We start from the raw sequence: 72089 nt of genomic DNA, 5'->3' as shown, positions 1-72089 counted from the left end.
GTCTTATATATCCACAACCTAACCACCGACCACCGACGTCACAAGGTCAGCCTTTGTTATCCATACAATCCTACCCACACTGACTGGTCTTCGCCTCAACCGTAAACGGTGAACTCAATCCCAAACTGAAAGCTTAGGACCTTAAACAAAACAAACACACGGACCCACTCCCTCCCAGCCGGAATCTGGAAAGGCTGTGCTTCATCTAAACGAGAACTGATATGACTTCCAACTGAACCCCTGCCCGTAAATTGACTCATTGCACGTTCACTTACAGCTATTAAAAAAAAACATTACATTTTAAGAAACTTCTTGGAACTACTTCCAAGTTGCATCAAAGCATGGCTAATACAATTACCGATGGATTTGATAAGAACTGTCTCTTTTATGAGCCTCCTAGTGTTGTTCCGCTCTTTGTGCACAATGTCAGTTTGCGACCAATGTGCCGTACAATTGTTGCACTCACTCATGTGTTTAGCAATCTTTGAATTGGGTGCGGTTATTTTTACATTTCTTTTGTGCTCTACCAACCTATCATTTACACACCTTGCCGTTTGTCCCACATACTTGAAACCGCATTCCAGTGGTATTTCATAGACCACCCCTTCCTTGCAATCAACCGACTTATCACGGTGCGCTTTCTGACAAAGCTTAAGCTCTAAGCTTCCTAAGCTTTCAGTTTAGGATTGCCCTAAGCTTTCAGTTTGAGATTGAGTTCACCGTTTACGGTTGAGGTGAAGACCAGTGTGGGTAGGATTGTATAGATAATAAAGGCTGACCTTGTGACGTCGGTGGTCGGTGGTTAGGTTGTGGATATATAAGACATTAAGGAAATAAACGGAGTAGCTGAGTTTGAGACGTTCTTTTTCCCTGTCTTTCTTCTTCGACCAAGTTTCCCTGCTTTTACCACAGTATCGGGTTTTCTACATCATGATCAACATCCACCAGCTTGCCTGTGCACTCACTGTTTTTTCACTATTATTTCGGTGTCGGTTGTTTCTCTTGGCCGCTCTAGTGCGACTAGGGCATTAAAGGGGCCATGAAACGATTTTTCAACTTCTTCCTCTTTAGCTTTATTCCTCAACTCATAAGCGAAATAGGAAATCACGTGATCGTGACGTGCTTGGGCATCGACGCGATGACTCCAAGCTTCCATCGTCCTTTTTAAGCACACCATGGAACTTGTCCTTCACAAGCGATGATAAGTTCCGTCGCTGCACTCATTGGCCTCGAGCGCGAATCCAAACATTCGTCGACGGACTGATGGTCGACGAGCGCATACGTCCGAGTGACGCAGTGCTCATGTCCAACGTGTGAGCTGAGCTCCGCTGACGTGCTTTGGGTTCCGCGGATGTATCACAGTGAAAAGGCGGAAATACTTTCGAAGGAAAGGAGCTACGAAAGAGTTCGCTATATTTTCGAATTTTCGTACCAAAAAGCAGGCTTTTGACTTTCTACCCTCTTTCTTTTTGGCCCACTAAACGATACGCGATTAAGATTCCAATCTTAAATTATTCATTCCACCCTCAAATTCATTTCATGACCCCTTTAAAACTACGATATATGTTTGCATATTTAAAAATTAAGAATATATAAAAAAACTTTAAAAATTTGATATAAAAAAACGTTTGCAAACCCTGGTTAGGTGGCGCAAGCAACCGCTCAAATAAAATATTTCATGCGCATCATTTATCTATCTAGATAGTCGTACATCTACGTGCAGATCAGCCTCCGGCGTCCAACACACCGTGAAAAGAAAATTTTTAAGTCTTGTAGCTTTTGACTTACAATTATAATTCTTTCTCGGCTCCAAGGCAGGATGAACAACTTGGATCTTTAGCTTCACTTTTTAAGATGTTCGGCATGACCTTTCATCTCAATCCGTTAACTTTTTTTTTCTCGTTTTTGTTTTCTCAGATTGCAAGACCGACTTACCAGGGTTCATTCTCAGTGCCTTGGAGGATACCCCCGGTCTGGGTGGCCTACCGAAGCTTACCGAAAGTGAGTCATATTTTGAGGGGTTGTTTTAAGCTGCTTCACACATGGGCGTTTCACTGTTAGTGACTCTGTCGAAACCACTTGGGAAGAGAGAAGAAACTAACGCCATCTATCGGGTAACTCAGAAACACTTTCCATCTGCGTAAACGTAGCCGACGCGCAAACAAGACGATCGCCGTGACGAAGCACATTTTGGCGTTGCTCGATTAGCTGCATCAAATCGTAGGGACGGCTGCAGTCGAACTTTAAATGTGTAACGGAGTGCAATCTTCCCGCAATTTCGTCTTCTTCGCGCCGCCATCTTTGTCTCCCGGGCTGTGGAAGATGTTCTGCGCAAGCGCAGTAGCTCTGTTCTGCGGAACATTAGACGCCGCGCAACGCTGCCCCGCCGATTCGGTTTTCTTAAACGCACATATTACATCTTGCTCCTTAAATTTCAGCAGGGGGCTGAAATTTAACCTAGGTTTCGCGTATCTCCCGGCAGAGGCGCTCTCGGTTTAGGGCTCCCGCGCAGGTGCAGTCGCACGCCGCGCGGCCTTGAAAATGTGTGCAGGAAGGAGAACAGTTCTTTGAGCTCCAGTCATGCTGCGCCATCTCATGTCGTTTGCCAGAAATTCGTGCGAATCTTAGACACACTTGTTCCATGGCAAGGCGGTGCCGTTCAGATCACACTATCTCTCTTCTGCCAGCTTGGTACGGACCTCCGTTTCCTATATTTGTTGGTTAGAAAATGGTTGGGTAGTTGTATGGTTGGATGCTTAAACCACAGCCTTGTGACTCGGTATTTTTCGCCTGGGTGATTGTCGATGGAAAGGTGTATAGCAGAACGTCGGGAAAATGTTTGCCAGTATCGATGAAATCTCACTGAAACCAGTAGATTGAGGACGAATCTGCCCGCCAGTGATTTATCAGTACCAGTCGTTTTGTAGTTCTAGACACTGTAATAAGCATAAAATGAATGTGAATAAGAGTTGAATGACATGACATTAGTTGTTTCCTTCTCAGGTTGACACAGCAGACTTTGACAGCGACAAGAGTCCCATTGATAACGTTTCTACTGCCGTCAACTTACGGGTATTACCACCATCGTAACATGTTTAATAACCTGTGTTCAAGAATTTACGTTTTTGACGTTAGTTGTAAATAGTTTTATAAAAAAACGGTTTTTCTTGAAAAAAATACAGAAAGTTTGTATGTCAGAGCCATATATGCCACTTCTGTCCGCTGAGGGATCATGGCTCGTCCCGTGTTCACCATTCCAGCACAGACCAAATGATCCGAACCCATTTTAAATAAATCGCCATACGCAGCTATGTGCTACGCCTTACTCGACCATCTTTACTCGGGTGAAGCACTGGGTCGGACATCCGCTGGATTTAACAGATTTATGCGCTTGCTCTCGTGCGCGTTCTACTTGCATAAGGGGACAATTATATTTCTGTATTTACAGATTTTGCTCTGCTCTTTTCAGGACACAGTTCAAACCGCCCTCACACAAATTCTTGATCCAGTTGTTGAAGGTAACTTTCGTCGTTTGTTTTCTTGGTACGACTTAAGGCGCTAAGGTTTTCCCGAATTCAAACTTTCGTTTTTGAAACGAAATAAACGCTGTCCCCTAATAAATACATTCGGGCCTTTTTGTAACCGCGAAAGTAATCTACGCGTGGTTCAACGTTCACTTTCCTTTCAAATGTACACGCTAGCGGTCCGAACGAGATGTTGGTTTAAAAACGAACCCTCACATTTTTTGGGAGATTTTCAATTGCAAAATGGTGGCCGACAGATCCCACGAATACATGAAACTGAATGGCGCGAACTTCACTTATAACTAGTTTTCAACAAGATGACGAGTTGTTCTTAAACTTTGACATCTGGTCCGGCCCTCTAGCGCTGAAGTTTAATGGAGATTGAGTGTTTGGAAATTCGTAATTTATTGTTGGAGTAAAGAAAACAAGAAGAAAAAAGAGTGTTTTTTCATACATTGTCAACTTAAACTTTGTTTGCGGCAGTCTCGAACGAAGCGATCTACAGCGCCCGTCCCTGGTTTTGAGAGGGTACGTCACTGTTGCCCGACTGCGCTGGGCTGTAGGTTTTCTCGTCAGTGGGCTGTGGCAGCCTGCGTAGGCGCACTTCCGGACGCTGGTGGAGGCTAAATTGCTGCCTTCTATCTTTTATTTTGTGTTCTATGGCGAATAGAATTGCTCGGGGTTTTTAAGAATGTATTGTAATAATTTTTGGGAACAAAAACAAAGAAACAAAAGCTGTTTTGATGAGTCCGTGGGCGACAGAACAAATGCAACGGTTTGTTTTATATTAGGTTGATCTTTTTACGGCACCGTACACTCAACCATGTCAATCTAGAAAGGTCTTAACCGCCGAAAATATTTGACAACACTGGATATCCGAACTGCATGGATATTTCTTACCCACAACATGAAATTCAACGAGTCGAATCAATCGAACAACATATATTATACGTACCACCCCACGGTGCAGCGATATCCGAACAGGATTTAAGAAAGGTCTCATATAACACAGAATATCCAATATACAGTGTCGTCGACGATAGTCACTTCACGACAATGGGGCCGAATCTGGCGTGTTTCGAGGCACATGTAAAAGAGAGCTGCTTTTTTTTTTTTTTTTTTTTTGCACAGCTTCAAAGCAAATGAACGAACGTGTCTATTCCGTCCCTACACCCCGGACCCGACCCCATCAGCTATTTTTCGCGAAGACCCAGAGCATAGCCGGGAAGGCCTTTTGAAGATTATCTAAACGGTAATTATCCTTCAAGAACGTCGAACTGCCTGCGTTACGGTCTGCTTGACGTTCGGTCTCTTGGTTCGTTTCCTGCGAAGGCCGAGCAGGCTACGAGCCCTGGTATTCCCTGGTTCTCACAGTGGAAGATAACACACAAAGTGTAAGCATCCTAAACAAGCAAATAAAGTGAAAACTTAAAAAAAAGCCGGCGTGTTTCGAATGCAAAACGCAGATGGATAGTCAGGCTGACCGGGTTTCCACAGCTCAGGCGGGTGGCAGAAATATCTGGCTGATAGGAGTCGCTCGATTCGCGAAATGGCGGCGACCAGAAAGCAAAGGTCTATAGACTCCCACGTATTTTTTTAAAGGTATGCTTAAGATATACCGCACTGAAAGGTATAAGCTCAAGCCTACTGCTCAAGGACGCACCCAAGCTGTATCTCGTCTGAAACATACGAGATACCGCTCAGCAACAGCAACTGCCAACGCTACCAGCTTGAGCTTTTATCTTTCTCTGCGGGAAATCTTACGATAAAACAGGGTTATGACTGTTGTATCCTTTCTAAAAACTTAACAAGTTAAAATAGAATATGCAGGCGCTAAATACATCATCAAGACTGTGGGTGAAGGCCTGTCGACCATCAACGACGTCTTCGTCTTTGAACTTTTTGCCAGCCAGGACGAGGCAGACGTCTTTTTCGAACCGGCAAGCGAGACACTCGACATGTCAGCCCATTACGGTGACTTATACATTGCGCTGTCTGTCTTCGTCCTGCTGGTACTGAGCGCAGGGCTCGTCTGCTACCTTACGGGGCTATGGTGCATCATCATCGCGAACAACGCCAACTGCTCTTACCTCATCACTGTCGGTCTCTTTCTGTTCTCGATTACCTTCCTGCTGCCCATGATCACGTCGACACTCGCGCTGTGCCTCGGCTTCGTGGGAAAGCGAACCATCTGCGACGTCGTCAGCGACTTGAGACAACCTGAGGTCCAGGCACTCGTGCGAGGCGTCATGATTCTGGCGGGAAAAACAGAAGAATTCCGGTCACGTGGTCTTCTTGACCAGCCCTGGCCGCCAACATGGCTTGATAGTTCCAAGGGTCGAAGGTCCGCCACCATTTCTTCTGGACTGCTCGGGTCTTACAAAGAGGCGTCGAAGACGTGGATGAGGAAGCTGAAGTCTTGGTTAGTCTGGCTCGTGGGACAGCGAGTCTTGAGCGATGTCTGGTTGCTGAGGGCGGGAATGTCTGTGTCAGCAGAGGTCAGGTCAGATAGGGCACCGAAAGCTGAACCCCAACTGTTGCAACAAGCCGCAAGTTCCAACGTTACGGTTTCCAAGGCGCTCGCTAAAGTGATGACGCCCGCCAAGGTCACCGAGATCCTACGCCGGTTCAACGAATGCGGTGACAAGGATCTCAGTGGCTTCAATTTGATCGGTAACGACACCGACGTCGAGCTGTTCAATTTAGTCGTCGCGAGCACCCAGAACTTCTCGTGGCTCTTTGACAACACCAAGAGTCTCCCGATAAAGGTGACCAAAGAACTGGATCGAGCACTGCAGGATCTGGCGAACGGCTCGCTCGACAAGTTTGTGCCTGACTTGCCCACGCTTGAACAAAAAGTGCTAGCGGTCAATATGACCAAGCTCAACATATCTGACGTAAAGGAGAAGGTGAGCAATGAACGTCATTTTCTTATCCAAATTGACGGTTTAAGCATGTTGAGTTTATTAGCGGGGTTCTGTGTTTTTGGTAAATTCCGATAAAGCCTGATAATTAACCCCTTTTGCTAGCTGTTATTTAGGTACCACTTTGGATGCATGGGCGGTATATGGACACTGTACGCACCAGACGAAGTATGGCGCCTGGAGCGCGTTTTCGACTGGTGTGTTTACCGCATCCTAAACATTGGTCAATCGATTTTTGCCTGATGACGTCGTAGACGCTTCGTGTTGTCACCGGCCACGATCCTGGCGGTGTTACAGCATCGGTGGTGGATATGGCAGAAGCCTGTTCTTCTGCAGATTGCAGTTAAGCGTTACAGTCCACGGAAGCTTTTGCAGCCAAGATTTGGAACGTGCACGACGACAGCGGCACTCGCGTTCACTACTTTTTGCCGCGAATTATCGCCCCAACCGCCAGGATCGCGACATTCGACGACATTACACCCCGGCTCCTGTGACATCTGTTTATTCCCACTTCCGGACCACCTTGGTGTATGGGCGGGATAGGACGCTAAACATTCCAGTCGATCAAAGACGCGTTCCAGACACCGTGATTATGATGATGGCGACGATGTAAGTAATGACGGTTACGATCATTACGTATTTCAGTTGGTAGCTGCGAATCCGGATGGCAGTATACAAATCGTCAAAATCTTGATCGGAACCGCCATTGCTGCAGGGTATTCCCAAAAGGCACGTCATTGAGAATTTCGTCAGGACTGCGTTCCCAGACACTTCTAACGCGATAGCATTAGGTAGCTCGTGTCGCAGAAAAACCGGCGTCAGCGTCAGTGTCGGCGGTGGTGGGACCGGAAAATCCTGATTGGTCGATAGGTTCATGACGTTACAGCCACGTGTGACGTCACACTTGACGTCTCGCCACATGACCTCGCGCAAAAATTTCAAACCCCACAACTCTCACGTGTGACGTCCCATGACGTCACACGACGTCACATGTGTGATGTCACGTGCTACTTCCCACGTGACGTCATGAAACGCCTTACGCTACAGACTAGGCCACGCACACACACTTGCACTGCTTGGGAACGAGCGCGGGTTCAAATGAGAAGGCTTCGCGAACGGGCCCGATAACGCTATCGCGTTCACCTCTTAAAGGCGAAGCTTAAGCGTCTTCAGTTTTTTTTTCTTTCTATTTCAAGATGTATGAAAACAAAAGTCACTTCCCGGTTTCCTGTGCAATGTGCTCTAAGTGAATTGAGAACATAAAAAAGAAAAAGTCCATAAAAGGGCCATGCGATGAGATCTGCACTTTCAGTACGTAGCGTTTAGATTTCGTCCGTTACGTTCATAACCAACGAAGCAAGGCTTAAAGGGGCAGTGCAACGGTTTTAATGTTCAAAGAATTGCCAGTTTGCATTTTTTATAGTGTTTATACAAGCCCAAGTGACCAAAAACGCGTCACCTTTCCCCGAGAAACTGCTATTCTGCTGCGTAATCGCAAGGCAAAAAACAAATTATTTGCCAATCTGCAGCCGCCTGTGGCGGCTACGGGAACTAAAACGACGGCGTTTCTGGGGTTACGCGGAAGTCAACAAACCCTGTGCCCCTCTGCTGCTACACCCGCCGTCAGCCCCGTGGCGAACGGTCCTTTGTGTCCATCGCCCGCCGCGACTTTCGACGAGGCTAATCCTTTAAAAGTAGACAATGGCGGAGGAAGCGGCTGCGGTCTCTGAGGAGAGGCCCCAAGGGGAAACCAGGTGAACGCCCAGAGTACATCACTCGAAAGTCGACATGGACGTCGTGGAGAGTTGAGAGGCACTTCGACCTTCGATTTGTTTCATTTTTTTAAATAAGAACTAGCGCTCGCAAGAAAATGCGGTTTTCTGTTTTTCGTTCCATAGGTGACGCAGATTAATTTCCGCAGTTAATGGGCCAAAATCTAAAATTCGTTGCACTGCCCCTTTAAGTTTGCTCTACACGCTATATGTAAATCGTATAAATATTTAGAGCCAAACGAGCAGCGTTCGTCCCTTCAGCATGCAGCCGGAACTACCGGCCACGTGACCTGCCCCGCGTCGGCGTTAGCAAAACGCAGGGCACGCCCTGAGCTCCAGACGTCAGGGGGTATACCCGTCGTTGCAGTGATTTGACACGAGCCATCCCCCGAATGCTGGTCGAGGCCTTGACTGTCACGAGCCAAATATAGTATATTTTAATCTGAGCCGCATTTGAATATCGTCACCGTGGCTAATCTTTATGACTGTATATGTCAACTCTGCGGTCCCCTTGATGCCGCGATTAAACGTCATCAAGATGTGCAAACGAGAGAATGAAAGAGAAAGTCCGCTTTTATCCTTTAAGGGACCACGAAATGATTTTTCAAAGTTCTTCCTCCTTAGCTTTAATCCTAATCCAAACGCGAAATGAAAAATCACGTGTTCGTGACGTGTATTGGAACCGGAGGTGATGAACCCAAGCTTCCAGCATGCTTTTTAAGCGCACCATGGAACCTGTCATTCTCAAGTGTTGATAAGTGCCGTCACGGCATTCATTGGCCACGAGCGCGAATGCAAAATAGTCGTAGACGGATTGATTGGTGACGAGCGCATACGTCCGAGTTAAGCATTACTCCTGTCCCGTGTGTGAGCTGGGAATGGCTGGGTTTGGCTGACGTGCTTGGGCACTGCGGATGCATCACAATGAAAAGGCGGGGAGCTTTTGAAGGAAAGGAGTTACGAAATAGTCTTCACAGTAATGCGAAAGCATTCTTTAGATCCCCCCCTCCGGATTTTTTGAACACTCTGGCCTCCTGAGGCGCCGTAGACCATTCATCTCACAATCTCACACTCCTTCATAGTCGCACCCCCTTCGAAACACCTAAAACCTTGACGTCGTCCTAGAGGTCGTCTTAGGCGTCGTTCTGAACGTCGTCCTCAAGGTCGTTCTAGAGGTCGCCCTAGAGCCTAGAGGTCACCCTAGACGCCGTCTTTGACGTCGTCTAAGAAGACGCTGGACGTCATCAAGGACAATGCCTTAGAGGACGACGTTCTCTATGGCGTCGTTTAGGACGTCGTCCTTGAGGTTGTCCTGGAGGTTGTCCTAAAGATCGCCCTATGATCGCCCTAAAAGTATTTCTGGACGGCATTCTTGAGGTCGTCCAAGAAGTTCTCCTTGAGATCGTCCCAGACGTCGTCATTAATGTCGTCCTTGAGCTTGCCCTAGACGAATGCTAGCACAATTCATTGGCAACAAAAGATAGTGGTTTCTGCAGCAACTGCTTCTCAAATTGTCGTACAGAAAAGCAGTCTTTAGGCTTTCTACACTCGTGCACTAGTTTTATACCCCATTCACATGGTCAACATAAAGGTACCTTAAACGTAGGTCCCTTTGCTATCGGCGAGTCAGCCCGTGCTCTTGAGTCGCAAGAACACGCCACGCGCGGAAGATTGTTAATTGATTGGCCGCAGGGAATAGAGGTCCTTTAGCTAAAAGTACATTTACCGTCGTGTGAATGGGGTATTATTTTGGCACACTAAACGATATACGATTTAAAAAAAAATCCCAATTTATCCCATCCAGAAATTCATTTCCTGATCCCTTTAACATTTTAGTGTAAAAAAAAAACACAAGCTTTTTGTTAAATCGCGTTGCGTGCTTAGGGCTAGCAAGCTTTTATAAACCAACAAAGTAGAGGGCCTTAGAGCGATAAACTGGCAGCTGAAAATGACCCCCGATTGGCCGCCACCATGTTGCACATTTTTTACCATTAAACACGTGACCTTACAGTTTTACGTCTAGATTTTAACAAAGTACAGCGCAAAAATAATTGCTTAATGATCGTTAATAACAGTTCCGACAAGGTAAGTTATGTTTGTTTTGTTTTAAAGGGGTAGGGAAACGGAACTCCAGCTCTCATTTTTTACCTTTTATATGTTGCATGTTGCAGGATAACCTCAAAACCACCAGTCTTGCGTTGAAAGGCACAAACAAACATAATTTTAAAGCTAATTAAACGATCTTTCAGTGTGCACCTGATGGATGCATGCCGAGCCTATTTGGGAGGTAATCTAGCAACTTTGGATAACTTGCTACGTAGTCATGACGCAGCAAATTCCATCGGAGCAGCGCCGCTGTTTGGAATTTCAACATTTTCCATCTCAGCTTTCCTCCTCATTTCTCAGCTTTCCTCCGCATTGAACTAAGCAGTCCAAGAGGACGGAAAGGAGGGACTCTCCTCTTTCTGGGACCCTCGTTTGTGCACCCGGATACAGCCAGTCTCCCCCTAGAAGATTAGCTTGTCGCCCAAAACTCGGACAAAAATTGCTTTCCCCAACCCGTCCAGCGCTAAGCTGACAGCGGTGTAGAAGCTACCTGCTCTTTGTACCAGCCACACGCTCGTCACCCCACGTCTACTTCGAACGGCTCGGTTGCATAGAGTAAAGGCCCGTTCACACAGTGGCGTTCGGAGCGACCACTACGCTTACGAACGAATGCAACCGGTTGGAACGACGAGTTCCCATAGCAACGAAGCGCCAAACGGTCGTTTCGTTCGTGTTCGTTCGCAACGCAAGGAGTTGAGCCGGGCTGAACTTTTTCGTTATGTTCGGGAACGACGGGGGCGACAGACCAATCACAGGTCGAGGAAAGCTCGGTCGCGCGCGTTGCATGCCGGTCGTGCCAGGCTCATTCTGTCTGCAAACATGGCGGTGGTGGTGATCGGCGTTGTGGACGGCATGGTGGAAGCTCATCGTTCCGCGTAAAAGCGCTATCCTTGACTGAATTTTGGCGTGTGTCGTTATGATAACCCAACACGTACTAAAAGGGAAGATCCACCTAATCGTGCGGCGATCTCGTGGCGGCACTCTCAAGACAGCAGAAACGCCCGTGCCGTCGTGTTTGTTTACTTCGACTACACTGGTGCTTTCTTAGCATGTGTCCACGAACATCACCCGGATTTCTTTTTTGGCGCATTTCATACGTGGGCTCAAGTTCAAGGTATTACTGGTGCGTACAGTATAAAAGTAGCGAATTTTCACGCGTTTTCATCACCCGAGAAAGGTGATTAGTGTTAGCAATCCTGAACGTTCGCAACGTCTCGCTCGCAACGTCTATCTGATCAAAAAATTATATTTCCCCGTTGCTATATCGCTGCTAAGATTACATCGTCTTTTATAATCGTAGAAAAGGCGTGTGGCGGGATTTGTACTGTTGGTAAAGTCGTAATCGTGCAAGACAGCGTACTGCGTTTTTTTTTTCTTTTTTAATGCACCACCCTGCAAGCGTATCAGGGTTGCCAGGTGTTTGCACTCTGACCCGCCAAATTGCTAGGAGATATAGCCCAAAAATAGCCAAATTTCAATACAAAAAAAAAAAAATAATCCCAGAAGTAGCCAAAAAAAATTGACCATCTGAAACGTTTATTTTAAACACAAAAGCCATATTAATACATTTTTATGCGTCAAATAGAACTATTCGCACCATTAGCAACCCTAGTTCGCAGAACCAACGTTAGAGCACGGGTACATCACTGCGGTATTAAAACGTGTCAAATAAAACCTCTGAAGAGACATAGTCCTTGCAGCACTGCTCTTTGCCCCCTAGTCCGAACTTAACACACATATGTTCTCCAGCGTTTCCATCGACATCCTGTTTCGCAAGAACAGACAACCTTAAGAATGTGCAGACCAGGAGCTGTTGGGGCCGCAAGGAATTGCGCCGTCCCGGGTAGAGGTGGAGGAATACCAGCATACGCTTGCATTCGAACAAGATTTGGGGTTAAACAATTGCACAAGGTGCACAAAGAGCAGACGAATTTGCTTGCTGTCGCGTACTTATCAGGGTTAACAGACGGAAGCGTCAAATGTTTACGTAACTTACTCTAAAACTACCATGTTTGAACTTATAAACCCAAATAATTTGAGGCATTTTGGTTATGCCCAGCAAGGGTCAGAAATAGCCCAATACTAGCCAAATAGCCAACTACCACTTTTCCCGCCAACCGCCAATAAAACTAGCCCAATTTGGCTATATATAGCCCAACCTGGCAACCCTGAAGCGTATCCTGAGAAATTAAAAAAAAAAAAAAACAATAAAGTTTGTGGTCATATAAGACGGTCTGTCTATTTTCTCTTACGCAAGTGAGTGGCAGTGCGGGCCCTTCTTTTTAGAGGCACCGCTGAAACAGCTAACGGCGGCGGAGAGGCGGTCGCCGTGCTGCCGACGCACTGCGCTTGTTGCAGTGGTTGCAGGAGTGTACGCGCGGCGCAGAGCGGTCGTTCCGGTCACAACGGACGCAGTCGTGGATAACGGGTTCGTGTCGGATGTCTGAACCAGCCTTTACACAGCTATTGTAGGCGCACAGCAGATTTTCGTGACTGTACACCGTAGCCCAAACCTCCGGCTGCTCCGGTGGACCTCGCGTCGGGCAGAAAACCGTCCGCCATGTTTGTAAGCGTACCTGGGTTGCTTACTATTGGCTAGGACTGAGAGCTGAAGCGGCTCAAGCTCGTTTTTCATTGGCTGTCGATTCGTGTGGTTGCATGCGGTTGCATGTGTGTGTACACGTCGCGCACAGTTGTCGTTGAAGTCGCAGCGGTTTGCATTCGTTCGTAAGCATAGTAATCGTTCCGAACGCAACTGCGTGAACGGGCCTTTATTATAATGTAGGCTAGAGGTTCAACTGGCGCTAGTATCTATGTGACCTCCGTGACGCAAATTGAAGCAGACAGCAACCAGTCAACTTTTGCGGTGCTCTTGTGCGTTCCATGGGAAAACGCGCGTGCATTTTGTCTCTTCGCCGGAAAATAACGCGGAGCACTTTGGTTATTTGGGTCGTACCGAATTTTATGTACCTTAATTAACATTGTAAAAGTGCAATTGCTTTAATTAGAGCATTTTTCTTCGTCAGTGAACGATGTTTAACTTCACTACATTTCACTTCTAAACACGTGTTCCGCAGCAGGTGTGTAAAAACAAGCCACGATCCAAAGCAAAATTACAATCGAAAGGAATATAGATTGTGTTCAAGGCTCGCCACCATTCCGGTGACGCTTACATATTGATAATATGCCAGTGCTCTCACTATATGAGAATGAACCCGTCGTGCGTGAGCGTGTAAAAACATTCAAAACGTTAAGAATAAAGTGCGTGGGCTATGAAAGGTGTCTCTTGTTTTCTCCGCAGGGCCGCTTTTATCGGGCACGTGTTCTCAAAGATTTTGAGCGGGCAGGTGATATTTTGAACTTAGAACAAGCATCTTCGCCTAGAGCAGAAAGAGTTAAACAATATTTAAAAACGGAACATATTACGTGGTGTTCAATTTATTTTGATCGTATATGCACGAGTGGTGGCTGATCCAGTGTTACTGTGCAGTTTATTTATTTATTTAGGAATACTGCAGGCCAATTGCGGCCCAAGCAGCTAGGATTGGGGGTTACAAAAGTGGAGTAAAAAAAACGTAACACCAGGTAATCCGTAAAATTGGAGAGGGGAACAGGGGAAAATTATGCAAAAATTGTAATAAAGCACATGTAATAGCTCACAACAAAGATGGGAGGAGTGGCGGTAGTGGGGAACAGGAAAATAAAACACAATGCAAAGAGTTACACATCAAACAAACGCTCAATCGACTCCAAAACATTGTCAGATATAAATATGTGATGAGGTAGGTTGTTCCATTCTATTTATTTATTTATTTATTGTACATACCCTCAAGCGCCGAAGCATTGTAGAGGGGAGGGGCAAAGCAAACAAAAATAAAACAAACTGACAAAACAATAAAAAACAAACAACAAGAAATTGAAATATCAAAAACACACAGCCATTGGCAAAAGCGGCAAGCAATATATTTTACGGAAAAAAATAAACAAAATAAAATGACTCATGTTGGCTCACCAAACAGAAATGTAGACAAAGATTGGCGAAAAAGAGAATAATCAGGTATAGTTGCGATATCTGCTGGAAGGTGGTTCCAGTCGTTTGATGTATGCGGGATAAATGAATAAAAAAAAGTGTTTGTTTGGCAACGTGTTAATCCAACTTTATTCCGATGGTCCAGACGGGAAGAGTAATAGCTAGGCAATGTAAAGAAATGGTCTCGCAGCGACTGATGATGATACACTTTATGAAACAGGCAAAGTCGAAAAAACTTTCTGCGCAATGACAAAGAGGGTAACAATAAACTGGATTTCATTGATGATATGCTAGCTGTTCGATTATAATTAGACAGAATGAAACGAACGGCGTTATTTTGAACTAGTTCGAGAGCTTTATGCAGAAACGTGTGGTTAGGATCCCAAATAGAGGCTGCGTATTCCAATTTTGACCGTACAAGAGTGTTATAAAGAAGAAGTTTTAAGTTAACTGGGGCCGTTCTGATGTTTCGTCGTAAGTATCCTAACATGCGGTGAGCGTTGGCGATTATTATATCAATATGAGGCTTCCAGGTTAATGTCGACGATATAGTAACACCCAGATAACGGTATGAGTTTACAGATTCAAGTTGAATGTCGGTTAGTGTATATTTTGAAGGGCGTGCGCCTTGCCGGGAGACGCGCATTAGTTTGCATTTGTTAGGGTTTAATTCCATACGCCATTTTTTGCACCAAAGAGTAATATTATTTAAATCAGATTGCAAAATGCGTATGTCATCATCATCATGAACTTCCCGATAAATTACACAGTCATCTGCATATAAATGCATGGAGGAAGAAACACAACTTGGTAAATCATTAATGAATATTAGAAAAAGAAGCGGGCCTAAAACTGAACCTTGGGGTACGCCCGATACAACATCAGTCAGGGATGAATTAACGCCATTTAGAGTTACATATTGTGAGCGGTTGGTTAGAAAGCATAATACACGTACGGCTTCGTACGGTGTTATGGTTCTGGGAAAGAAGGAGTACTGCGCAGTTCTTGCCGTCTCCCTTAATTTCCAGATGTCCTTCGTTCGTTTGGCACGTATATCCCTCATGCTGAAAAGCGCCGACGTCGTGTTCGCGCTAACAGTGTCCGCCAGTGCACATAAATACACGTACGAAGCCGTTTTAGCACCGTTTTTAATGCGATGAATTTGAAAGAAAAACGCCGTAACTGATTAATTATTTCGTCGGCCTTACTGTGAAATGTTCCAAGCTACCTAGTACGTACGAATTATTTGGCATATTTGCTCTTATGATCGAGCGCAGGGAGAAAATGCACTTACTTTTTCCTATAGAAATGCATTACCGGAAGTCAATTTTCGACTGGTTGCTGTCTGCTTCAATTTGCGTCAGTACACTAGCGCCACTTGAACCTCTAGCGTACATTATAATAACTCTATGGTCGGTTGCAACGCGTGGACGCTATTGACACCACCACAACGCTGACAACACCACCAACGGCAAAGCTCATAACCACGCCAGCCTTGATACTTCACGCACGCGGGAAATCTTTTCTTTCTGTTTTTGTTTGCGCCGGATATCCCATGACGCATCACGCCCTCCGTTCGCTTCTCTTCGAGCGCTTGCTCGAGTGCACCGTTCGGAACAAAAAATATAGCCAATCATTCAAAATACAAACGTGTGATTATCATTTACGGTTATTATCCGTCATGCTTAACTCATTTCCGAACGAAATTTGAATATTTAAATTTTTGTTTCCGTACCCCTTTAAGTGCGAAGTGTGCTCCAAAATCTCGGGAAGCTTCGCAGTGCCTCCACTAAATGCCGTCAGCCGCGGTACTGTAAATATGTTGGGTTTGTATCGGAGCTAGACACTGATCTTTGGGGCAATCAGCATTAAACAAATATTTCTCATGTTTTTTACAGCGATCACAATTAGGGCTGGGCGTCGATTAAAACTTTAACCCGATTTATTGCCACCCTTTAATCAATTAATTAATCGATATATCGGTCTCGTTCATTTCCATGCATTATATAAAAAAAAAGGAAAACAATCTTTCTTTTATGTGCCGCTGTTGAATATGTGATAAGCGGCGCAATATAAAGTTTGACTTCGAATCAACCTCAATGAGCAGTTCAGAACAGTTCCAAGACACTTGTACTCACAGATTATTATCTCAGCTGCATTAGGCAAATAGGTTCGTTGATATTCTACTGCAACAGCGACCTCCCTAGATTGTTCACAATTGTCTCTGCTGCGCTAAAGAGACACTCGAACGGCGTTGATGTGGATGAGCCACGTCTAACCTTCTCCAATTGCTTGAATTTACAAATTTCGTTCCTATTGTTGACTTTAGGATAAAATTCACCTAAAGTTTGCCCTTCATACTGGTGTACTCGTCAAGATCTGCGTTGTGAAGGCGTTGAATTTTGACTTCCCTTTGGTCACGCAAAATTTTACCAATCAACCTGTTAAAAAAAGTTAATCGAGAATAAAGCATTAATCAATAAATGGGTGGGTTAATCGATCAATTGCCCAGCCCTAATTGCAATACAAATCTCGGCTCAGTTTTGCGTAAAAGCCTCAGGATTTGGTACGGTCACGTGTCCAGTGGTCAAAATTGTACAACATGGCCGCAGCCATGTGGGGGTCACCTTTGCCTGGTGAACGAGATACCAGTTTATTGCCCTAAGACTCTCTACCTCGTTGGTGTAAACCGATACATTTTCCAAGCCAAGATTGTGACATGATCGTTTACAGAACCACCATAAAAGTTTTTGAGTGCTTGAATTGGACAGTGTTTAATTAAATAAACTTTCCCCGAAGAAACAGAAACAGCCTTTTCAGCGCAATATTAACAGCGCAAGAAACATTTTGAATTAGAAACGATACTGATATTTGAGAACGCCGTTCCAAAATAAAAGCATTTTTCGAAATCTATAATAGATATATACACTGAACTTCTACAATATACCGGGTGTTCTAACGCAGACTTCAAAAATACTACCAGATTGAGGAAAAAACTGTCTCTCTTCGGAAAGGAACGGCGGCCATTTGGAAAGTGTCTATTGTCTTATTTTCGCCTATGAATCATGTGCATCGGTTGCATATAATGGAGAGTTACAGCAAACCGGAGAACCGGTCCCGGTTTGGTACCCGGTAGACGACCGGCGCCACTGCGCCTGCGCAGAGGTGGAGATTAAAATCGGCTGGCTGCAAGTGCACCGTTCAGGGCCGTACCCAGAAAAAAATTTCGGGGGGGGGGGGGGGTCAGAACCCCCTAACCCCCCCCCCCCCCCTGGGTACGGCCCTGAGGGGAACCATGGGGTGATGCGGAGCATCGCGGAGTTTTCAACAACGTTCAAGCGATGTGCGGTAACCAACGCAAGTTAACAACGTTACTAACACGTAAATTAACAACGTTACTAACACCGTTAATAACGATCCGCAATGCTCCCCATCACCCCATGGTTCCCCTCGGGAAGATGGTGTAATTTTTTTCCCCTCCTCTCCCGACCTCTCTCTTTCTCCCGGCCACACGCCGCCATTATTGAGCAAGCGTCCAACACAATGAAATGCGCTATTGGATCTGAGAGCTTAAAGGGATACTAAGACGAAATTTGAAATATTCCCGTCGAGCTGAGAAACAGGCTGAATATGGATCCCCAATATCCGTAAATGGCATTCGCACATTTGTATTTTGAGCCTGGTGGCTGCATTTTTGTTGTAAACGGCCCACTCTGACAAGTGCTCGAAGAGCAGCCAGCGGAGAGCATGTCCCATCCGGCGCATTTGTGACGTCTCGGGATAAACAAAACTGCGGTGAGGTTGACGTCGTCAGGAGGCCCTAGCCGTTCCAGCCACCGAAGCGGTCGAAGCACGCCAGCGATGTGGCCACCGTAACTAACCGGAAATCTGGTTTTGTGTGAACTCTAAGTAACTGGTTAATCTTCTATAAACCTGTAGAGGGAGAATATAGCGACGTCCGGGAAACACACAAAATAGGGTCCTTTTGAGTGGGGAGTTTCTCCTTCCCCTTTCTATTGTGCTGGGCGTAGAGCTGTCGAGATGACGTCAGGTTCAGAGCATGTATAGTTCTACGCGAGACAGTTATCGTCATAGACGGACATTCAAAACAAGGGTTTAGCGACATTCACCACGTGCTCTTTGCTAATCGTTTAATTCGTTTTAAAATTCCTTTTCGTGTATCTTTTTTAAGAACGTATTGGTGTGTCCGATGTGATACTGCTCGTTTGAACACGTATAGACCGAACAATAAGCGCCGACATTTCGTTGTGGCCTCCCTTTGTAAAACTCTGGGCGTTGCGTGTCCCAGGCACCTTTGATTCCTCCTCAGCCAATGACACAGCGGAATAACCATATACGTAGCGCAAGTTCGTCTGCTTTTGGCGCAGGGGTTCCGGTGACGTCAGAACGCCGAGGTCTGATTTGCTAGATTGGAAGTGTAGTGGGTAGACCTCAGGCCAGCTAGCAATAAAGTCTCCCGACCATTCTTCCAATCAGACTTAATCACAAGTCGGCATTCTGACGTCACCGTAATCCCTGCGCAGTAAGCAGACGAACTTTCGCTCCGCAGTAGACGACGACCTGCGTCTCTCTAATTGCCAGGGGACTATGCCTTTCTTTTCTCGCCATGACTCGGCGCATGAAACCAGAATGAAAAGCAAATGAAACACACCAACAGATCAATTTATGTTTCCTACGTTACATTAGGGCGGTGTAGCAGACTAGCACCGGTTGTCGAAACGGTGCTTGTGCGAATGCTTCGCACATGAAGAAAACGAACTTCTGCGCACGCGCTCTGCGCATCAGGAACTTTAGCTTCTGGACGCAGTAGAGCTTCAGAGCTTCTTCACCTTCAACCAAGCGCCGTCGAGGGGGTAGCAGAGGGCAAAGGAAGAGCCCAGCTTAAGATGGTCCTCCTGAAATAGTTTGTGAAGCGAAATTATTTCATCTTTATACAAATTGACAGCGACCTTTGTCCTTTGAAGTCCTATGATTTATAAAATCGAGTATTTATATCGATCGTTCGAATTTGTCTAGAAGACATCCAGTCGTTTCGTGGTTTGAAGTTATGTTTATTGATTTCCCCACTACCTCTAGCGGAGACACGTTATGCATAGGTCACGTAACATCAATTTTCTCGCTAATTTTAGCGGGAAATGTACGGACGAATGGAGGGACGGTAGGACGATGAGCCTGTTGGTGTCTAAAAGAACGCAGCTTGTTAAAACTTCGTAATATTACATTCTTATACCACTTCAGGCGGGGTGGAGGACGAGACGAATCCAAAGTGGAAGAGAATGGAACAGAGTTGCCGAAGGCAAAGGTTGCTCAGAGTTACGTTATCTGTAACTATACGTGTCACTGTTCAAAACAATAATTTAGCTACCATGATCCCAGTGAAAACGACTGAAGCCAGGTGAAGTGTCACCGCGAGGCGTTCATGCACCCCAGGAAGCCCTTTTTCTATCAATATTTTCATTTCTTTTTTGTACTATCTCGCGTTTGCAAAGCGTTTGTGAAGTAAAGAACCAAGGTCCTAAGAATCTTCTGCTCTTTTTTGTAGTAATCTCAGCAGCCACGAAACACATTTTCGGCATTCTGACCAACCTCTTTAGAAACAATATCGACCTCTTGTTCCCGTTAATTAGTTAAAACGTACAGCGTAAACAAACGGGGCAGAATAGAGAAAACACACACAAGCGCTTGTGTGTCCTCTCTCTTTTGTCGTCTGTTTACGCTGTGCGTTTTAATGATCACGTCTTACCAACACACCCAATCTTACATTTTGAACACTTTCCCGTGTGCTAGATTGACTAAAAATATCAAAACTTCACTCCCTTTTTTTTTTGTGCCAGCGTTTTTCTTTTTTTTTTGTTTTAGTGTTCAGCGCTGAGCAGGCGCGTTTTCCCGATCGTCACCATTAAAAAAATCGGCTCTCTGACCTCTATATGCGGTAAACAAACACTCAGGCGATATCGTTTTTATTTATTGATTTATTAATTAATATATTTGTTATCGCTTTTTTAACGTTTCTATAAAACGAAGAGCCGTTTTGTTTTTTGTTTCAATTTGAGATCAAGTTTTAGGTAACCGGAAACAATGATTTTAAGCACCAGAATGACTCAGGTTTCTTCAATGTGCCTCTTTCGTTGTCATCACATGTTTTAAAAACTTAAGCTAGTTCGAGTCATAGCAACATTGCCTTCTGCAATTCTGTTCCTTTCACTTTACTTCCCATTTGTATTCTTCTCGTTCCCCACCCAGTTTAAGGTGATTTAAGAAAATTATGATAAGGAGTTTTAATACCTTGTATTTTCCAAAACCTTATCTTACACCGGGAGTTTGAACGTGAACTTCGAAGCATGATTTCACGCGCCCAGAAAGGGGCACCGAACATGAGCAATAATGTAACGTTAAATCTCCGAACAGTCCCTTCCACGCACTTTCTACTGTTTTCAGAAAGCTCTTTGAATGACGCAAGAAAGATTGATTACACAAACCTCAACGTGTCTTTTGTCCAAACGGAGCTTGTACTTTGCCAGCATCTTGGCCAGCGTCAGTTTCATCTCGAGTTGGGCGAAGCGCATTCCCAAGCAGTTACGAGGTCCGCTGCCAAAGGGCTGAAAGGCCATTGGGTCGAAACTTCCCTTGTTTTCGGCGCTGAATCTGATTCAGGGATACAAAGAAAATGCAGGGCCGAAGTAAAGATATGTGCAGTAAACCAGGTGTTTCGTCACTGACATCCAGGTGTTGTCAGTGACGTAACCAGGTGTTTCGTCACTGACATCACATTAAATGAATGGCGATTAAATTCTTACCTTTTCAAAGCAGGAAATCATTTTCTTATCAGGTTGACCTCTTCGTGATTGTAAATAAAGAAAATATTTTTTCCTCTCTCTTTCTTTCTCCATCTCTCCCTCTCTCAATTTTGTGCAGGCATCTACACTCTTTTTCGGTGTAAAAGTCGCATTTTTTAAGATGTACCATTCTGACCTTCAGATGTAAAATATGTTAGCTACTAGCAACGCTTGACGAAACTGGAAGTTTATTATCATTCAAAATTTACAAAGAGACGGCTAACATACAGCACATGAGCGAAAAATGAATGATAACATGAAAAAAAAAATTATAAAGTTATATATTTTTTTTTCTTCGCATTACAAAAACCCTCGTACTGTCATGCGACCAGTCCAGATATAAGCTCTATGTCGAGCTAAAATGAGTGAACCAGAAACGATGCCAGAGGAATTTAGCTGACCAGTTATGCTTGTTGTTTTTAACACGGGATGTTATTATTTCTCGTGTTGCTCAACAAGAGCGAGGAGGCAAACATAATCCTCTCATCAATGTTCGGAGTGATGTTTAAGTTATGTACAACGTCAACATGCGTGTCCGTACAAGCGCAGCCTTTCGTATATGTTTTGGAAAAAGGCCTTGTGTCTTCACATTCTCCTTATTCGATTAGTGGGAAGTGCGCGTGGATGTTTCGCTCGAATATTGCAGTCGTATATTTCGCTTCACGTGTGTTCGAGGAGGGAAGAATTCCCCTTCTCCAGGCTCACCTCTCCGGATCAAACTTCTCGGGCTCACTCCACAATGCTGGATCGTGCTGAAGATGGTATGGTGGAATCACAACGTTCATTCCGGCCGGGATCTTCAGTCCATTCTGCTCGTAGTCGTGCTGGCAGGTTCTTGTGGTAAACCTAACAAACGAAACGTAAGAAAATTGCCATACGTGGCAACCGCCTTGATGACTTTGCAACCAACTGCTTTCGCGGGAAGCTTACAAAACGCAGGTTGTGGTGATCGTTCCCGTCATCTCAATATCACTTCAAACCCAATCCTATTGCTGCATTAGGTGATAAGAACTTCGAAAAACCAAGCAAAAAGCAGGAATATGAACATTATCAGAAACGCCTCGTGTTTCTTAAGTTGTCAGTGACTACGATTGTGTTCATTTGTTTTTTAGTAGAAAAAAAAATAGAACGACTTCTGCGTAGCTAAGGCAGCGAAAAGCATATATGTGGCGTGTTCCGAAAATCAGCTCACATTCCCTTTACTTATATTCACCTCAAAAGAAGTCGGGCACTTCGCGGAATGTTGCTAATTCTCTTGTTCACGTGTTGAATGACGATATATGTCGCTGCATCTTAGATGAACTTTATATCATATCTCTTCCACATGTATACGTTTCAATCGCCAAAATCTATAGCTTCTCGCTCAACAACTAGATATTATAAGAACCACTTCGCGTAGCGTATAAACAATGCGCAAAACCTCCTATTTTCTTAGGTGGCAACGAGTATTGTCTAGTAAAAAAATGCGTTTCCCAATTATTTTGTCTTTTTTTTTAAACCTTTAAGCATTCTGAAAAACGTTTAAAGTCAGGGGCGGATCCAGAACTCCGCTTTTTTGTGTGTGTGTGTGTGTGTTCTGTTGATGTTGTGTTGTTTGTTTTTTGTTTTTGTTTTTTGGGGGGGGGGGGAAATATTTAAAAATACTATTCTCCCATTCTTTCTTGTGCACCGGGGGGTCCACCCATATCAAATTGCCCTCCGAGAAAGAAGGGAGGGGGGGGGGGGGGGGGAGGCAGCCGCCTCTGTCGTCGCACCCCCCCCCCCCCCCCCCCCTTGGATCCGCCCCTTGGATCCGCCCCTGTTCAAAGTTGGCATGTGTAATTAGACGAACACGCTCTTTGTGAGCGTAAATTGAACGTTCGATTCCTCTTTTTATACTGACAGTGAGACTTTAACAATCCAATAAATTTAAAAAGCGCAAAGCACAAGGACAAGTGGCAGAAATAAACAGGACAAGCGCTACACATAATACGAAACACAAGTTCGTCTGCTTCTTGTTCAGGGGTTGGGGTGACGTCAGAAAGCTGAGCTCCGATTGGCTCTCATTGAACAATAGTGGGTAGACGTAAAGGCAGCTTGCTTCGAGGTCTACCCACTATCCTTTAGTCACAGCCAATCAGAGCTCGGCGTTCTGACGTCACCACAACCCCTATTAAAAGAAGCAGACGAACTTGCCCTCGGCATATGCCAGACCCTTGGTTCCACTTGGCTGGCTTTGACTATATTTGGTGCGGTAGAAAGGTCAATTCTATGGTTGCTTCCCTCCATTACGTTAAAAAGGCGTGGAAGCCTTTCACATCAAGAGGTTTCCTTTACCCGGAGACAGGTGGATAGAGCCTCAACGACTCCGAGATCACTTGGTCGAGGTACCGCATGCCGAAGACGTTGTCGTAGGTAAACTTTCCCTGGAACGGTCATATGTATGCTCAAGATACCTACAGTCAAGATGCACTTTTCCAAACGCCAAGAACAACTACCACGAAGTCTATCACCCCGTACATTCGTAGTGTGGACATACAATCAGTAAGCGCTCCGTATAGCAGGCCCATTTGCTAATAAGGAACATTTCAGTAAAAACATTTTTTTTTTATAAAATTGCGGCTTTTTATTTTTTTTTTTAGAAGTCGCTGTCAATTTGTTGTTTTCTTATCTAACTTATCGTCAATTTATCAAAGGACTTATATTTCGGAACTTATGACTACGCAAATAACCGCATATTTTTTGTTTTTGTTTTATAGCAGTAAATGAGTAAGTTCTGGTATACTTATAACACAAATATTTGTTTTTACTTAATAATTTTCTATTTCTAACACTCAAGCATTTCAGAATGGTCAATCAACAAATGAAACAAATTGCAGTAACACAACTATGAGGAAACGTTGAGAACCTTGGGTTATAGCGTCAATACCAAACTTTCAAAAAGTTAACTTAATATCTCTGCCATTTGTAGTGTTTTTGGGAGTTTTCAGTAATTATCTCAATTTTCTAGAGTTTCGGCGGAAGTAGTGTAACTGCGAAATTTTAAGGTTTTGCTGACGGAGCCACAAAAAAAAGAAATTTTGTGTTATGTGTGTATGCCACGTAGCGTACTATTTCACAACTGTGACTTCTTATAAATGAGGGCCTAATTTGCTCGAGGTGCAAACAAGTAAAGCACCCTTTATTTTATTTTGTTCTAATTATCTATCTAACGTCAGTCTGATACGAAAATCACTGACATTTCGGAGCGCAGTAAGACGTGGCGTCCAATAACTTCCCTGACAATTCGTCCGCCTGTTGTCCCGGCTGTTTCGAAATATTTTCTTGACCATACTCTCCAATCACTTCAAGTATACAAATTACGATTCAGTGAATCACGACGAAGTAAACACAATGTCAGCTTTATTTCTTACGTGGTATCAAGTGATTTAATGCAAGTTTGGGCATGGTTTTAGGGTTGGTTCAATGACTGTGCTCACCTTTAAGACGGTAGAGAGTCCACCTCATCAATATCAAACTTACAGACATTTGGCTTACAAATAGAAATTTAAGGAAACGGCGTAGATATATTTACGTCTCTCTCCAGTATGGCAGTTATTTCCCTCCTGAGTCTGTCTTGAACGTCTTGGAACTTTGCCAGCAGGTAAGTCGTGAACGTCAACGCCGTGCTCGTCGTCTCAAAACTGTGTCAGAGAAAGTAAGATGCGCCAAAATACTTTGTGACTCTCCCGATTTGGTCAGAGACAGATATTTAGAAAGTCGCGCAAAGACAAAACAGGAAGGAGCCAGAGATAGGAAAAACGCGTTCTTTCCTATATCACTCTCCTACCTGTTTTATTATTCCGCTACATTGTAAATACGGAAAACCAACTAGCCGAGCAGCTCATTTTGATACAGAGATAAATATTGTGATACAATAGTCAGTAGGAATGTAACACCTACATAATGCCGAACCTCGTTTGCGTTAGGCAAGAACTTGCCAGCCAACCACAGACATCATCCAGAAAGGTTTTGCTTCGGCGCAGCTTTCTTTTGAAACTCGCGCCACGTGGCGAGACGATAAGATTGTGGCCTTTTTCAATAAGTACCCTGCAGATTGAATCACGATCAGCAAGGAGCTTCTGGGTATAGTCTGTTGGAATATAAAAATTGCGGAAATAGTGCCAACCCTGAATTTTTGAAGACAAAAAGTAGCGACGCGCCACTTAGTAGGGGCACAGCATTCTTGTGTCATCGCGAAAAAAAAGAAGATCGAACTTTCTTCTTTTTTGTTGTTGTTGTTTTTATTGTTGTTTTTGTTGCTGTTGCTGTTTATGTTGTTCTTTTTGTTGTCGTTGTTGTTTTTGTTGTAGTGGTTGTTGTTGCTGTTGCTGTTAGTTGTTGTTGCTGTTGTTGTTGTTGTTGCTGTTGTTAGTTGTTTTCGTTGTTGCTGTTGTTGTTGCTGTTGCTTTTGTTGTTGTTTTGTTGCTGTTGTTGCTAAACACTGCCTCCCAAAATAATGCTCCGCCTCATGTCCAGTGCAGCTCAGTTTCTTGGACAATGAGTCAAATTGCATCGTGTAGTCGAATCCTATTCTGCGGGTTTTTGGACTTAAACCACACCTCCGATCCCCTGTTGCAGGTAAAGAAAAACAATGTAAGCTGCTTCCGTTAAGCCCTCCGCCCTTTCCACTTAGAAGGGCGTACACTGGGAAGGATCTAAGAGCAGGCAAGAAGAGACTTGTCTCCTCTCAAGTGTTTGCTCTGCTAAAGTGGATGCAGCTGCTACGTGGAATCTGGTGTCTACTCCCGTGTCCGACGCTATTCTAATCCTTGGGTACATAACGGTTCCTTATTATGATGGACGGAAGAAATTCAAGATATTCCAAATGGTGGTTCATAGAAAATAATGCAAAAGAGTGAGTGTCATGGTGATGAAACGTTCACCACAAGATTAAGCGCTGATTATCAAATTAATGTTTATTAGAAAGATTCAAAATCGATCACTTCTGCTCTGATTTTATTGACACTTCCACACTTCCACGAAAATGCGAAACAAACATTCTCGAACTGAAACGCCGCCTATCCCAGGTCAAAAAAAGCTGCCACCCAGTCCCGCTGGATTAAGGATGGTAGGATGACAAATGATACTCCTTCCATTTTCTTTTTTATATGCCTCAACTATCTCGTTGGATAGTTTGTTATTATGTTTGAACAGAATGGCCAGCGTCACCCACACCGAGGTTCAGACGCGCAGTATCGAGAGGCATATCTTTTTTCCCATCTTTGGTGTTCTAGTAATCGCGTGTTAGCATCTACGTTCCCTGGCTTTTAATTGTTGTTAAAATTGTATTAGTTTCGCCTATAATTCTTCCAGATGTATGCAGATGTGCGGCTGAAATTATGTCTTACAACTTTTTTGCTGAAGGGCGAATGTCCAAGAATTTTGGAAGTGAACGTAAACTTTTCTTGGAAACTCTCTGAACAGCTACATTGGTAAATCTCTAAAAAGAACCGCCATTGGTAACTCCCTGAGCAGGCGCCATTGGTAACTCTCTGAGGAACCGCCATTTGTAGCTTCCTGAAGAACCGCTATTGATCGCTCCTTGAAGAACCGTCATTGGTAACTCTCTGAGGAACCGCTAGGGAAAATAACCAGTCTGCCACAAAGTTTCCTAACAGTGTGACCTGAGACGCTGCGAGTAGTCCTTGACTTTCTGGCATATAGCGTCTTGGCTTGAGGATGCATTCTTCTGTTCTATTGTCACGCGTTTTCCCCAAAGCTCGACGCAGACTTCATCATCACACGAACACTGGCATGTTATCCTAATGCCTTTTTTTACGACCGTGCTTTAAAAACGTTGTCTGACCAAATTAAATAGATAATGCTTTGTTTTGGCGCTAATTTTGTGGTTATTGGCAATTATTAGGAAGCCTTCACTATCAGACAATATACACAGGCAGCAGCAATATGGTGGCGTTCAAAGGCTATAGTTCCCAACCGCTATATGTATATTAGAAATGTTATCTCCACTGGCCGATTACACACGGAAACATAAGCAAACCTAGTTTTAATTGTATTCATTTGCTCACTTGTTCTTTCTGTTGCTTCATTTATATTGTTTAACGAATTGTAGCAATATAAACTCAGATTACCTATTTCTGTGTGTGTGTGTGGGGGGGAGGGGGGGTGGGCGGCTTATAAGCATAGGTTTTGATCAACTATGTAACGTCTTGGTCGTAGTAATGTAATATCCGTATAATGTGTTATTTTCTCCTAGCTTATGTTGAAAAGTCGGATGTCTCTCTGCTTATGACTGATTTAGTGCAATTTATACCGACTTACCCAGCGATTAGGAAGACTATAGCATTGCCCAGTATCTCGGCATTGGTCAGAGTCCTCCTTTTGCGCCCGCTCAATTTGGATTCTGCTGCTGAGAAAGAAACCCAGTTTAGTTGTCAGAAGAAAGACTTTAACATCATTTAAACGTCCCTCCGCACAACAAGAATTAAAGTTTCCAGGAGCACCTTACGAGGCACGAGATGCAATCAGTGACCGTGGGAACTTTAAATTCTATCAAAGCCGTATTAATGTTATTTCAAATATTTCAAACAAAACAAGAGAAATCAACAATACTCAGAGTTAATGTAGAGACGCTGTCTTATATGTTTCTTTCCTGCCGTTCATTTTTTTTAATGCGTTATCATAAAAACGCTCGGTTACACGAAAACCCGTCAATGTAAGTCCGTGCTTCAGCGCCATGCATGACGTCGCGAGGAGAGTGGGTGGTGGGGAGGTGTCGTATCGGCGTAATACCAGCTAGAACACAAGGCTTGCGCGTCTTCTCCTCTAAACTTCTTCACTAGTAGCAGAGCCGTTTATCGGGAGAGTTTGGCCATACATTGGTTTGAATAGGCGAGCATCTCGGGGCCAACCACAGGCCACGAAACAGCCCCTAGCGGTGGTCGTGAGCTCTAAATTTGTGACACGACTAATTCAAGCCGTTTTAGCGTCGCTAGAGTTAAAATGTGTAACTCTTAGTGACTGAAAACTTTGTGCGTGCGAGGTTTTCGTCTCGCCAATATTTAGGTGTAGAATAAACGAACGTGCGCTCCAGACCAGGGCCAACTTGCTAGAAACAGCGTCTCAGCTGAGACGGGGAAAGAAAGCACTGCCAAAGCAAGCGCACGAGCCGAGCGGGACTGCGCGTCTCCAGACGCTCGCGCGCCCCACCCTTTGCACTGTTTTCTTTCCACCAGTCACAGGACGCTGTTCTAACAAGCCAACATCAGCAGTGCAGAGAAAGGCATGGGCACGAGCGCTTGGCTTTGGAAAGTGGCTCCTATGCACGAGTTCTCGTACAAACAAAAGCGTTTTGCTGAGCTAAGTTCACGCGCCTGTACCTTTGTCTTCACTGCCTACATTTGTGAGATGGAGCAGAGAGGCCGAGATTGAACGCCCCTGTTTCACGCTTTGAATGTCGTTTGCAATATTGTGACGTCGCGGTGTCCTGATTGGTCGACGCTGTGTCACAAATGTATTTTACGCTCTAAGCGCGGGGGGAATATTCGGCGCTGGCGGCGGCCTTTGCTCCGCTTATTGGCCAAACTCTTCCAACACACGGCTCTGACTAGTAGATGCCCTCAGCGCCCCCTAGCTAGCCCGGATGAGCACCATCGTCTGCTGCATCGTCTGCGACATCGTCTGCTCCATTGTCTGCTGGAGTGCTTTCTGTAGCAGATAATCAAACAGATGCACACGCCGAGCGTCTGTCCCTATAGCACACGATCAACTTTGAAGTTTATGTGGCGCGTCAAATGCATGAGTGAAAATGCCTTACAGCTGTACAAAGGGTTGCAAAGCCCTTCCCTGGACGCTGGACGCTGGTACTGGACGCCATTTTCGAGGGCGCTGTTTTTACTCCGTTCATTCTTAAGCAGAGAACGCAGCCAACGCCAGAAGCGCGAGAGCTCGAGGTTGTTACTTTGAAGCGTTCTTCCGCAGGCTGAGCACGCGCGTTAAAAATGCCTGTCTCAAAACCAGGAGTGCGTGCTAGCTCGCGCTCCTGGCCCAGGGACTGTTCGCATGCACATTGCAAATGATCGGGAAGCTTGCTATCAGCTCGCACTCATCGGTCGCGCACTCAGCTGTGGCCGCCAGTGAATGCGACGTAGTTGTAACGCGGCCCATACTCTCGTCAAGCTTCAGCCTGTTTGCCACTTGGGGCGGGTCGGGGATCTACTAACGAAACGTCATGCCTAGGCCTTTTTTTCTAGGCGGTACCGGTCCGCGGCGGGGCGCGAACTCACGCCAGCGCCTCGGACAATACGAGCGTCGCACAGCTGGCGCGGAGCCAGAGACGAGCGGGCGCCGCTCCGCGCCTGCTCAGTTGCCGCTACGGCGATGTATATGGCTCTTTCAACGAGTTTATGGTTCACCGTGTCTACGAACGACAACGGAAGGAAGCCGAGGCCACGAATTGATTGAATTTTTTTCTTAACAGCGAATCTGACCATGGCTAGGTTCTGGCACATCCTCTCCGGGGTCAGACCAAGCGTATAGACCAACAATTTTGTACTGTTAAGGCTGCAGACGCAGGCGCCGCACGCGCGCACCTTCCTCACGCACGGCGTCTCCCCGCCCCCCTGACAATGCGCAATGCCGCGCGCTCTTCGGCGGCCACCTGCCGAAGATCGCGCGGCTGTCCTTATACATGGATTGCACTGACGTCACATCACATACTTTTGACCACCATGTAAGAGTAGGAAAGGGAAGGTGCTTTTTTAAGAGTTTTGAGTGTCGGGTTAATCTTCTATAATCTTTGTTGAGGAGAATAGTGATAGTGATGTCTGTGCAAAACAGGGAGGCACAAAAGAGGACCTTGTTAAGGGGGAGCTCCTTCTTCCCCTCTTCTCGGGTGGTCATCGGAGCGCTCTTTGAATGACGTAACGCGCAAGCCAGGTATCAGTTCGACTTCAGACTTCACATGGGTCAAACCCGAGCTGTACGTTCCGAAGAGGAGCAGCGAGAGTATGAGGAGCGTCGGTGCGACCAGAAGCGAGAATGGGCACGTCGCAAACGTGAAACCGCCGTTGCCGCTGCTCCCAGCCCGACATAGCAAATCCGACCAGAGCGCCAGCTTCGCTGAACTTCCCCCTTCACGAGAAGAAAGGGCTCTCAATTTTTTGTTTAAGTTCTCAAGTATTCTAGTTTTTATCAATGCCCCACGTTCCGCATAAATGAAAAGTTACCCGCTGATGCAAATCATGCATATAGTTTTCTGTGATTTTGATTCTGCAAATTCTTTCTTTTCTTTTCCGGAAATGTCGTCTTTCTATTGTGACGTCACAAATTTAGTTTACGTCGGCTTTTGTGTAAAGGCAGCCGTGGGCAGGCTTCTGTTGTCAGACTCGCTTAAAACTTTAATCAAACTAACTCACATTTTGATGTCTCGCCTTCGTAGCCCACAGTGAGCTGATGAACGTCTACAGCTACCCCTTCTTCGGCCTCAGCGTTCAGCAAAAGTTGCAACAGATCTTCCCGGCGAGCCTGAAGAAAATACACAAATATGCAGTGACAATCTCCAATAATTGCTCTACTCCAAATACTAGTTATTCATCCCATACATACAATTAACGCTATGTTGTGGGACAAAATTATCATTTTTGTTCTACGTTTAGCAAAGATTGTTGCGTCTTACTGTCATAGAATCTCACGTTCCACTACACCAGGCCCAGCACATTCCTCTTTCTAGGTTGTTCTGGAATATGTCTTCAATTAGACGAAAAAAATGGAGGGCCAGGTCAGCTGGTATTAAACCTTCGGTGGTTTCCCAGGGTGGAGATGAAGATTAATTATGGCTAAACCTCTTTCTAGGTTTAGTCGGAAAACATGGGACTCAAAAAGGCTTAATCTCTTTCTAGGCCCCGCTAGGACAATCTCTATCTCTGCTGTTCGCACGAATTCAGCTGCTGTTTGCAACCCGTATTGTCTCTAAGAGCTTAAGAAATGCTGGGCGTCGGTTATTATGTTTACGCTGTTTGCTTCGAAATTCATTCCTCGGTCCTCTTATCGGCTAATGCTGCTTATACTGGGATCTTGTCTGCGGAGATCTAACAAAATTATCGGGACTCGCCGTGCCTGGCGTGTCTTTTTAACCTGTTACTAACTATATAAGGTTGTCACTTGCCTCTGGGTTAGACCTGCGCATGTCGATTATCGGCATAATTCCGAATTTGATCTTGTCCGACGGTGCTTTCATGAAACGCTCCCTCAAAAGAAATGCCAATTTCCATAGGAGAAAAAATTCTGGAAGGCAAGCTGCAAAATGGACGGAATGTTTCCCAGAAATGTATTACAGAAGGTACGACGATGCCACATATATTTCAAACTGAGCTCGTTTTTAAAGCTCTCGTGAAAACAATTTTTTTTTTAAATTCCAGATGGGCCCATATAGAAAAATAATACTATGTTTGAAATACTGTATCAGAGCGATTGCTGTTATGATCGACTCTCCCCCGACTCCAAATTGCGCAGCTCCTTTGTCGCCAATATTTCCAAATGCTTTAAAATAATACCCCGAACTCGCCGCGGTTTTCGCAGGACTCGATCTCGGGTCCACTCATTGCAAAGCGACTGCGTCATCACAGAGCAACACCAGTTGCTCTTTCTTTTTCATTACTACTGGAGATACGTCATAGGCTTCAAGGCACTGTGTAGTAAACCGCACGTACTAAGGACAGTCGCGCACATGTGTCTCGCCCGGCGCCCGCTAGATGGCCGCAATAGCGGCAACGTCGCATCACGCTACCTCAGCCTCACGCCGCGTCTGTTAGTGAAATTCCGTGTGTATAAAATAAATGAGTGTGTCACTCTACGAGGGGACATTACCAATGGCTCCTCTGCCAAAGGTGCAAGCCTTAACATACATAGAAATACATTAGCGTCGGATGAGATGTCGCAGCTATCGTTGCGACTGTACTATACATTCACAAAAGACTGCTCGGTGTTTAATATTTGACAGCGACAAGAAGATTGTCATCTTCATAACTTAAAGAGTAGTAGCGAGCTGACAATTTTTATATATATATATCTAGTTGGTTTTGTTTGCTCCTCCTGCACTGGGCTTAAAAAGAACCCTCTGCCCTTCCCCAAAGCAATTACGAACTCAATGCACCTGAACTGATTTATTTTTCTACGCCTGCACAACCCACGAGCTTCATTATCTTTGACAGTAAAAAACAAACATTGCGTTGCAACTCTATTCTGGGCATCTTCAAAGACTGAAAGGTAGACTCAAAAGGCCCGTTTGGCTTTTAATGCACATATGACTCGCAACAGCGCAGCAATATCCAATCTACTGATGAAATAATCAAGCAGTTTTGGAACGACCAAAGTAATCCCAGTCATCCCTGGCAAAAACTAAGATGCCTAGGCTTCCGCGGAACTGTTGTGAACATAAAATCCGTCCAGACAAAGGCGAGTGACGTCACGTGATTTCTATTTATGTCACGTGACCGCTACATTAAGCGGTTGCGTGAATGTACAGTGCAGTGTCGTGACACTCCTGAGCCGGGACGTCACGTGATGCTCGCGTTACAATTCAAGCTACAAAAAGACAGTCCTTTATTTTTTTCACATTTGGACAATTTCTGGTGGTATGTCCTCCTCTCCCACTCCGTTCTTTTCTCCCTACGTGTCTGGCTGTGATGGCCGTTAAGGAGAAAATTGGGAAGAAGAAATATTCTAGCATTTTGAGGATGAATTGCCCCATGTTCTATGTGAGATGCTTACCAACAAGAAATGACAGCCAGCCCGTGCGAAACTGCTGCAGGCTTTCCAATATTTCCTTGATCATCGCATTCATGCCCGTCGTTCCTGAGTTCTTCTGAACGTCTGATTGCACTCCAAAGGCCGACCTAACGATCACGTCCATCGTAAGTTTCTGGAAGACCGCCCTTATTTCAAATGCCTTGTCTTGGTCATGGAGGGAATCGAGAACTTCCAGAAACTCATCGGAGCAGACATCCATCAGGTTTGATAGCTGCGAGAAACGTTCAAAGTACAGGGATCGCTATATTGTCAACAATATTCAACCGCCAATTTGGAGGCGGTCGGGGGTGAACTATACCGTGATTTATGATTTGGGTGTTGCTCCTAAAGCGCCTTAGAAATAAATAGCGTGAAGGTCAAGTACACATTGACGGAACAAGCGCGAACTCACAACTGTCATTTTAATATTCACACAGAAGACGAGAAAGAGGTAGCGTTTCTTTCTCGTCTTTATTTTCGGCCCCGAAACCATCCGAAAATGAAACTGCGTTGACGGGAAGAGGAAGTTACGTTGAAAGAACTGAGAAATAACATGAAAGAAGGAAGAGGAAGACGTTACGTTAATAAAACTGAAAAAAGCAGAAAGAAAGAGGAAGTTGCTGACAGTAAACTACTGAACAACCTCAAGTAGAAAAGTTAAGGTAGTGAAGTTCTTGGTCACTTAATGCCACTGGCGGTGCCCTGACACACGAGTTCTCATTCTCTTCGATGGCCATTGCCTCGTATAATTCCGTTGATTTTTTCTCACGGAACCTTCGAAGGGCTTTGACGCTGTAAGTATCGGTCAGCAGTTACAGTCTCTGACATGCACTGCGAGATTCCCCGATGGTATTGATTTGAGTGACGAAGCATGTTCACGTAATCTGGTTTTCACGCAGCGGCCAGTTCTGTCCAACATATACTCTGCCACAGGTGAAAGGTATTTTACATATAACCCGGCTTAGGCATTGCTACGTATATATGTTTGCTTGTGTCTCTGGTCACATTCAACGCGACGTTCCTGTGGGGAATTTCTCATAGGACAAAGCTCATTTAGCTTGTCTGGTGCTGAAAATGCGACAGGGATGTCATACCTGGAAGCCACCTTTTTCATGTTATGTAACACCCTGCGAATGTAGAGCATTACACCCGGGTGTTCTCCTTTGTCCTTGGCTTTTTCTTTCTGTCTGTTGGAGTTGATCATTCTTTTTACAGCATCGTACAAGATGGTACTTGAATATCCAAAGGTCGAGTGGGTGTGTTTGTTTCTCAAAGCTCCGCCCCCGCCTTGTGGTCACGTGACGTCTTAAGGGCAGCGCGAAGACAGTTTTTAATGATTGCAATTTAAATGAGTTTTGAATGGGAAGACTCATCTTAGAATAATTTTTTTCTTGATTGTGGCTTGTACATCCAGCAAGTGTGGTTTAGTTGGAATATCACACGTAGGTCAAGAACTTTAAGGCTTTTGTATGTGGGTAGCGTATGTGTACAGTTGAGCCCTTGTACATTTTTTAGTAAAGATTAAACGTATGTTGATGATTTGTTGCTCGCTATTTACATCAGGTCTATTTTTAGTTACTCAAGATAGTCGTGCACGTATCTGTATATTCTTGACACCTGGTTGTTGGATACCCGCTGGGCGATGGCCCGGTCACATTTGAATAAAAAGGTGTCGCATAATACTGGTTCCACACATGGTCCAATACAAATTCCTTTCTTTTGCAGATAAGTATTCCCTTTGAATGGAGACGACTGTTGATGCTAGGCAGAATGTGGATAGCTCCAAGAATGACTCAAGATATAGGACAGATTTGTTCTGGAAGGGCACTGTATGATTTTCCTCGATGCATTATCTTACAGCTATGAACAGATGGTCATGATGTATTCAATAAACCAAATCTTCCACGTCAAAGGTAAAGCCATTTAATGCTCCTTTCATTCCTGTCGTATTTTTAGCACCAGACAAGCGAAAGAAGTTTTGTCCTATGAAAAATTTCTCACAGGAACGTCGCATTGAATGCGACCAGAGAGACACGCAAACATATATCCCTTGCCGAAGCCAGGTTATGTATGAAATACCTTTCACCTGTGGCAGAGCATATGTTGGTCATACTGGCCGCTGCGTGAACACCAGATTACGTGAACATGCTTCGTTACTCAATCCCACATTATCCGGGCATCTCGCAGTGCACGTAAGTGACTGTCACTGCACACCGATACTTACAGCGACAAAGGTCCTTCGAAGGTTTCGTGAGAAGAAATCAAGGGAATTATACGAGGCAATGTCCATCAAAGGAAAGGAGAACTCGTGTGTCAGTGCACCACCATTGGCAATAAAGGGACACCGACAGGGTATTTATGCTCGCCGAGGTTTTAAGTTATACGTGACATATGGGAGCCCAACAACCCAGAACAGAATTTGCGGCTCGAAATTCGTTTTTTTCCCGCTGGAAACCGCCGATCGAGAACTGGCCAGTTTAAGTCGCGCTCACTCTCTTTTCCGTGGTCAAGGGCCGTTTTCTAAGGTTTCGACGCGAACATTAATCAAAGTCGTTGGCCACTGAAGGTGCACACTCAATATTAAAAATAGAAAAAAAATATGAAACCCATTTTTCGCGGCTTCCAAAAAGCTTCAAATACGTTGATTGGAAAAAAAGGTTGCACAGAAAACCGGAAGCATTCTGTGCGTTCGCTGCATAATTCTCAACATGGCGTCGTTTCGCGTTTCGTGGGACACGCGGGTGGCAGCGAACGACAGGGCGGAACCTCTATTTCAGAGCTTTCGTTAACGGTACCGGCGAATTCTGTCTTCCTTCGAAAGAGAAGTTTTGGACCAATAAGAAAGAATTGCTATTCATCCCGTACGACACGCCCGAACAGCAAGCCGATTGCACGAAGACGTCGCCGAGCCGTCGTCTCTTCTCGTGCCTGAAGACATCGCTCGCTCAAACGTCAAGCATAAGTGCGTACTTCGAGTTGAATACGCATGCACACGATTTCTTTACTAGGTGTGAATATGTCCAATGCGTGGTGCTGCTCAACTTCAAGCCGGAGGTGCATGCACTGGAGGGAAATCGGCGAAATCGGCAGCAAACTTTCCGACATACAGTCTGTCGGCTGCATTACTACTATTCTGATTCCATGGCGCGCCTCCAAGCGGCCACTCCTCAGGTAGCGAACGACTGGATGTCATAGAAAAACTGCACTTTTATATCCATAACAACCACCGTAAAAAACGGTGCTTCGTAGTAGCGCGTTACATGGTGATCCCAGATCGAACAAGTCCAAAACAAAAAAGGAAGAAAAACACACACGGCACAGCCTGATGCCAACGCGATGCGGCTAACCCTAGCAAGTCCAAACTCAACTAGATTGCAGTAACAGCACACTCCACGTATGGTATCACGAGATACCACTATGACACTATAACGTAAAGTTTACAAACTGGACAGGCACTGAAGTTTTGGATCAGTCTTCCTTTGAGATGAGAAGGACAGTCTCAGTGACTGGCCGTCGGAAAGTTTTTAGTTCTCCTCTGGTCGCCGTCTTGATCTCGACTTTCCGTACTTTTCCGTCTGCACTCGGGAAAGTGCTCACAATCACACCCATAGGCCACTCGTTGCGGTGAACCTGTTTGTCCCTTAGGAGCACAATGTCACCTTCCTTGGGGTCTCAACGGCTATCCTGCCACTTGCGACGGCTCTGAAGCGTTGTCAGGAACTCACGTCGCCAACGGTGCCAAAAGGAGTCTGCCAACCACTGCACTTGACGCCACTGACTTCTGTAGAGATTCTTGACGTTGAACTCACCGGGTGGTAACGTGTCTCCACCAACCTTCCGGGTAAGGAGTGTAGACGGAGACAAGATGTCCCAGCATTCCGGATCCATCGAAACAGGAACAAGAGGTCTAGCATTTATGATTGCTGAAACTTCTGCCAAAAATGTCACCAGAACTTCATGGCTGAGACGGCTCGGTCCGTGTTCTAACAACATGGAATCCAAAATACGACGTGCGATTCCGATCATCCGCTCCCAAGCTCCTCCAAAGTGGGAAGAATGAGGAGGGTTGAGCACCCAACTGCAATTTTGGCTTGAAAGGAATGTTTGTACTTTGTCGTTGTCGAGACCATTAGTTCTCAGGTTGAGCTCTGAACATGCTCCGACGAAATTGGTTCCACAGTCGGATCGCAGCTGTTTCGCAGGTCCTCTGAGTGCGAAAAATCTCCTGAGAGCGTTAATAAAACTTGAAGCATCCATGGACTCTATGACTTCAATGTGGACCGCCCGAATGCTCATGCACGTAAACAGCACAGCCCAGCGTTTGCTGCTGGCTTCTCCACCTCTAGTTCGACGTGCAGTCACGTTCCATGGTCCAAAAACGTCAACCCCCACATATGTGAATGCAGGTTCTGTACTGAGTCGATCAACTGGCAAGTCTGCCATCTTCTGGTCCAGCTGTCTTCCTCGCAGTCTGCAGCACATGACGCACCCGTGTATGTACGACGCTATGCAGCGTTTTGCTCCGATGATCCAGAAACCTGCAGATCTGATTGCTCCCTCAGTAATGTGTCGACCTTGGTGCTTGATCTGCTCATGGTAGTACCTTACAAGCAGCAAGGCGACGTGGTGTTTACCAGGTATGATTAGAGGTCTCCGCTCCTCTTGACTCAGCTGTGCGTTGTTGAGGCGACCACCGACTCTCAGCAAGCCCTTGTCATCAATACGAGGATCCAGTTTCCAGAGTGGACTTGATTTCTGGACTCCTTTCCCCTGTGACAAACACTCGAGCTCATTTGCATATGCTTCTAGTTGGACAAAGCGAATGACGAGGTTCTTTGCAAGAAACAAATGCTCGACAGATAGCTGTCCTGCTTGAAGGCAGCCTGAAGACATCGCTCGCTCAAACGTCAAGCATAAGTGCGTACTTCGAGTTGAATACGCATGCACACGATTTCTTTACTAGGTGTGAATATGTCCAATGCGTGGTGCTGCTCAACTTCAAGCCGGAGGTGCATGTACTGGAGGGAAATCGGCGAAATCGGCAGCAAACTTTCCGACATACAGTCTATCGGCTGCATTACTACGAAGTTCCTTCAGTCGCTTAGTGGAAAGACGTCCGCTTCACATGCAGCGGGCACGGTTTCAACCCCTAGCGTTGGCGTACCGTTTTTTTTTTTTTTTTAACATTTTGCGATGTTTTCGTTTCTTTCTTTTACAATTATCACTAAAAAAAATGTTGTGCACGATACGTCGCTGACCTAAATGGTATGGAATTCCATTTTTGACACCTCTGCCGCACAATGCCACTTTCAGATTCAGGACATGCAAGGCAGCTCTTCACGCAACACCTTGGTAGTATGCTTTTCGGAGCCGATCACGGGAATTCACCACGGGCACTCGCTACTAATTGCCAGCACTTAAATGTACAAAACAACTCATCTTGAAGTACAGAACAGGGAGCGGAACAAACATAACTGCAAAGGAATCGCACGGCGAAGGGACGCCCCACGAATTTTGTCTGCTCCGCTCGGGAGAAAAAAAATAATCGCACGGTCGGGTGTATGTAGCACGTCACCTCCGCCACTCACTCTATCCTCTCCACATCTCCATGCTGTGCGGGGGTTTTGGTTTCGGTTTCGAGCAATGGCGTTTTTTTTTGTTTTTTTTTTTAATTATTAAAAAATACGTGAGTCTGTAGGAAACGAAAAACTTCCCAAAAATTCATTTTGGGAAGTTTTTCGTGCCGAAAAGAAAGACGAGAAGGAAACACTACCTCTTTCTCGTCTTCTGTGTGAATATTAAAATGACTGTTGTGAGTTAGCGCTTGTTCCGTCAGTGCGTACTTGATCTTCGCGCTACTTATTTCTAAAATGCTTATCCAAAAACTCCACCACATCTTAAAACAAATGGCCCACAAGCAGCTTCCTCTCTCTTTTTATATAAATCAGCTGTGAACACACCGTAGTGTTTACATCTTGTATGCGCATGCTGTTTTCCGATGCCCATATGTGCTATTGTTTGGTTTTGTTTTTTGCTGTTCCACAAAAAAAATAGCATATGAAAATCAACCCTCACGTTTGACGTGGAATGGAGGCTAGACGTAGTAAAGACAGACAAATGTTGTTTTTTTTTGGACACAGAAATAAAGACATGATGATGATGATGACGATTCTCATGATAATTATCATGATGATGATGATAATGATGATAAATAAAATTATAACAAAATAAGGTCGCAGAAATGCATCAACACACACGATCCACGTAGCTCATCCCCTCCACACACTAACGGCAAAAATAAGAATTTTGCAATTTCTATTCTCAAAGCAATTTGAGAGTAACTGCAAGTGTGTAAATGTATATCTGAAAGACTAGACCAGCGGTTCCCAGACTGTGATCCGCGGACCCCCAGGTGTCCTAGAGAACGCTCATGGGGGTGCGTACCCAATTTAAAAAAAAAAGCTATATAAAAAAAAAAAAACTCTCCTATGCCATTGCACAAGACTTCTGATGGAGAATGCACTGGGGGCCCCCCGAACACATTCTGAGTGAATTGGGAGATCTACAGTACCATCAAAAGATTGAGAACCACCTAAACGAATGGCTAGTAAACGCCGACCATGTTTTAGCAATTCAGAGCACGCATTTCTCTTGTCTCTATATTTTGTTTTGTTCACTGACTATAGTAAATTGAGTATATTATTGAGTAAAGCCCCTTTCGAAGTCAATACTTTAATCAAAATGTAGGATTTTTTTTTTCCACTTGCAATAATTACTGCATTGTCTTTGCGACACTTCTCCCTCGGTGTTCTCAAAATATTGACCAAGTTTATTGCCAGACAAATGCTCCTTTCAGCAAGCCTGGTTGAACTACGACTTACTTTTTTCATGTTGCTTGAGGTGAAGGCGGGTGTCAGGAGACTTCGCATGTCCTTCCATCGCTCTCCGTCCACACTTATAAGACTGAGTTTGCACTGATAGAGCTCCTTCGAAATCGGGGATACCACCTGCACACACCAACTCCTCGCTAAGTTAGGCGAACTCTATTATGTACATTAATATGGTATTATTACGTCCCACCATAGAGACACATTTGCCCAAAAAAACAAGCACGAAGAAGTTTCGTTCAATGCACGCGCATTATAAAATGAAACCGTATACGGAGCGCTAGTCCGTCTGCTTTTTAGAGCGCAGCTCTTAGGCGCCCGTTTTTGGCTTGAGTGGCGTCGGCGTCGCCGTCGGCGTAACTGCGAGGTCACGTGACTCCCCCAAGATCACCCCAAGGTCACGTGACCCACCAAGGTCACTCCAAGGTCACGTGAACCCCAAGGTTACATGACTCCCAGAGGTCACGTGACCCCCAGATGTCGTGACCCCCAAGGTTACGTGACCCCCAGAGGTCACGTGACTCCCAAGCTCACGTGACCCCTCCCCCCGAAGTCACGTGACCCCCCGGAGGTCACGTGACCCCCTCCCCTTCCCCCAAAGTCACGTGACGCCCCCCAAGGTCACGTGACCCCCCTCCCCCCGAGGTCAGGTGACCCCCCGGAGCATATTAAAGAATGAGGGGAGGAGGAGGAGAAGGAGGAGGGGTCTACCCTCCCCTCAGTACCCTTCACTCCTCCTCCTCAAGAGCTGCGCTCCAATTCGGCGTTACAGGGAGTTGTAAACAAATGGCTTTCACTTTTTTTGCACTGCTTGTAATGACGTCAGAACGCTCAGCACTAATTGGCTCTGATTGGCAGGATAGTGGGTAGAAGACCTCAAGGAAGCTCCTTGCTTTGGGGTCTACGAACTGTTTTTCCATCAGAGCCAATCAAAGCTCGGCGTTGTGACGTCACCACAACCCCCTACAAAAAAAAAAAAAAAAAAAGAAAGCGAATTTGCGCATCGCATAGTGAGCTAAGGTGAGTTTTGTTAACGCCACCTGTAAGGCGAGACCTACCCATTACGTCATTGATAGTGGTAGAGTTCCTGTGGAAGCTTCCTGCGGGAGCCAGAGTTGCGCGTCCGTTTTCCACTTGCGCCGCGCCACTTTGGTCCGATCACGTTAGGAGCAAAATCCAAGTGTCATGCAGGAAAGCCACCAATAAGGCCGCTTCGCCGTCGTTGCACGCGTTCTCCTGCTTTCGCTTCCTCGTGTTTTCCTGTTTTCTAAGAGAGGAGGAGAAGGAGCGCGCCTCGGCGAATTCAGTCACCTGATGAGCAGGATCCCCTGCCGTGCAGGAAAACCGGCGCTACGTGGATGAACGCGCAACTCTGGCTCCCGTAGGGAGCGTACACAGAAACTCTATTCGCGACTCCAGCAAAACGGACGCCGCCAAGCGGGAAAACCGGGAACCAGCCGGTCCAGGTCGCTCCGCGCCCCTCCGCGTCTCTGGTGGCTTTCGCGGAGACGTGTTGTCGGCGCGGTGGCGAACAATGTAATTTGACGAAGGTCCGAATATTTCTTAAGTTTGCCTGAGTGATCGTGTGGTGAAGCCTCAGTAGATTGTTTTCTTCTATTACGTGTTTGAAAGCCCGTTTACTCCACAGCACACGGTCGCGTGCTTTCGATTTCTTGGATGGGGAGGAATCGCGGAAAAACGTTTTGATTTCTTGTCTGTCTCGAATCACATTCAAAGTGACGACTGCTTGGTAACTTATACTGGAGAAAACATCAATGTTGCAGTCAAGTGAATGGGAAGGTTTGATAGCTGCTTTTCTTGAGTTTGGTTGTGTTCGGTTAGCTTCAAGTTTGAGCCACCCACGCCGGTCGGTGCGTTGGCTATTCATCTTGGCTGCTTTTCGCCGAAAAAGCCTCTGGACCACACTGAAGGAGTTGGGCTGATTTCGCAATTACTTGATTCAGGAAAACCTGCTCGCTGCAAATGATGAATGAGGGAAATTATCTGTTTTTAAAAGGTGGAAGACAAGTCTCGCAACGTTAGATGCTGTCACGGCATTTTGACCTATCACGCCTCCAATATTTATATTACGAGGACGTCGAAGCCAGCAGTAATATACGTCTACATTGGTCAGGTTGACCGGCCACAAAAAAGTACTAATTTTCTCCGTTCAGGATTCGAAGCAAAGTTCAATGCAGAGAGGTTCTGCGTGGATCTTCAATGAAGTCCCTCTTCAGTTTGTCTCCGTGCTGCCGGCTATAGAACCATTTGGCTAAGTTTAAATAGTATGTCTAGGTCTGTCAAATATACTTTTATTCAGCAGCTCACCTAATAGCTAGTCAACTGAGCTCATATTTCAACCCGAAGGATATACTAATATCGCTTTAGTGAGACCCCCCCCCCCCCCCCCCCCCATAGTACGTAATATAATACATAACCTGCTCGTCAAAATGACTTCTCGATTGCTACTAAAACTTGAATTGAAATACAAGTATCAGCTACTTAGTGGGGCGCCGGCGGGTTAACAGGGTCCTTGGCTCAAGAAGCGGTTGCTTAATTTTCGAAATTTTCCTGCAGCCTGTGTTGTTGGCCGAGCAGACGACTGGAGCTGTTTCGTAAACGCGGATACGCACAAAAGCTCGATTTCGCGGACAGATAAGTCGCATGGTCGAGGCATGCGAGTTAGCTGAAAAGTTACTCTCCCTGGAACTATTCTATAATCATCGCCTCTTTCCTTAGATGATCAAAACTGATTAGTATGTTACCGTCTCTCCGGAGCCCATAGTTTCGGTTTTGAACGAAATCTCCGAAACGAAAGTTTGACACGAAAAGAACAAAAAAACACCGGCAAAACAAAACTGTGCTTTGCAAGTTTATCTGCACCGGCTACACTTAACCGTCTCAGTTCAAATACCTATAAAATTGGGCATTAAACAAAAGAAAATCTGTGAAATTGAACGCGCCACCTGTTCAGGCGGCCCGGCCGAGCCGCCGCGACCTGGACTCTGCCGCCATGTTTGTTTGGTGGTGGCGCCCCCTATAGGTCGCTGGAGTCGCGAATACTCGGCGACAACTTTTCTTGGCAATGCAGTGGAAGGTACGTCCCGCGTCCCCTCTCCCATTTGGAGTGTACGCAGGCTCTCCTCCTCCCCCATTTCCGGGGAGAGGAGGAGAGCCTGCGTACACTCAAAATGGGAGAGGGGACGCGGGACGTACCTTCCACTGCATTGCCAAGAAAAGTTGTCGCCGAGTATAGTTAGTGGTAGTACAGTTACCTATGGTAGCTGAGTTGCGCATTCAGCCCCGGCGGGTGGCCGTAGCGTCGGCTTTGCTGCAAGGCCCTGGATGCTTTGCTCGTCATGCGACTGAATTTGGCGAATAGCGGCACCGCGCGTGCCGCCGCGTTAGGGAAACAGGAAAGGAAGAGAAGAAGGTGGAAGCAGGGCAATGTACGGCGGGGCGCGTGCAACGTCGGCGGAGTGACCATAGCGTTGGCTTTCCTGTGCGCCGAGGGACTCTGGTTACTGGATACAAGACCCGGTCCAAAAGGCAACACACCGAAAATCGACGACACACGCCGCAGAGAGACAGACGCGTACGTCTTGGCGTCCCAACGTTCTAGCGTCGCGCTTCTCGTGAGACGCTGCAAGAGGCTCTAGCGGCGATGCTGACGCAAGCTATAGGGTGTACCGCGTTGATTTAATGTAAGGACGTTTGGAAAAGCGCACGCCTCGTCTTCTAGTCGGTATCCGGAGAGCAACCTACTTTTGCAGTGGTCCTGGTGACGTCAAATCGCCGATTTCTGATTGGCTCTGATTGAAGGATGATGGGTAGACCTTAAAGCAAGCTGCCCTGAAGTCTGTCCACTATCCTTCAATCAGAGCCAATCAAGGCTCGGTGTCCTGACGTCAGCACAGACCCCCCCCCCCCCCCCCCCCCCGCAAAAGAACCAGACAAACTTATGTTCCACATTAGCCACATTCCAGGATATGAAAGCCATTATGAGACTCGTAAAAAATGATGGAAATGTGTCAACCATAATTAAGCCAATATTTGTGCAATGAACGTTGCGACTCACCCCTCTTCCGTGGAAGTTGCCAAAGTCCTTGATCTGAATCTTCTTGATCAAGTCCAGGTCTTTGACGATCAACATGGGTCTAGCTCCGTTGTAAAACCTAAAGTGGATTTTGATGGTGTAGGAACCAAAACAAGTGCCTTACACTGCTTAAACCATCATCAGTAATTGCTTATCTGGCTCATCATCAATGTTATTCGCGTTTTATTGAGGATTCCCTACAGAACAAACTTCATGCTCGTTTTTGTCTTCTTCGTGAGGAAAATTAAATAATTTATTTCTAACAAATAGGCTAATCTGCAAAAATTATCGCTTACCCGACAACGTCTCCATACTTCTTAGTCCACTCTTCGAACGATTGAACTGTTCCCTAAAGAAATGTGGCATAAAAATGCAAATAAGAGCTCGACTCATGAAGCAAAAAGACAGAGAAAACAAAATTTGCGTGAATCCACTCAGTAAGAAAAACTTCTAAAAAATAAAGTCTGCGTTCTGACATGATTATTTGACAGTTCCTATATTCACCTCATGCTCATAGTTACAACGCAGGTTGAATTTGCACGCCGAAATGATTTCGGTGACCTCGTCAACCTCCTTATCACAATGGATGGCACAAAGAGTGTTCTGCCCGAAAACAAATACGCAAGCATCTTTCTGAGTGTATTACCGCCAGACTTCTGATTCAAGCAGTTATCATTCGATACCAGGGGAACATATCAAGTTATAATGAAAGAATATAACAAGTAATCAAGACGATTTTCTCTAATGTAATTTTCTGAAGGCTAAGTTAATTCAACTTACTTTCTCAATGAGCTCAGGTAGGTTTCCGGAGAACAAATTTGGAGTAGGTCCAGGTATTCCGATTTCCTTGAACAGTGAAAATCGCTTACGTCTCCACCTGTACAAAGATCATTTCGGTTCCTTTTACACTACGACAGAGGGTCTCAAGGAAAAACATTTTAACACTTGCGCAGCCCGTAAGGTGAAACACAGCGACAGCGGAAGTGTGGCATCGAAGCCTCTAAAGTGTCATCTCGGAGTAGATAGACTAAATGAACGGTAAAGGTGTGAGCACGCACCATAGAGTCCGCATAGGTGTTTCTTATTAAACCAAGGAACACACCGAACGAAAATTCCTTAGCGTTTTGGAACTAATGAGGGTGTATTAAGTAGAGAGCGTTTGAGCTGGGGGTCTGCATAAGAGGGGAGCGTGCTTTCGTACGTCAATTCGGTGCAAATAGGCACACGTGCTAAACGAAAAGCGACAAATAAACAAGGACAAGAAGTAGAAAGACGAAGTGCACTCTCAAATGAAGGTTTTTAGAAACACACAATATTAGTACCATATTTCTGGATATTCGTTTAGGAAATAAAACTCTGTATTTGTCGGAAGGATTGACGGGGCCACTAGCGCACTTGCTTTCCCCTTACTTTCTGAAGGCATCGTATAATTCTAAGGCAGTTTTATCTGCAGATCTCCCGAGAACTGTTGTTTGTGCTAATTCTGGGTCGCATGGGCGCCTGTCCTGGTGCGCAGCCAGATTGCCCGGCGGGAACTATTTTACTGACCATGCATCCGGTCTTGCTTGCTTGTTATCCTGTTATTAACGGCCCGTGGTATGTTTTGACGAAGTGCCGGAAATGGCACTTCGTTCCAATTTATAACTGGAGCAGCCTACCGGCTGTTCCAATCTATAATTTTTTCAGGAAAAAAGGAACATTTAAAAGTTTCGCTTTTATAACTTTAAGGTTTCGTTATTTTTCTGTGTAAAAGAATAGTAGTCCTAGGGCCAAAAACAATGTTGTGTAATTATCTTTGCATATTCAAAGCACGTCAATAATGAAGAGGAAGAGAAATTTACGACGATTTATTTTCAAGTAACGTTTAGAGGTGGGCAAGTCGGTGGTGCATAGTCAATATATAATAAAACAGCGCAAAAAAAAGAGGACATGTAGAGGAAGGTACGCAGGCACAGCGCTGACTCATGGCTTGCTTTCTTTCTCTTCTTCTCACAACACATCAGCACAAGACAAAGAAAGTAAAGAGAAGGATCCTACATGTAGGACATCTTAACTGTCATGGGCCATCCAAAATATTTCTAACAGAAATTATCATGAAAAGACAAATAAGAAAGGGATTTATAGAGTAAAGAGCCTCTGCGTCATTTCAGCCCATGTCCGTGTGAAGCCATAACTACAGCGCGAGCTTCAATGCTCTGTGCGTCCCTGTCTCGTGCGTAGCCTCGTGGATTGTATGCACCGTTTTAGGGTGCATGTACGCGGTTGTACCCATGGGATCGCATCCACGGAAGCTGAAACGAAGCATTAAACAAACGTGCCCAAACAACGAGCAAACTCGAACACTTTACTGCATAGCGTAATGAACTCTGAACTGACAGAGATTGGGACTGTGGAGCCAAATCTAGAATGCTTCGTGACTTTCCCTAGCCATTTCTTGTAAATGTCTAGCCAAACTTTCAATGTCACATAACTGACGTGAACAGCCAGTGCTATCGCAATGAACAGCTAGATGACCCCAAGGTGAAGATCTCAAAGACAGAGAATACTCCCAAGCTCGAACATTAATACGTCGACCCGTCTATCCAATATACCCTTTACCACAGGAAAAGGGTATTTCATACACAACCCCTACAGCACATGCTCCATACTTGAAACGATGTTTTATCCCACACACAAAACGTTGAAGTCCTAGCTCTCTCGATTGAAGCACACAAACGAGAGAACTTGGAGTGCGTTGAAAAGTTTTCAAGTGTGCCAAGATATCAAGGTCCCTAAAGTCTTTTCAGCACCTTCAACGTTATCTCGTTTGTGTGCTTCCATTGAGATAGCAGGACTTCAACCTGCAGGGTGTGGGATAAAGCATCGTTTCAAATATGCAACATGCGCTGTCGGGGTCGTTTATAAAATACCCTTTTCCTGTTCGGGTCACCAAGCCGTTCACTACGATACATGTGGCTGTTCACCTCGGCTTGGTGACATTGAAATTTTGGCCAGACATTCACAAAACCGGGCTAGAAAAATTCATGAAGTATTTTACGTTCGGCTACCCGGACCCGATCTCGGTGTCAGTTAAGAGTCAATTACGCTATCCAGTGAAGAGGTAGAGTGTGTTCGTAGTTTGGGCACGTTTGGAGCTATGCAACAATTTTTGTACTTTGCGCAAATACCGCTTAAAACGGATCCCTAACGTTAATGACCTATGAAACACGCGTTCGTTCTTCACCACACGCAATAGAAGTCCAAGAAAAAAATTTAAGAAAAACGAGCAGCGTTCACCCCCTCAACTCGCAGCCAGAGCAAGCGGTCACGTGATCTGTAGCCGATTATATGCCGCCAGTGTTGATCATAGCCACGCGCTGGGGTTGGAAAAGCGCAGGACACGCGCTGAGTTCCAGACATTGTTATGGCTCGGCTGTTGTCGTCGTTGCAGCGATTAGACACGGGCCACTACCCGAATGCTTCTCGAGCTAGCAATTATCACGAGCCCAAGTGGAGTGCCCACGCAATGCTCGGGTCCAATCTATGAACAGCATTCAAATATCGTCACTTGGGTGTACTGCGGTCCCCACGTTGCGTCATCAAATTTTGCAAAGGAGAAATTCAATGAAAATGATCGCCTGTTGTCCTTGAAATTACACCGCAACAAAGGAGTTCTTGGCCAGTGGCGTTGCGTGTGGGTATTCTTGAGTTCCACGAGTGCCAGTAAGCTCGTGTAAAGTGAAAAACATTCTAACTGAATATCGTTGCACAGCTCCTTGAAGGAGCTGTGCAACGATTTTTTCTCCTGTTCTCCTGCAAAGTTGCGGAGCCCCTACATTTTTACAATTAACCTGGGGACTTAATGCAAAATGAGTGTACACGTATAGGAATGAGCAGCGGTTTCGTCAGAGCGGATATGAGTTGACAGTATAAAACTAATATTCATGGCGCATCTGCCGCTCGAGGCATGGGAGCGGAGGCTCGCAGCTGCGGGATGTTTGTGGCCCCCTTACTGCAGCGTTTCAGGCCGCATGCGGCCCGCGGGCCCCGTGTTTCGAAAGTCCTGGCCTAGTTAGAAAAAAAATTATTTGCTCGGGATTTTTTTCCCGTAGCAGCATGAAACATATCGCCGATGCTATTTTCACGCTGTGCACCAGGTGGTTCGTGCTCAACATTCAGGAATGTTTTATTGGTTTATGTTATTTATTTAGTAAAAGTAATTGAAAAATGACCGATTCATAGTGTTTAGTAAAATCAGGAATAAAAACGTAATGCAATGAGAAATTTTAAACACGTGCCTCGGGGAATAAAAAAAAACAAAAAACGTTGAAGGTCCTTTAAAGGGATACAACAACGAAATTTCGGAGCTCATTTTTTGGTCTATATGTGTTCAAAAAAGCACCATCAAATCGAACATACCAATATCTTGTTCAAAAAGTCACGAAAAGGAATTTTAAGACGAATTAAACGATTAGCAAAGAGCACCTGGTGGATGTCGCTAACGCCTCGCTTGTAATGCCCGTCTAGTAACCTTGGCAGCTAGTGACGGAGGTTGTCTCGCCTCCGGCCATGACGAGAGAAGAGGGGCAGGGGGAACTCCCCTCTTCCCGAGAATGCCTTTTGTGTGTCACAGAAGTCGCTATTGTCCCCCTACAAGATTATAGAAGATTAACCCGTCACTCAAAATTTATACAAAAGCAGCCGCTTCGGTGGCTGGAACAACTAGGCCATCATCTCGACGGCGGCCTCGCCATAGCTTTGCTCGTCTTGAGACGACCTACGTCACGATTGCGTTGGATGTCACGTGGTCTCCGCTGGGCCTTCTCCGAGCGCTTGCCAGAGTGGGCCGTTTATAACGAAAACTACAGCCACCAGGCTCAAAATACAAACGTGCGATTGTCATTTACGGATATTGTGGATCATATTCAACCTATTTTTGAACACGACGGGAATATTTCAAATTTCGTTGAAGTATCCCTTTAAGAGCTCCTCTACATTTGGTCAGCACTCATGTGTGTGTGTGTTTTTTTATTACTTTTATTGAGCTTACCAGCTGCGTTCCACAGCCCCGTACAGCGTTTTGCACGGTGAACAATCAACGAAAGTATGGTGACGTGCCTTTTCACCTACTTCGTTTTAATTTTCAATATCTAACTTTTATTGGTACCATTAGATGTAAAAAAAGGAAATTTATCAACTATCGTATTCTGCGGTTAGTACTATATATTTTGCCAACGTTTTACTATTTCTTCAAACCAGCATAGCGAAATTAAGACTTTTAAAAAAAAATCTTCAATATATTTTTAAATATAATTTCTCCTGAGGACAGTACCTAGTTGCCATTATATTAGCAAGCAAAAAGACTGTCATTAAAAATATGATGAGTAGTTTATTTATTATTATAGCGCGTTATTACCTATGCCCATTAAAAAGAAAGATGGCAAGCAGAAATTAAAGCAACAATTCGATAATCAATTATAGAGGCAAAGTTAGAGTAGCATTAAACAACAGGATGGTGCCGAATTCCTGTGAAACCAAGTTCTTCATCACACACAGTTTTGTTTCATTACTGTATTAACTTGTTGCAATTGACATGAATTAGGTCAACTTCAGTGACACCATTTTGATCAGAAAGTGTATTTCTACTTGTAATAATATAATAAACAATTACAAGGCCAGCGTCTTTCTATCTTTTTTTTTCTATTTTTCATTCTTGGAAATGCGAGATCGTTTGTTAGTTGCCGAAGGCGCATCACTAAGGAAACGTCTGTAACCTACTTGTGCTAAATGCAAAAATATGTACTCACAAGTAGAACCAGGTGATGATGAAGACAGTTAACGATGTACATACAAGGGCCAACATGTCAACCGGAGCTTCGATGAAAAATTGATCCCGATTATATGGTGGATTCTTCAAACAAAGAAAGGCAGGAAAAAGCGCCGTTCAAAGAAACTGTTTATTTTAATACGTTCATCTTAAACGGACATTTCATTTCTGAAGTCTATTACATCTTTATATGCAGTTTCTCCAAATGTCTCGCAAATTAAGGATTTAATTACAGATAACTAAAAATTAAAACAAAATTAAAATGAACTGTTATGAACGTCGTATTTCGTAGAGCTGGTAATTTAGCAAAGATATACCTCCACGATATTAGAAGCAAAGCGACAAAAAATCGTCCACAAAAAAAAAAAAAAAATTTAAGTCCAAATTTTATTAATTTTAAAAATTCGGAACCCTACCAATAGTGTAGCTCTAGTCACAGTTACAGTTGCAGACACGCAGGGTGCTGCTAAATATGTTCACGCTTTTTTATCTTTATCATTCGTTATTTGGCGATCTTATCCCCTAATGCCTCAATTTGATTGGCTGCAAAGCGATAAGAGGACGCTCGAGACTCACCGCGCTCTCCGTTTCTTAAGTTGTCAGCGACTCTGCGGAGCGTAAGTTCGTCTGCTTCTTTCGCAGGGGGTCGTGGTGACATCAGAACGACGCAGAGCTCCGATTGGCTCTGATTGAAACATAGTGGATAGACCTCAAAGTCAGCCGCCTTGATGTCTACCCACTATCCTTCCATCCGAGCGAATCAGGGCTCGGCGTTCTCACGTCACCACAACCCCTGCACACACAAACAAAAAGCAGACGAGCTTGCGCTTCGCATAGCCAACATTTAAAAACGACTATTATGGAAAGAAAGAAAACACTTTGCTCCAAGTTTAGTAAGTAAGTTTACTTACCGTGCGTGGCAAATCAAACGCAACAACACGTAGTCGACTGAACGGTACCTGTGTCATAAACTGAACTGCCTCGTATACAACGAGGATGTTAAAAAAGCACCGTACACCTCGGTAAATTGAAGCCGAGCGAAAGCGGAAAATATTTCATTAATTTAGTTTCGCTTGAACGCCTGCTTTATCTCGCAACACGATTTGAGCCACGAACACCTGTTGTATGAACTGGATGTCATAAAAAAACGACTTTCGCTTGCCTTGTGAACTTAGAAATTACCTTTTGAACATTACAAGGCATTTTTGTGCAATTATCTTAGAATTAATATCCTTTGCGTCCTATGTTTTTTACACATAAATAGAGCTACTTGGGATGTTCGTAGACCATGTATTAGCATGTCTACTGTTATTTTACAGACGTTTGTTTATTTAGTTCGTATGAATGTGCAAGATACATTCCTCTTCCCCCGTGCATGTTTTCTTTCCTTTCAATAATCTTGTGTACTTACTGTAAACTATGGGGGTGGAGGCGATAAGGGCCTCGATGAGGCAGGAATGTATTTCGTTTCTACCTCCCTACCGGGCTCGACCCCTAAAAATCCAACAGTGCTTAAATTCGATTCAATTGAATTGACTTCAAAACTGGTACTACGTGGGAGTGCTTTTACCTCTCTTGCGACGTGTAACAGGCAATCCTTCCGTATTTATTTATTTTATCTATATCAATACTGTTTCTGCGTTGAGTTACGGCTGGATGGGCCGCGCTTAAACCAGCAATATTTTTTTTTGTAAAGTTGAAGGTAACCAGTTTGATGACGAAAATCAAATGCACGTTCGCTAAGTCGGCCCTGCAGGAGAAAGAAACGCAAACCTGTCTGAAAAGAGATATCAAACTGCTCTTGAAGCAGTTGAAGTGATCGGGAGCGAGCGAAAGCTTGATGAAATTTGAGGTGAATACGTTACTAGGGGAGCGTATTCTACTCCGCTCGTTTGCCTTAGACTAGGGAGGCTATAGTTAGGGTGAGCACAACTGCTAGATCGGGGAACACGGGATATCAAAGCCATGTAACTGCTAAATTTTGCTGGGCGTCTGAGGGGCAAGGGACCCTTTTATTTCCCAACTCAGGTCATAAGAACCCATTATTGTACTTGAATAATTTACGCAAGGTATAAATTAATGGTCGTCTATAGCCACCAGTTTTGTTCCGATAGGTTAGGTATTTGTTTAAAAAAGAAAAATAGTAAATTAAACCACGTTAGATGCTGCTGCTTGTCTGGCAACCCTGCTTTTTCCTCTCGACGTTTGCAATTCATCGGAGCGAGAAGGAAGCGAGAAATCCTATGCCAAAGCGTTCGTAGCTTGCAATGGGAAGCGAGAGGAGGAAAGGTATATGGAGCACCAGAGCGGGCGTCTGCTCTCGTGCCGGACACATAGAAGCATTTCCTTTCCCCATTCTCTCCCTCAGGCGCCGTCATTAAACTGCAAACGCTCTCCAGGATTTGAGTTGTGCACACCATAACTAGAGCCTCCCTGCCTTAGACAGCTCGCCTATAGCGCCAAATCTCCCCCAGCGGTCTAGCCACCCGACGTCCGAGAGAACGCGTGCTCCTCAACCCCTGCACGCCGTCACGTTTTCACGCTGCGCCAAGGGAGAGGACTGCCGCCGGTTCACCGACAGACCGGATCCGCCGAGAAAGCAAAGACGGCCGTCTCCAGGAGTTTCCACGACGATAGATGTCGGCCTTCAACCTTTCCAATTCAAGGGGGGCAAACCTCAATGCCAGCACTCGTCTACCCGTTTCAACTTCGCAAATCCTGTCGGCGTAAAAGCCATTGCATTTTCGCGGTGTACGATGTATTGCTTAGTAATATACTTGATTGCTGTCAAAGCCGGGCTCGCCGAGAAATCCGCGACAAGGTGATTCGACACATCTGGTGGTGATAACCTGGATTAATTGATTGTTCAAGCACACATCTGAACTCTCTTCGTGTGTACACCGTTGCCCCCCCCCCTCCCCCTCTAAAAAGTGTCATGTTTTTAAAAAAATTTGTTTCTTTCTATTCGAGAAAAATTACGCATTGCCGAACGCTTATTCTCCACCCAAATGTAGCGCTAGCGTTCCAGGCCACATGAGAAATTTTCAAAACCAGCCGTTATCTCATTCAAAAGGGATGATATTTTTATAATATTCATGGGTAAAAGTGGCTCGTTTTTGTCCGTTTTCGTTATCTATGTATACAAAGGCTTTGTCGGCCACCATTTTCCTACTGAACATTTGATAAGATCATGAATAACTTTTGAAAAAAATAACAGTTTGTCCTGAAGCTTTGGCACCTCGTGCTAACTGCTAGTGCTACATTTTTTATTTAAATTTACAGCGCAAAAAGAAATAGACGGACACAGGCACACTAAAACATAACAAAATCGCTCCAATGCTGGCTCACATTTCTTGGTTTTTATTAGTTATCTTCGTCTTCTACTTTCAACGAACAACTCTTTTTCTGTGCACTAAAAACAAAATTCCAATCCAAAACATAAAAAAAACAGCGCAAACCAACACAAAGAACAAGTAGGCGAGAGAGAGAGAGAAGTGTTGAAAAGAAAGGAAGCCTGGAACGTAACAAGTAGGCGAAGGGACACAGACACAGCGCTGACTCACGAATTGGTCTCTTTTTCGTCTTCTTAAAACGCATCAACATAAACGGACAAAGAAATAAAAAAGGAAGGATCCCACGTGTACGACATCTTCACTGTCATGTGCCATCTGAAGAATTTCGAACACAAAGTAGAAAATTACAAAAAACAAATGAGAAAGAAAAGTAAGTAGTATTAGCGCCGAGATGTTTCGGTGGCGCCCTCTTATGGTTTCCCTCCGTGACGTCACGACTGGGATTCGCCTCGCCGTGACGTCACCAGTTGTTATTCTGGCTACTTACCATTGGGTGCAACGACGAGTTAGATGGTGTGTTTAAAAACCACAGTAGAAGCTAGGAGCCATCGTAACCCGAAACTAACACCGTCAAAGTTGACAATCTGACAATGCTCATATGGCCATGGTTTGGCCAATCGTGGAATGCTGACCACAGCGACGCTTTTGGCCGCGCACATCGCTAATAGAAATATATAACTATACATCTTTCCGCATCATGTCTAAGAAAAGCCAAAACTACAGCGCGAGCCCTAATGCTCTATTGTACCTGTCTCGCACGTGGCCTCCTGGTCTGTGGGCACTGTTTTCAGGCTGCATGTACGTGCTTGTAGCTATAGACGCTTTACAGCAGCTGTGCATGGGCGCCGCGATAACCGCCCTTCAGTTTTTGTTTTCGCTTCTATTTTTCACTCTGCTCCATCATTACATAGGAGGACAGGTTACTGGCATTTTAGATACAACGGTGTCTTTTTTCCCAGCATTTGCCTTTGTGGAGGCTCGCCAAAGACCGCTTCAGTGGTTTGATATCTCGGTAAGACAATAGAAGGTCGGCAATGGCGTCTGTAATCTGGCGCGTGTGTGAAGCGTCTATAGAATCGCTTCCACGGAAAAAGAAAGAAAGTATTAAACATACGTACCCAAACTCCGAACAAACTCTACCTCTTCACTGGATAACGTAGCTGACTCTGAACTTACGTATAGATTGGGACCGTGTTGTCGAATCTAAACCGCTTCATGAATTTCCCTAGCCATTTTTTTGTGAATGTTTAGCCAAAATATCAATGTTACCTAACCGAGGTGAACAGCCACACCTACCACAAGGAACGGCTAGGTGACCCAAAGGTGAAGACCTCAAAGACAAAGAATGCTCCCGAGGTCTTACATTAACAAATCTAACCGTCCGCCCAATAACTTGTTAGGTGCTGAAAAGACTTTAGGGACTTCGTATTTAACATCTATGTTTTTAAACCTGTGGGAGAAGCGGTGCAAATGGGATGTTACCACCGGTCGAGAAGCAGGTTTTTGTCTAGCGTTTTCTAGTATGCTAAGGGAATTCCTGAATAATTTTAAAAGTCACTCCGCTACCCCCACTATGACATGTTTCGGGAAACCCACTTTTGTTAGCCTATCGACTTGAACCAGAAAGCTGTTGAAACTTCTGTGAACACAGGATTTCAATAAAGAAGCTCTCAAACATGATTTTGCAATACCTATTTTTACAACTTTTGAGTGCGCAGATTCATAGCTAAGGAGGGCCTTTTTTTTTTGTTCTAGGCTTTTAAGCCGAGCACAGGTGGCTCGGTTCAAGACGAATGTTTAGGTCCAACGATCGCAAAGCTTTTTTGGTTGGAACCTCATTCGTAAGACGCAGACCTGCAGAGCACTCTCGAAAGGTGTCTAATAACTCTGAGACCAAGTCAGCACTTCCCGAGCCTTGCTTAGGTTTAAACACAAACATTTAATCATCAACATACCGGAAGACTTTCAAAAAACGATAATTTAACAATTTTGCAATGGTACAATCACAACCTGCTAGGTAGATATCACTTAATATCGGAGCAGCACTAGACCCAATGCAAATTCCTGGTTTTTTCAGAAACGTGTTGCCCTCAAAATCAATAAATGATGAATATAAGTAAAACCGGAGAAGATCCAAAAACTTTTCTACTGAAATACCAGTCGAATTCTGGAAGGCATCAGAAGCGTTTAAGTCAATGCAAAGTTGAACCGCTCGAATGAGACCCTCATGGGGAATAGAGTAGAAAAGGTCTTCCACGTCAATCAAAACCAGATCACAAGTTCTTTCTCTTGCTTTCAAAATACATAAGTTGGAAGTCAACGTTCTTTCTTGTCTTCTATTCTCTTTCTTTTGTGCGTGTGCACAGTTTTAGGTATGACAACACTGTTCACTGTACGAGGCGGTTCTTTGTGTTTCTTAGGGAACATGGAACGTACATGCAGTAAGAACTCGGCAATACGTGAACACTCCAATTGACACGTACGAAGTTTTCTCCTCGCGCTGTGTTTCTTAGTACACGTGTTATAACACCGCACTTTTAAGCAGTCATGCAGAAGCCTGACTTGCCTCCAGTGTTCCGAGCGGAGAATCTTGCATACGCGCTTGGCATGTCCAGGCGACGGAGGCATCAATCTAAAAAGGCTTACTACCTCAGGGGGGCAATTGCCTTTCTTAGCAGCGTACCCATATTGCCTTGTTTTGCACGTAGAAACAGCGATGGCATTATTATAGACAATGTCTTGGTGTAAAAGACTGAAGGAACACGTAAAAGGGATCGATGTACAAGAAAGGAACTTGAGTAATGTTTAGAGGTGGTGGAGTCGGTGGTGCATTGTAAATATTGTGTTCGTTTGCGCTGTTTTTATATATTTACAATGCACCACCGACTAGCCCACCTCCAAACATTATTGCCAGTCCAAAAATTGGAAAATCTAGCAATTATAAAATTTTCTTACAAATTAATAAAAAATAAAAATAAAAGAATAAAATTAAAATATTAAAACTGAAAAATAAAAAGTAAAAAAGAATTCTAACTGTTGCCGCTTGAGAGACCCTGCGGTCAGACATTCCAGTTCTCTTTTTGAAAGCGTTATAGATGGGCTGCTGACACACCTGTCATTCCGTCTTTCAAAGCTTGCTGCTTCTATCGTTTCTCAGGGGAGTTGGTTGGGACTCTTACCTACCCCAGTACACTATTTTGGAAGCGCCGATCACACGCAGTCTCTACAGTGACTTCCTGAATGCCCCCAGTAGGCGTTCACGATGTTGTTTCTATGCTCTCGAAGGCGGTCATTTAGACACCATGCAGTCTGCACTATGTACTTTCCCCCACATGTACTCTGCCCTCTCTACTTGCCCAGTCATAGCCCCAACAGGCTCCATTTCTACGGATAATGAGCGTTCCGCGATGCGTAGCTTGTTGGTGCAGTGCAAAAAACCTTATAATTTTGCTTGCCCTGTAGTCGTACCGTATTGAGGTAACTTTCTTGCAGCTGAGCGTTTCCTTCCCTGAAAAACACTATTAGGCAGCAGTTGTCTGCTCTAATACACGTACCCTCATCCGCTCCTGCTTCATTAAAATCGATATCCAAACGAAACAAATGTTCCACTTCCACACGCAGCAACAGAGCATTGTGTTTACCCGCATCTTTTTTCTTTCCCTTTCACAGAGCAGCGAGACCCCCGCATAATCCGTAAACAAAATACAATGCTATGAACTGTTTTGTTTGTTTGTTTTTTCAAACTAGCGCCTCGTTGAATTGTGTGGGGTGGAGGAAAATGCCAAGCTACTTTATTCGCCGACTGGCCAGGATGTATATATTCAATGAGTTCGTCTCGCAACTTGTATATGCTTGTGTCTTAAAGTTCTATTGTACTTATGCTTAAACTATGTACTTTTCTGTCTCCCAACCCAACTGTATGTCCTAGTTCAACAAAGGTACCCTCACACAGAGACGGTCTTTAGAGATGTTCCAGTGTTGAGTCTAGTGTGTACCGCGTATTCATATCCGCAGTGCACGAGAGCCGCACTCAACTCGTCAAATGAAGATTCGACGTTCGTACTTCGGATCGGCAACCCCAACTAGATAGAAAACTCTAGTGCTCTACGTCACCGGCGGTTGGCCATCGCCGGGCACATATTGCACACGAAGGCTAGGTCAGCTCGCATTGATTCAGTGAGAACAGAGCCTGGGGGGTGTGTTGACTGTTCAGACCTTCCGTCTGCTGCTTTCTTCGAAACGTTCGCGGCATCAACTAAGAATAAACCGCACCTCATAAATTTACCTAAGGAACCTATTAGGCAAAGGAGAAAAAAAACGTTTATTGAGATTCCGCCAAGTTTCTAAAATAATTATATATTTCGATGCAAGAATGGGCAAACATTGCGAAAAGAGACCCAAAGACTTTCCCGTCTCAAAAACCATAAAAAGGTTTGGAGGCATGTGGTGTATGATATGTGATGTCTGGGCGGAAATGTGGCACTAAACGCACCAGTACGGGACGCGCTCCAGGCACTATGGTATAATCTACGTCGATTCTATTAACATTAGGTATCTCATGAGGACACAGTATTGCCGGGCAGTGGCACGTTTTTCTGTTACTGATTAAATTATTTTAAAAATCGACGGATTTTTCCTGTTTTCACCTTTTATATTTCTTTGTTTTCTGTTTTTAGCTTTTGGCAATGCGGTTTACGGTTGCTGAAAACGTGTGTTGGTGTTCTTTTTTTATTTTTATGAAATATTTATGCAAACTTTAATTTTCCTGGTCATAATTTTTTTTTTGCTAGATACGATATAGTGCTACCCGAGACCAATCGATCAATTATTGTTTTGTTTTTCGTTTTAAAAAAAAGATGGTGGTTGGGGGCGAAAAGCTGCAGTATGTGGAACTTGACATCCCTTGGTTAATAGCAGCCTAATTCAGGACCTGCTCTTGTGTAACAATACAACATGTTCATAGACGTACTTAAATGAATCGAACAAAAACGCATGACGCTAGAGCAATCTTGCTATTATACTTCAGTTCCAAACTAGACATTTTTCGGAAGCATTGAATGAATGATTGGCATTCACGGTGTAGAGAGAATCTTCATAATTTTATCCATTGGCAAATGATCGCTAAAATTCACCTAGTTATATAGTATATACATATGTAGGTTAAATTTAAAACACTTGTGCAGCGTCGCTCGCCACCATCCATTTAGAAACTAACTAAACCAATTTATGTCCATCATTCTCTCTTGGGTGTGCCTCAATGCTGCTGGCGGCCGCAAAGCGTATATAAATGGATATTTGCTTTAGAGTGAAGCTCTAACAAAGAACAACTATATAAGCACAAGGAGACGGCTATACACTTTCTGTTTTATTTCAAATTATGTCTAAAGTATGACTGAACGTGCCCAGTTAAACAATCATCTTGAGCTGCTGCCTCTAGTTCCTTATGCTTACTGTTCAGTATCAACTAAAAGCAGTCAATTTTCTTTAGGGCAGCTGAAGTTTCTGCCATAAGTTCATGACATCACTGCCACGAGTCTTCAACTCAATGTGCTCCTTCAGACGCTTCACTTGCTCTGCGGAGAAATGTGTCGTCCAGTCTCCAATGACTCCTTTGCGCACAATGTCTCGAGCTTCCGGATTCTTGTCGGGCTCCCACTGACCAAGAGATCTGCTCGAACTCTTGACCCACTCGGGTATTTTCTCGTCCGGCATCGAAACCCTATCAGGAATCATATTTCTGTTCAACTCGTTCACGTGTTTCTTCATGACTTCGAAACTTGTCCTCTTCAGAACATTTTCCAAGGCCCTTTTGTCAGCTCGTAGCTTTTTCCCGTAGTCGTCTCCGAGAAAGTCCGCGATCTTCATCACCCATGTTGCAGTGTCCTCCTTAAGGTCTTCGTAGGTTAAGAAGAGCACGTTCGGGTCATCGCGATGTTCGTACCAGGACAACAGATGGGTGAAGTAGTCTCCAAAGTCCACCTTTCCCGCAAGGAACATTTCGAAGAACTCGTCGAACGTTCCGTCGGAGAAGCGGTACACAGGCCTGTTCCTGGTGTGGTGGAAGAACGACACGCAACAGTCGTACGGATTTCGGCAGATGCAGATGTACTTGGCGTCTCTGGAGTACGGCTGCAACTGGAAAGGCATGTGGGTCTTGATGCATCCTGGTCTTCGCATGTCTCTCGCGGCTTCCGCGCCTTGCAGCTCCAGAAAAGGCATCTCCTGGAAATGGTCGATCCAGCTGCTTGGTGGAGCACGGTCGTTGAAGATGTTGTAGACGATGTGTTCTAGCCACGTATTTCCGCATTTCGGGTAGCTGACAATAAACACGTCTCCAGGCTGGGGCACGTAGTTCAACGCCGAACGGACATTCGTTTCGGCAAAGACCCAGCTAAGATGGTAGCCATCAACTTCTCTGTACGCTGACTTCTCCATGCTGGTCTAGAATTAAAAATAGGTTTTGGGTATTAATAAAATATGGCTACTATTTGGAGAACGGAACTTGTTTTCCTTGAAAAAGCTACCAAGAGGAATACTTTGAAGCGGTCGAATGAAGTCGTAATTAAACTCAAAACAGCGTACCTGGGGTTCCTCATTCAAACAAAAACACACTTTCACACGCACACACGCACGCAGGCCCACAGGCGCGAACGAGAACAAACATACAAAAACATGTTAAGTGTCACCACATCCATTGCAACCGCAACACAGCACTGCACATCTTACATGTATTGTTAAGGCCTTTCTTTCTTACCGAAAAATCTCATTCTGAGCGCATAGAAAAAAAAACTCATTAAAACGTCCTATTATTAGTGCGCCTTGTTTTGGGAGTTATTTTGCTTTAATCTTTTCTCCTTTACTTTTGCTTAGGGGGTGCATTTTTTGTTGTTTGTTTGGTGTTTTCGGGGTTAGGCCGTGGAACGAAACAATCTGTGTTAATCGCGCATTACGTTTAGAAAACAAGACACGGGCATCGAATATTCCAACCTCCATGAAAAATGCGAGTGACTCGAGCATTTTAAAACGTTCCTGCGTAAATAATTAAAAAAAAAGTTAAACAAAACAGGGGGTACGGTCTTGAAAAAAGAACGAGCCTCGCAAAGAGTACAGTGGGGCTGTGCTACGCACCAACACAAAATGAAGACGTAGATATACATTTTCATACTCTGAAAGTTTTTTTTTTTTGTGTGAAAGAAAACGCTAATTCAATTTTTTTTAGAACACTTGTGGGGGGCGGGGGCAGGGCTAGAAGGGCGGGCAGGAGGTGTTAAATTTTTAGTTGATTTAGCGACAACTCAACATACTCGCCAAAGTTGAAGAGGAAGGAGACTGTGAGCGTTACTTCTTAAGTGTTTCTACAGTATGTTAAATATTTATAATGCCGTGAATGGTGCATCACAACTATGCAGTGATTTCGTCGAATCATCTCGAATATAGCGGTACTGGTGAAGAGTTTTGGGAGGAACTGGGCCTTTCAACCGTCTCTTGAGATAAGATCGGGTTATTTTCGGGCTGGAATCAAAACCATGCAGAAACTAAATTACTTATACTACAGATTTTAAATAAAAGAACTTATACTCACAGACATAAAATTGGGTTCTCAGTAAATCAAAGAGGTTAGATGGGTCTTCAGTAAAGCTGGCAGCGCTGTCTCTTTTGAGGGCTTAAATAGCAGTTCCTGCAAGAGACTTCTAGAAACTTCCTGACATCCGCTGATGTAGGAAACAAAACAAAAAATGGTGATTCATTGGAAATGTGCATCAATGCATGGACAGGTAGTCATCAAGACAAGACCTCGGCAGCATCCGGTTAGAAAAGGGGACTGCTGTTATTCCAGATAAGTAATACATGTGCAACAAGAACGTTATGACTAATATTTGATACCAACCTTGCAAAAAGCATGTAGGTCTAAAGAATATATATAAAGGGCGTGTCACACAAAAAAAAAAAATGTTTTTTTTTTTTTCACCGCTAAAGTTTACGACGCATCACCGAACACTCAGCCTCTGCCCAAGTGTAGCCCTGGTCAGATCCAGATGGCAACATTTCAAAATTAATCGTTATATTTTTTTTTTTCAAAAGTTGAAAGTTACTTTTTGGAAATGTCAGTCTAAGATGGAGCCCATTCTTGGTAACTGGCGCCATTAAGCTTTATGCATTCAAGAGATTCATCGTGTTATTTTTAATTGAATACTTCATATAATCACTTCGACAAGAGAGGAGGTCTCGATAAGTTAGGTTAGGTTAGGTTAGGTTAGGTTAGGTTATGTAAGCTGAGGTTACAAACATCAATAGCCGCGTTTATTTGGGGGAAGCTTTAACTTGGCGAAGTCGTCGTCGTCGGCAATCATGAACCGTGTAATGATTTTACTTAGGTATGCCTCCTTTTCCAGGGCACCGCTACCTGGGCCCCGGCAACTCATTAGGCCGTGATAACTTCTTACCCTACAAAATACACCCCTGTCGAGCACGGCCGGCTCACTGAAAGGTACTGGGGTGTTGCATTGGATACCACGGCACGACCAAGGCCGACACAGTTCCCTGCCGCATGGTGCCTCACGGCACAACGTTTGTGACGACTTGATTCACGGCAATAGGTAATTTTTTCTACTACCAAGTACATCGACATGTACCCGTTCAAAAGTCACATCGGGACACTCATCATCAACTACGAGTACCAGTTTAAGAATGGCTGGCTCATGACATATAAACTCTATTACGAGGACGCTAAGACGTACATCGCTGTCCAAGTCGACTTTTGTTCCCGAGGTTGCTACAACCATGAATATAAAATCGGAATTGAAAGACCAGAAGCTGGTCAACATTAAGCTGCACGACGGGTTCATTACAGCAAGAGCGACATTCCCATTGAACGTGAATGATGCCGCCAGGGACGGCAGCATTCACGTTCAGAGATGAACGTTCGAAATTACACGTTCAGAGTTGCAATTAACTAAATCCATCAAAAAGTGCCCAAAATCTGAAGAAATCACATGGGTCAATTCTGTTCAGGTTTACATTTTGGTCCATTTCCACCAGGACCATTTTAACAAGGATCATTTGGTTCGGGTTCATTTTGTACATAACCCATTTTGTCCTACACCTTTTAACTACACAAACCCTAAAGGGGGGGGGGGGGGAGGGTCGACCAAAGCGCTTTCCTTTGTTCCGCGCACCAAGTTATTCTCTGTTACGTTGGCACCGGGCAACGTAGGCAGCATTGTGGGGACATAATCCCGCTTACTGCCCACTTCCTACCTGACATCGGGCAGCCTATCTTTCTATGTAAAAAGAGCAACAGAGGAGTCAATTGCTCGATTCCTATAGCTTGAAAGCGAGTGTTTTCCCTGCAGCAAGGATATATTTCGCGTGCCGCCATCGTAAACAGTTCGTCTAATGAAACGATTGCAATCATTAAAATTAAAACATCTATCACCAAGAATTTGTCCTCTGAGTTGATTCTGATGTTTCTGGAGCTTTCCTTGCAGAACTTGGGACTAAGAAAGAAAAAGGCTCGAGGTAAACCTAAACACTTCCATAGCCTTCTCTATACTCACAAAGCCTGGGAGGTCGCACGAGAGGCGGCAGCCGAAAGTGAAAAGGTAGAGCGGAAAGGGCAACGGATGAGAGGAAAGACATGTAGCGGGCGCCCCGCTGCGGCGAGGCGCCGAAACACACTTGCCCCGAGCGATGGAATGTCCGCTCGTGCTCCTTGCGTTCCTAACGCTACCGCTTTTTTTTTTTTCGGCTTTCAGAACCATGTTTCGGATACTCTCCACTCCAAAAGCTGCGTGCTAACTACAGGCCCCCCAAGAGATGCTCTGTGCTACCAGATCCTCGCGCTCCAAATATGTGACCGTGCACTCCATGGCTTTGTCGTCGAACTGCCAAGCTTTGTGAGTGTAGAGGAGGCTATGACACTTCCTATGAGTTGTGTATGTGAAAGCATGAATGTTGTTCTTGCGCGCCCTCTCGTGAAGTGCCCGCGCCGCGCTGACATTGGCCGTGCTTCCGCTTTCGAGTCTGGCCGAGCGGGCTCCGGGACGCCCCGCCGCCATCCGATTCCTTTCACCGGCGCACTGGCGGCGCTAGAGTTCCTGTATAGGCTCTCTACCCGCTCATTCACACTGGAAGTGAATCCGCGTTCGCAAAGCGGTTGCGAACGCGGTTGTATTGGCGACTTGCGCGACCGAAAGCGTCGCGGTGGTCGGCCTTCCACGATTGGCCGAATGCTGACTATGACGTCAGGAAAGGAGTTCTCATTGACAGAAATAAGAGGAACGTGAGGACTTCAATTTTGACGGTGTCGACAGTGTTGATTCAAGAACGCTATGATTTCAAGCTTCCGCCATGCTAATACACACACCTTCGAACCTGATGTTCGCAAGGTAATGACGTCACGAAAGGTAACCGTACGAGGGCGCCACCGAAACTTCTCGCCGCACTCGATGACATCAAGTGCGCGTGTAATTGTACTGGAGCTTTATACAACCGCGTTCGCAACCGCCTTGCGAACGCGGATCCGCTTCCAGTGTGAATGAGCGGTTAAAGCGTGAAATAGAAATGTTCAATCTCGGCTTCTCGGTGACAGTTTGTTCTGGGCCGGCTTGGTGGAACAGCGGCTCAGCTGAGACTGGCTGAAAGAAAACACTGTAAAGGCTGGAGCTCGCGAGCGTCTCGAGACGCGGATTGAGTCCCCCTCAGCTCGTGCGCTGGCTTTGGAAGTGCTTTCTTTCCCCCAGTCTCAGCTGAGACGCTGTTTCTAGCAAGTCGGCCCCGGCTTGGAGCGCACGTTAGTTAATTCTGTCGTTGAATATGGACGTGACGAAAACCTCACATGCGCCAAGTTTCCAGTCACCGAGAGTTATACCTTTTCACTCTAGCGACGCTAAGACGGCTTAAATTAGTTGTGTCGCATATTTAGAGCTCACGATCCGCAGCTGGGCGCTGATTCGACGCCTGTAGTTGGCCCCGAGTTGCTCGGTTATTCAAACCAATGTATGGCCAAACTCTCCCGATAAACGGCTCTGGGCGGCGCTGAGGCGGCGCGGGCCCGCAGCGCCATGGTGTGGAGCTCCTTGACACTGACGCGCGGCGGCCAATGGGAGCCTCGTTCCCTGAAACTATGATGCGCGACAGCATATGGGACCCAATCCATCGGATTTCGGCTTCACTTAGCTTTTTTGGAGAGGTAAATTTAGCTGCCGTTTTTCGCGGCTTTTTGCAAAGCCTCGAAGCTGGGAGGCTGCAGATCGCTGCTTCACTTCGCTTCATTGGGAAAGGGGAATTTAGCTGCCGTTTGGCGCGACGTTCGGCGCGGATTCAAAGCTGATGACGTCGGCTCGCTCCATGGGACAGTTAATTCACTCGCATTAATCAAATTTAGACAAGCGTGTCCGCATGGCCATAGAGTTATTATAATGTACGCTAGAGGTTCAAGTGGCGCTAGTGTGCTGACGCAAATTGAAGCAGACAGCAACCAGTCGAAAATTGACTTCCGGTAATGCATTTCTATGGGAAAAAGTGAGTGCATTTTCTCTCTGCGCTCGATCATAAGAGCAAATATACCGAATAATTCATACGTACTAGGTAGCTTGGAACATTTCTCAGTCAGGCCGACGAAATAATTGGACAGTTACGGTGTTTTTCTTTCAAATTCATCGCATTAAAAACGGTGCTAAACCAGCTTCGTACGTGTATTTATGTGCACTGTCGGACACTGTTAGCGCGAACACGACGTCGGAGCTTTTCAGCGTGGAACGAACGAAGAACATCTGGAAATTAAGAAAGACGGCAAGAACTACGCAGTAACACCGGATCACTAACTACACGTGCATATACGATCAAAATTAATTGAAGGCCACGTAATCTATTCCTATTTTAAATAAGTAAGTACCGTTTTATTCTTTCTGCTCTGAGCGAAGCTGCTTGTTCTACGTTCAAAATATCACTCACACGCTCGAAATCTTTGAGAACAAGTGCCCGATAAAAGCTGCCCGGCAGAGAAAACAATACGAAGAGACAACTTTTATAGCCCACGGACTTTATTCTCTACGTTTTGAATGTTTTTATCCGCTCATGCACGACGGGGTCATTTTTATATAGTGACAGGACTGGCATATTATCAATATATAAGCGCCACCGGACTGCTGGCGAGCCTTGAACACACTCTACATTCCTTTCGATTGTAATTTTGCTTCGAATCGTCGCTTGTTTCTACACACCTGCTGCGGAACACACGTTTGGGACTGAAATGTAGCGAAGTTAAACATCGGTCACTGATGAAGAAAAATGCGCTAACTAAAGCAATTACACTTTTACAGTGTTAATCAAGGTACACATCGCGACACTGTTATCGCGAACACGACATCGGCGCATTTTCGCATTGTACTTGTAAATAGCATTTGCGAGCACGAAAGTTTATCGCTTATATTATAGAACTAAGTGAGCTCTTTCCGTAGCAATAATAACTTGGATGACATCCCTTGGTTTCAAAAGGAAAAACTGGAAAAACCGGCGATCGCTTGTTCGCGCTAACAGTGTCGCGCTCTGTACATACTATTCGGTACGACGCAAATAACCAAAGTGTTCCGTGTTAATTTCCGGCGAAGAGACAAAATGCACGCGCGTTTTCCCATAGGAATACACAGGAAGACTGGAAAAGTAGACTGGTTGCTGTCTGCTTCAATTTGCGTCACGGAAGTCGCATAGACACTAGCGCCAGTTGAACCTCTAGCGTACATTATAATAACTCTATGCGCATGGCCTGCTGGAAGTTCGTGTTACCAATACAGTTGACGGCTGCTGTCTGAACATGATGCTGAACATCGAAGGGAGGACACTCGTGCCCTGCGCTTTGCCAACCACAACACGTGGCTGTACGATAAGCATTAACAGCACATAATCGGCTCCAGATTACGTGGTCGATTGTTGTGGCTAGTTGTGGCCGCAATTTAAAGGGGTAAACGCTGCTCCATTTTCGCGATTTTTGTGTTGTTGTTGTTGCGTTGTACGATTGCCATTACATGGAGGAAAATTCGAACGCGTGTTTCATTGGTCTGAATGTCAGGGTCTAATTCTAAGTGTCATTTACTAATAGAGCCCGCAAGCCCAAGTGCGATGTGCTTTAAAACCCCAAACCCCAAAATAAATGTTTGCTGTTTAAATTATGGAACAAGAAATCTTATTGTGTTCTGTCTGCATTTCAGCTTTTTCAGACTAAATTTCAGGTTTCCAATACACCTTCCAGTTATATTTCTTGTACCATAAACCAAATAGCGAAAGGTTATATTGAGTTTTCGGGTAGGGAAATTTCCCCTTTAAAGAATGCCCTCCCCCCGTGAAGTCTTGACCATCCTGTTAAACCAAATATTAATATTCTACAGCGGAGCTATTAAAGGCTAGTTTCCCCAGGTTCGTGTCCCCCGCAAAGAAATGTCGACACAAAACTCTGGTTGCCGCCGTCACTCATAGATGGCGGTAGCTGTCCAGAGTGTTGAGGTTGCCGGTTGTCCGCTTTCCGTTGTCGCTCATAGATGGCGCAGCCTTTCGAGCCTTTCCACTTTGGCTTGCTGACTTGCGGCCGGCCATTACTTCATTCCCAGTCCCACCATAGTGCAGCTTCGCTGGTCATCCTTCTTCACCAAAGTGAAACGACTAAAAGCTTTTTTTCCTTCTTTTTTCAAGGCCGGAGGGCATTACCCCAACCAAGGCTGCGGAGTAAACAACCCAACCAAGTCTGATAATTCAACTGATTAATTTTTGGTTTTAAGCGAGAAGTTTTTTTATTTCTTTTCGTCGGTGATTGCAGGTGATTCTGCCGAACAATGCAGTTTCATCAAAAAATGCGAGCGTTGATATTTTGTCATGACCTTGGGCGTCGCAATTTCCACCGACAGTGCCTCCAAAAGAGCGGTTTTATCACGTGGGGTTCATCGACTTTTGATACAGAGGCCTGAGCGAGGTGGTATATTGTTAAAGACAGTGACAAAAAACAAAAACAAAAGGTCAGAACAACGTAAAAGGCACGCACAGAACGCTCCCGTTTGTGTCCTTCTGTTTGAGTCTCCTGTGTTACCCTGGTCTTTCTTTGAACGGTGTGTACTATTGGCGGCGTGGGCGACCAAACGTGTCGCTGTCGTCGGCCTTCCACGATTGGTCAAACGCTCACTATGACGTCCTTAGTAGGATTTGTTCTGCTCTCATCGACGGAAATAAAATCAAATTCAGGCTCTCAAAATTTGACCCCACTATTTACGCACCACCGATTTTGTCGCTCGTTACTAATAAACTTGGTCTTCACATCATTGAGAGGACCCCGAAACATTTCGTCGCCAATTACATGGGGTGTTTATGAACGCTATTTGGGTGTAAGGCAAATGTGTATAAATAAATCAATGGCTGGTGTGCGTTTAAACCTTTTCACAAAGATGTCTTAAGATTGTAAATTTATCATACTCGAAATTCGGTAAGTGTAGCTTTCAGTAAAAAAAATATTTGGACCTTAAGTAATTGTTTGTTTCCTTGCTTGTTGGTTCGTTTGTTTGTAGGTACGCACACTGCTGGGTGAAAACAGTTGAATCCGTCTGGTTGACGTGCAAATCCAGACGTTAGAACCGTCTCTATTTTTTTGTTTACCGTCTAGATTTGCATGAGACCTACAAATGCGTAGAGCATAGTGGCTTTAAGGTGTCGCCACGATGACATCGATCGAACAATACAGCGGACTAACATCTGGAATGTTAGTCCGCTTATTTTTCGGACTAACATTTATCGGGGTGGCCAGACTGAATTTTGAAAATGGCGTTTTAGATCTCGCTATCGCAGTGACCTAAGATCGGACTCCAGCAACACAACATGTACTACTTCTATTATGACTTGTACGTAATCCGTTACAAGTAACAAAATTACTTTTAATGCCATCCATTTGTCAGTAATTTTGCATTTCAGAAAGTAGTTGTAAAGAAATTTTGTTATTTTTTTACGTAAGGGAATGGCTGTAATCCGTTACATTTTTGTTTTCATTCGCGGAGGAATATTGAGGGAACTTCAAATATTGACAAAGAAAATCGTAAGAAAATATTTATTTTGCCGGAATCACGCTGTCACCTGCATTTACAAAACTCAAGGCCTGGAATTCTTTGATGCTCAAAGTCTTCCCTCATGTCACCTACAACCTTGACTCAAATATATATATATATATATAATCAGTGTGTCGAACCGAAAAAAATACGGGTTCGGTTACGGTTCAGATTCAGGTAAATTTATTTTGTTCCGGTTCGCGAACCGGTTCGGAAATTATAAATGACAAAATGCAACATCAAAATAAATTACAAATAAAACATCTGAAATCAGCACATACGAAACGGGATACATCGTAGTGTAAGGCTCAGGGATTTCTACCAGAAATGGTTTCTTTATGTGCACTCAAAGGTTACCTCACCGACGTTTACGCATTCGGACTTCATCTAATTGGGTCCGACGCATTAGCTGTAAAATCCGCGACCTCCTTACAAACCCACTTACAAGTAGAACTCGCTAACTATCCCGCCACCTCGGCGTGTAAGCAATTGAAGGAACAGTGGGGAGAAAATACAGCGTTCTTTATTTGAACTAGCCTTCGGTAACTCAAATCAGACCCTTAAAGAAGTTTTCATTAAACAAGATACGGAATATGAAAAACAATTCACCGAACGCAACGCCAGAAGGACGTAATAGGATAAATATTAAAATAGAAGAGTTCGCTGTCTCACAAATATGTTAGCTTCTAAATGCCTATATGAAACTGGATGCATTATTATCAAACTCCACAGCCTTTTCTTTTCTCATTCCGATGGAAGCAAGCTTCAAGAACTCGCGCGTTCTAGAAACGTGTTATGAAATGAGCACACAGCAGCATTTAGGATTTACGAGATTGTAGAAAAATAAAATCCCGTGACGCGATTTTTTTTTCTTTTTTTTTTTGCACAGCCTTTCAATTTTCTTTTTTCTGTGCAAGCCGCGACCAGCGCAATGCTGGTTCCTATGTCAAGATTCATGGATGCAGCGTTTGTCAAGGTTTATGGACGCAGCGTTTGTCAAGATTCATGGATGCAGCGTTTATATTCCTAAGACTGAGTGGAGAAATAAATATGTAAGCGAGGTGTGTGTCAGTTGACGGCACTTGAAAAACAAATGGCATTGATAGCACATTCATTGTCAACAGCGCGTGGCCGAACCGTTTTGACATGAGTCGGTAACCGTTATTTTTTTTCCGGTTCAGTTCCGGTTCCGGTTCATCGCGATAACAATATAATGGTTCGGGTTCGGGTTCAGTTCCGGAAAAAATACCGGTTCGGTTCCGGTTTTCAATTCGGTTCGGTTCGACACCCTGATCAGTGTGTCGAACCGAAAAAAATACGGGTTCGGTTACGGTTCAGGTTCAGGTAAATTTATTTTGTTCCGGTTCAGTTCCGGTTCGATTAATTCGATCCGCGAACCGGTTCGCGAACCGGTTCGGAAATTATAAATGACAAATTACAACATCAAAATAAATTACAAATAAAACATCTGAAACCAGCACATACGAAACGGGATACATCGTAGTGTAAGGCTCAGGGATTTCTACCAGGAATGGTTTCTTTATGTGCACTCAAAGGTTACCTCACCGACGTTTACGCATTCGGACTTTATCTAATTGGGTCCGACGCAGTAGCTGTAAAATCCGCGACCTCCTTAGAAACCCACTTACAAGTAGAACTCGCTAACTATCCCGCCACCTCGGCGTATAAGCAATTGAAGGAACAGTGGGGGAAAATACAGCTTTCTTTATTTGAACTAGCCTTCGGTAAATTAAATTAGACCCTTAAAGAAGTTTTCATTAAACAAGATACGGAATATGAATGACACTTCACCGAACACAACGCCAGAAGGACGTAATAGGATAAATATTAAAATAGAAGAGTTCGCTGTCTCACAAATATGTTAGCTTCTAAGTGCCTATACGAAACCGGATGCATTATTATCAAACTGCACAGCCTTATCTTTTCTCATTCCGATGGAAGCAAGCTTCGAGAACTGGAGCGTTCTAAAAACGTGTTATGAAATGAGCACACAGCAGCATTTAGGATTTACGAGATTGTAGAAAAATAAAATCCCGTAACGCGATTTTCTTTTTTCTTTTTTTTCTTTTTTTGCACAGCCTTCCAATTCTTTTTCTTCTGTGCAAGCCGCGACCAGCGCAATACTGGTTCTTATGTCAAGATTCATGGATGCAGCGTTTGTCAAGATTCATGGATGCAGCGTTTATATTCCTAAGACTGAGAGGAGAAGAAAAATATGTAAGCGAGGTGTGTGTCAGTTGACGGCACTTAAAAAACAAATGGCATTGATAGCACATTCATTGTCAACAGCGCGTGGCCGAACCGTTTTGACATGAGCCGGTAACCGTTATTTTTTTCCGGTTCAGTTCCGGTTCGGGTTCATCGCGATAACAATATAACGGTTCTGGTTCGGGTTCAGTTCCGGAAAAAATACCGGTTCGGTTCCGGTTTTCGGTTCGGTTCGGTTGCGGTTCGACACCCTGATATATATATATATATATGATGCACTTATCATCACGCAGGCTACTCATGCGCGAGATACAAGAGCATAAACCCGTTTACCCATATATTTATCGAAAAAACGAATCTCAGCATTATACAATGCTATTGACGTGTCGCTGACGCACTGGGGTCCCCTCTTCTTGATAAAATATGCCTCTTGCAGTTCGCGTGCCCTTTAAATTCTGCTTCTACCGAGAATCTTGGTATCGCCGAAGCGTGGCTCACATTTGCAGGCCACAGTGCGCGGGCAAATGTGCCCCGTCCTTTGTCTTTAAATTTTGTGCGTGCCCTCTTAAACGGTCATTCGTGCATCCTCCCGTTTGTCGAACGTAAGATTTTTCCTACGTTAGAGGGATTTCATACACGACCCCTGTGACGCATTCGATGTGCGGCCCGGCGTGCTTCGCGCCACATCCTCGCTCGTTCCTGCTTTCTTTAGCAATTCGAGGGCAAAGTTGTCCGAGTTTCTTCGGCGCTGAAAACACTAGAGGTACTTTGTACCTGTTCGCAACCTTCTTGAGGTTGTGCGCCATCTTGTGTACATGTGGTACAACCTCTGGCCTCATATTGCTCAGTGCCGACTGCGTCACTTTCCTGGTTGTGTGACCTCTTACTTTCTGTAGGGTGGCTTCTGCCACACTCATCAAGACCGTTTGAGGGAAGCCCGCTGACAATAGTCTAGTCAATTGGTTGTGGAAGCTGGCCTGCATGCGGTGAGCACACGACTTCTTGATAACTGACTCTATGCAGATCGTTGCAATTCCTCTCTTTACCACCTTAGAATGCGCAGAGTCATATGGCAGGAGCGCTTTTTGGGATCGTGGGGAATACATCCAACACACGTGTCCCTCCTGCAACTTCAAGCTCATGTCTAAAAACTGTAGGTGATCCTGGTTAGGGAGTTCATGTGTAAAATGTAGGCCCTTACCATGTCGTCTAAAAGCATCTAAGACTGGGACCACCCCGTGTTGGTACACCAAAGAGGTTTGTTTTCTAAAAACAATCAAAAGGTTGTTTACGTATCTAAAAACTTTAAAAACATTAAAATCATTGAGTACTCGCTCAAGTGTCTGATCGATTATTGCTAAAAATATATTACAAAGTACGGGTGCCACACATGATCCGAGACAGGTACCATTTTTCTGCAAATAAAGTTGATCATTAAAAGCAATAAACGTGCTGTTAAGATACGCTTCAAGCAAGATTAAAAAAATTTGAATCGTCACTCCTGCTGTGTTCTGGAAGGGGATAACACCATTCTTATCGATGCACGCCCTAACTGCCTCGAACACTTCACGGTGAGGGACTGAATAGAACAAATCTTCAATATCAACAGAGAAGGCGTACCCTACGTTCTGGTTGCCCTCAAAGAAACTAACAAGT

The 72089-nt window shown here is 44.7% G+C and overlaps 2 protein-coding genes across 2 annotated transcripts; both read right to left on the bottom strand.

Annotated features, from left to right (window-relative positions):
- Window positions 1-19191: 19191 nt before the first annotated feature.
- Window positions 19192-49807, bottom strand: LOC8032629 (cytochrome P450 3A6-like). Its single transcript, XM_042294521.1, has 14 exons — window positions 49752-49807; window positions 44746-44842; window positions 44262-44314; window positions 43948-44044; window positions 39864-39989; window positions 32965-33214; window positions 31361-31491; window positions 30612-30720; window positions 27517-27601; window positions 24767-24875; window positions 23530-23618; window positions 21919-22059; window positions 20857-21022; window positions 19192-19272 (listed from the first exon to the last, which is right to left on the bottom strand). Exons 1-14 carry the CDS (start codon window positions 49805-49807, stop codon window positions 19192-19194), a joined length of 1590 nt encoding a protein of 529 aa, XP_042150455.1.
- Window positions 49808-58533: 8726 nt separating this feature from the next.
- On the bottom strand, window positions 58534-59559 carry LOC8023611 (sulfotransferase ssu-1-like). The gene has a single exon (XM_040205700.3). The coding sequence runs from the start codon at window positions 59557-59559 to the stop codon at window positions 58609-58611; it is 951 nt and encodes a 316-aa protein (XP_040061634.1). The 3' UTR covers window positions 58534-58608.
- Window positions 59560-72089: the final 12530 nt, after the last annotated feature.

Source organism: Ixodes scapularis, unplaced genomic scaffold (assembly GCF_016920785.2).
Source record: "Ixodes scapularis isolate PalLabHiFi unplaced genomic scaffold, ASM1692078v2 PGA_scaffold6__148_contigs__length_123643588, whole genome shotgun sequence".
NCBI classification, from domain to species: Eukaryota; Metazoa; Arthropoda; class Arachnida; order Ixodida; family Ixodidae; genus Ixodes; species Ixodes scapularis.
This window is presented reverse-complemented; position numbering and strand designations above follow the sequence as displayed.

What these genes read in the sequence shown, in the direction of transcription:
- LOC8032629 (XM_042294521.1), bottom strand. Translation starts at nt 49,807, where the DNA reads ATGTTGGCCCTTGTATGTACATCGTTAACTGTCTTCATCATCACCTGG. An exon ending in TACCTGAGCTCATTGAGAAA is followed by an intron (nt 44,315 to 44,745) that starts GTAAGTTGAATT and finishes ACATTTCTTTAG; the next exon opens with GGAACAGTTCAATCGTTCGA. An exon ending in GCAACTTCCACGGAAGAGGG is followed by an intron (nt 39,990 to 43,947) that starts GTGAGTCGCAAC and finishes TGGTGTGTGCAG; the next exon opens with GTGGTATCCCCGATTTCGAA.
- LOC8023611 (XM_040205700.3), bottom strand. Translation starts at nt 59,559, where the DNA reads ATGGAGAAGTCAGCGTACAGAGAAGTTGATGGCTACCATCTTAGCTGG.